The following is a 71930-nucleotide window of genomic DNA, read 5'->3' as shown; positions in this document are numbered from 1 at the left end:
ATCTTTATTCCTGTCCTGCCCCTAGGTTCTTCAGAACCCCTTTTTCTTTTTTTTAGATTCCATATATATGTGTTCGCATATGGTATTTGTTTTTCTCTTTCTGACTTACTTCACTCTGGATGACAGACTCTAGGTCCATCCACCTCACTACAAATAACTCAATTTTGTTTCCTTTTATGGCTGAGTAATATTCCATTGTACATATGTGCCACATCTTCTTTATTCATTCATTTGTCGATGGACACATAGGTTGCTTCCATGTCCTGGCTATTGTAAATGGAGCTGCAATGAACATTGTGGTACATGACTCTTTTTGAATTATGGTTTTCTCAGGGTATATGCCCAGTAGTGGGATTGCTGGGTCGTATGGTAGTTCTATTTTTAGTTTTTTTGAGGAACCTCCATACTGTTCTCCATAGTGGCTGTTATCAATTTACATTCCCATCAACAGTGCAAAGGGTTCCCTTTTCTCCACACCCTCTCCAGCACTTATTCTTTGTAGATTTTTTGATGATGGCCATTCTGACTGGTGTGAGATGATATCTCATTGTAGTTTTGATTTGCATTTCTCTAATGATTACTGATGTTGAGCACCCTTTCATGTGTTTGTTGGCAGTCTGTATATTTTCTTTGGAGGAATGTCTATTTAGGTCTTCTGCCCATTTTTGGATTGGGTTTTTTGTTTTTTTGATATTGAGCTTCATGAGCTGCTTGTAAATTTTGGAGATTAATCCTTTGTCAGTTGCTTCATTTGCAAATATTTTCTCCCATTCTGAGGGTTCTTTATGGTTTCCTTTGCTGTGCAAAAGCTTTTGAATTTCATTAGGCCCCATTTGTTTATTTTTGGTTTTATTTCCACTTCTCTAGGAGGTGGGTCAGAAAGGACCTTGCTGTGATTTTGTCATAGAGTGTTCTGGTAGGCGGATTCTTAACCACTGCGCCACCAAGGAAGCCCCCATCACACTGTCTTAATCATTAAAGCCTCTCAATTTTGTTGTTCTTCAGGAAGGATTGTCTTTGACACTTTGCTCTTCTATAGAAATTTTAACATCCATGAGTCAAGTTCCATAGAAGAAAGTTCTTGAATTTTTCTTGGCATTGCACTGAAACTCTAGCACATAAAACAAGTTGGCAAAGCATGCTCCCATTTTTGTATTCTGGAATTAATCACGTAGAATGCAAAAAATTACAAAGGAGAGGTCACCGAGCAGCCAGTGACATTTGAGCTGACTTTTTTCTTGCTGTCTCCCTCACTTCCAATCCCTGGGGTAAAAGCCCACTTTCGAAACACAAGGAAACTTGGCCGCTTATCCCATGGCTTCTCCACCCTGCAGCCAGAGTTAGTGTCCTGTCATCCAAAGGGCATCCTGCACCCCTGCTGCCTGCATGTTTCAGGGACCTCCCAGCTCTCTTATGATAAACCCCAAACTCTTTTTGGCATACAGGTGGCTCTAATGCTCGTCAGGCCCTCGGTAAAGCTCACTTATGAGATTTTCCCGGGAAGGACCCCTTCAGGGCTCTGATACGGTGCCAAACTGCCATCTCGCCACACTGGCTCCCTTCACCCACAAGCACGGGCGAAGGACGAGCAGCAGAGGGAGGCGGCCCCGATGCAAACGGGGCTCCTGGAGGCTCGCGTCTCCCTGGAGCCTCCCGGCCACCTTCTGAAGGTGAAGCTGCAGTGAGTTTTGGAGGGAGTGCTTTCCAAGCCTGCGGACGTGTGGCTGTCCACTGAAACGGGACCGCGCTGAGCGACGGCCGTGACCGGCTGGACCCCTGCGCCAGGTCCTCTCGGCCGGGCTGCCCTGCATCCGGAGCAGCGCAGGTTTCCTGTTCAGCCCTCACTGGCCGCTGTTTCCTTCCAGCACCTGGTCGATCTTCTGCACCTTCTAACTGGGCTCCGTGACGCTCATGATCTTCAAGTGTAGTGAGTGCGGCCTGGTCTCCCCACGTGTTTTCTTTTTCCCTGCCCCTGTTCTCGCTCCACGAGGTGTGAGTGCCTGCCATCGGCCTCTGCTTCAGGTTCCTTCTGACAAACCTGAAACACGGCTGTTTCAGGATGAACTTGAACTTGAAGCTGGTGAAGAAGCCCCCTGCTGGTCCTTCGGAGGAAAGGCTGGGCTGGCTTATCCTTCGGAGGTTGCCCAGTGGATGGAGTTTCCTTTGGACACAGCCTGGGGCAAATTGGTTCTTTCTGTGGCTCTGCCACTACTTCTGATATGTGGGTGGAAGAAGTGGCCAAAGGGACGCACTTGGGAGTCTGTGCTGGGCTGGGGACACATCCCAGCTTCCCTCTGTGGGGCACAGCCCTGAGGCCTCTGTGAGCTGCCCTGCTTGGATCCCCATGCAGGCGTGGCTTTGTCAGGGAGACTGGGGTGTGGAGGGGTGCAGAGGCCGTGGAGCCCTTGACCTTGGCACAGTTAGGCCACCACTAAACCGTGAGCTTGAGAGGACAAGCTTGAGGGCCAGTGCCAGAATTCAGAGGATGGCAAAGGGCAAGTACAGAAAGCCCTTGGGATTTTGCTGAGATGCTGTATAGGCAAATGAGCCAATCATGGAAAAGATCCAGACTTTAACGACAGATAGTAACTATTGAATAACAACCTTCAGGAGGATGCTTTGTTACCTGCAGACTGAAAAGGTCATTGATTTTGCAGCTCATCACTAAAGGACTTCTAGTCACTGATTCTAAATTAACTGATTACTGTTTGTATAACAATTGTTATGTATGACAGAGTAACAATCACACTGTGATGGTTAATTTTATGTGTCAACTTGACTGGCCCGATTACACATTATTTCATTATTTCTTTGGGTGTCTCTGGGGGTGTTTCTGGATGAGATTAGCAGTTGAATCAGTGGACTCAGTAAAGTAGATCCCCCTCCCCAATGCAGGTGGGCATCATCTTATCCACTGAGGGCCTGAATAGAACAAAAGTCAGAGGAAGGAGGAATTTCCTTCCTTGTTTCTTGCTTCCCTGATTGAGCTGGGACATCCCATCTCACCTTCTCCTGCCCTTGGACTGGGATTCACACCATCAGTTCCCCTGATTGTCAGGCCATTGGGTTTAAGCTGGAACGACATCACCAGCTTTCCTGGGTTCCCAGCTGCCAGAGAGCAGATTGTGGCACATCTCAGGCTCCATAATTCACGTCTGTTATCTCCTACTGGTTCTACTTCTCTGGAGAACTCTAATACACACACACAGAGCAAAGATTAGGATGCCACAGAGGGAAAGAAGAATCTGGTGCTCAATTCTCTTATATTCTTCTATTGACAAACTTTCTTGTTGCTAACTTTCTTTCATCAAAACATTGTGGCTAATGACATAACTTATCACCAAGTCTCTTAAATCATTCTTACATCATGGCAAGCATATAAATCTAACCACAGTCCAATTCTAGAATGAATATAAAAATAACGTTTTATATTCAAAGATCAAGTTGAGGTTCTACACGGTAAAATAACGGTAACAGCTATTATTAAAAAGTAAACTGATTAGAATAGGATACAAAATATATGAGTTAAAGTGATAACTTGAAGACTATGCTTGGGAAATATGGGGAAAAAATGTTATATGGAAAGAAAATGAGAACACAAAATTTAATCTATATTATTTAACAATGTAAGTGCACACTTAAATGTGAAACAAATTATAAGGAAACACTGAAAGGAAATGTGTTTTGAAGTAACTGGGTCATGGGACAATTTTTTTTCTTTTTACTTTTTTGTTGCAATGTTTGTGTGATACAAATGGGAGAGAAATCACCTTTGAAATGTAGTCATTCATTTTAGCAACATTTTTGTGGAAATTATATTGATTAGTCTTAAAATAGAACAGAAGCACTAAAATCATAGAGGCTTAATTTTTTTTTTTTTTTTCGGTACGCGGCCCTCGCACTGTCGTGGCCTCTCCCGTTGCGGAGCACAGGCTCCGGACGCGCAGGCTCAGCGGCCATGGCTCACGGGCCCAGCTGCTCCGCGGCACGTGGGATCCTCCCGGACCGGGGCACGAACCCGCGTCCCCTGCATCGACAGGCGGACGCTCAACCACTGCGCCACCAGGGAAGCCCGAGGCTTAATTTTTATGAACCTAATTCCTAATTCAGATTGTCACTAATCAATTCCATTTAATAAGCAGTTTGTATGTGCCAGGCATTGTACTAAGCATTTTGAGTAGATTATTTCTTCTAATCCTCACAACAGGTACTATTTTTATCACTTCATAGACAGGGTTAATTAGTTTGCTTTAGGGTCATGTGACTAGTTAGTGATGAACTTAAGATCTCGACCTTAGCTGGTCTTGGTCCAGAGCCATGGATGTAGTGGCTGCGAATTTTCATAGAGCAAAATATAAGCAGAGAAGATGCTCAGGCTACAAGTCTGAAACCTTAGGGGTACAAAAACTTAGACATATTTTTTTCCCATTACTCTAGCATTTCAATCAGACACGTGTTTCTATTTGTCTTATAGCTTAAAAGCCAGATCTGAGAAGACTTTATTTTTATTTTATTTTTTTTTAGATTTAAAAATATTTATCAGATTACTTTTAAAACATAAGATTCACAAATATTTCATTATTCTAAAATTATAATTACCTTCCACTTTGGATAATTTCTCATCTTTTTACACAAAAATTTCTACTGAGAGCTTTAAAACCTTATAATTGGTGGCATTACTTAAAATGTGATTTACATTCATTATTTATCTTTGAAATGATACTTTATCATTTCTTAAATCAGCGTGGGTTCATTGAATGTTTGAGAGGCACTCTGTAGGACTAAGTCATTAGCCTATAATTTTACAGTAGATGAAGTACTATGTTTTCATTACTTTGAAAAAAAATAATGACTTTGCAGTTGACTCTTACATTTAACATTTTAATCTCAGCTTTGCCACCATTAAGTATAACTGTTTGCACTGACCACATAAGAAGCCAAAAAATTACTGGGTCCAAGGTTAATCTAATTCAATTTAAATCTAACAAAGATAACCATAATTAGCAATTTACCACAACAAAAGCCAGAGTTATTACTTTCAAAACTGTATCGATTTGGGAGTAATTAGCCTTAAAATTTAAAACATTATTCTGGGGGTGCTGAAGCTCTTTCAAGAGTTTAATAGTTTCAAGAGTTGAGTGATTTATGAAGTCTAAGCTATTACCTAACACAGGTAACACTGTGGTTGGACCTACTGTCTGAATCTTTATAAATAGACCTTTTTTTCACTTGATCTGCCTTAGGATCTAGGGTCACAGCCTTTATCAGTGGTAGTATAAAGGCTAGTCCCCACCAAAAATTTTAAGTATTTTAAAAAATAAATTTATTTTATTTATTTTTATTTTTTGGCTGTGTTGGGTCTTCGTTGCTGCACATGGGCTTTCTCTAATTGCAGTGAGTGGGGACTACTCTTTGTTGCGGTGTGCGGGCTTCTCATTGCGGTAGCTTCTCTTGTTGCAGACTACGGGCCCTAGGCATGCAAGCTTCAGTAGTTGCAGCATGCGGGCTCAGTAGTTGTGGCTCGCGGGCTCTAGAGTGCAGGCTCAGTAGTTGTGGCACACGGGCTTAGTTGCTCCACGGCACGTGGGATATTCCCAGACCAGGGCTCGAACCCATGTCCCCTGCATTGGCAGGCAGATTCTTAACCACTGTGCCACAAAGGAAGCCCCAAAATTTTAAGTATTTATTAAAAAATCACAAGACACGAGTTTCTTGCCTTCCAATGCCCAAAACGCCCATCTTGTTTCTAATGAATAAGGCGACAGACATGATAGAAACAGGGCAGAGATGAATCAGGACAGTCAGTGACATTTCAAGAACAGAGGAATTCTGTTGGGCAACGAGGTCGGGCTGCCCAAAACTGTTTGTGATCTGAGACTAGTTTAGAACTGCATGTTTGCAACTCATCATGACGATTTCTTACTATTCATTCTATGAAACAAAAGCCTGTTGTTACACTCAAACTCGTAAATTCATTCTTTTTAATTTTTCTAATGGTGTTTTAAAAAAAAAAATTGCACTTGACCCCGTCTAACCTGTAATACTCTGACCACACGTATAGCTTTCCGTTTTGTTTACGGCCAGTCGGGTACTACGTCGCTGATGAAAACTGAAAACACAGAAACTAGACCAAAGAATGGGAAACAAAACGAGCAGTGAAGAAGAGATTGAGAAAAGGAGGAAGATATTTAGAAGAGGAATAAAAGTGCTAAGTTAGACTGGAAAGGGAAAAGAAAGGGGGTAGGGAGGGAGGAAGCTCACTGGGTCAGAAGCAACCTAAAGTTTCGGTCTTGGTTCTCGACAAGGGTAAATCAACAGATTCAGACCCCTGACCTTGAAAGTGTTCTTCAGCGGACTTACAATTGCCCATGACTTCCCAGCGACTCCATTCGTAACCATTAAAGTCTCCATTGGCTGGAGTAGCCACAGCAGACATCTGGTGGAGTTTTCTGAACCGCTGTCGCAACTCAAGATAGCCTTTATTCTCCTCTTTCCGGGGCTCAAGATCTCCTACATTGGTGCCTGTAAACACGTGGTTTCCTCAATCCACCTCCCCATCCCCCATTTATCTTGATTTCCACGGTGCCGGGGATTCGGCAGAGGCTCGGTGATGGGGGAACTGGGTCAGAATTTTGCGTCCCTTAGGCAAGACAAAAACAGAAAAGTGAGGGGCTCAGACTAACAGGCACTGAAAGGTAGAAATTGGGTTAGAAAAGAGCGGCGTCAGGTGGCACCGCCAGGCTCCGGAGTCTAACCGCGGTACAATGCTCCCCAGACACGGCAACCGGGAGAGCAGGTGGCCGGTTACCAGGCAACCTGAAGTCTCGCGAGACACACAATGCGCCTGCGCACTGCCGCTGGAGGGCCTTATTCAGAGCCTCCGACCCGCTCCTAAACTCAGGGTTTTTAGAGAAACCTTCCGTCGCTCTGTCGCGACGCGCTGGGCCGACTTTCCCGTTTGGAAATGGCCCGATGCAGAAGAATGAAACGTGTTCTCTGAGCCGTTCCTCCTCCCCTTCCCCCGCCCCACCGCGTCGGAAGGCGGGGCCCGGGAGGGCGTGGGCTCTGCGTACGCGCAGCGCGGCCCACGTGGAACCGGCGCAGGGACGACCGTGAGTGGGGGTCTGCGCTGGGGTCTGAGATCCGGAGGGGCCGCTGGTGGGGATCGAGCCTGGGACTGGGCCGGGTGCGCGCAAGGTCTCCCAGGCTCCCCGTCCCTGGGGCCGCCCCCGCCCGTACCGGCGTGTTTTCCTGCGTCCCGGCCTTGGCTCACGCTCCGCTCTCTGCCTGGAGTTGAGCGTCTGTCGGGTACGAGAAATAGGTAAAGCCCCACCCTGGCCCTTCTGTACTCCGCGGTCTAGAAGTGGAGGCGGACCAGAAAATGACTCCAGTCGCGTGTGTTAAGTAGTGAAGTAAGTAGGCACTCGATAGAGAGGCGGCAGACCATAGGAAGAGAGTAACTCGGGGGTCGGCTACCAGATCCAGAAACTCGGAGTCCTCCCTGAGTCCTTCTTCTGCTTTACCCCGAGTTCATCACTGAGTCGGGCGGATTGCACCTCTTAAATGTTTCAAGTAGCATGCATTTCTGTCCATCCCCTCTGCGGCGACTCTAGCCAAGGCCACCGTCATTTACCAGGACTACTCTGGAGCCTCTTTGCTGCTTTCGGTCGTGGCAAAGGACTCCTCCTGGCCCGAATCGCCAAAGATCTTTCTGTGACGCCTTTCCAGCCACGCCACTCCTCTGCTTTGAACGTTACAACCGCTTCCCACTGTAGGGTTTGCAAGTGTATTCACCATCTGGTCCTTCCTCGCCTTTCCCGCTCTCTCCGCTCTCTCTAGCATCTCTGCCCCAGTGACACTGACATCATTTCCTTTAATGCAGTTCCCTGGGATGCTCTTCCGAATAGGTACTCCCTTTGGTGTCACGTGTGGGTTAAAAGGTCACTTCCTCCGGGAGGCCCTTCCTGACCCCCTCAACTGATCAGGATCCTGTAGGTCCCTGACCTTAATGTGCATCACATCTTATATTTTACTTGTGGGTAAGTCTCCCACATAGATTCTAAGCCCAATGAGTTCAGTGGCTGTTTTTGCTTTAATTCATCATCTTTCTGGCTTGGTGCATTGTGGATAATCCACAAATACTTGTTCAAGTAAGAAAGGTGGTGGTAGGGCTGAGGGTGGGAATAGTTCCCCAGGCAGAGGGAATGTGCGTAAAGCCATGGAGGGGAAGAACTGGTGACCTCATTAAACAGTGTGTGGTTCCATGGTGGGGTGTAAGGAGGTAGGCTGGTGGTGACATGGGGGCCCTTGGATGTCACTCCAGTGAGTGTGCACTTGATCTCACGGGCAGCAGAGGCCTCCAAAGGCACCCCAGCAAGGCCTTCCCGATTTTCTCCTCCAAAGCTGTTACTTGTTCCACTTTGGTTTTGGATTCTATCCCGTGAGACTCTACTTATCTGAACCACTTGGCTCTTGTCTCCCTCGCCTAGATTCTGAAGACAGGAGGAGCTAATGCCCAGAGCAGCACGTAACTGTAAGTACTTACTCCCTGTTTGAACGCTGAGGCACATGAACTGCAGTTTGTGGTCTGGCAGAGCTCCGATAGATCCTCATATTTGCTCCTTGGTCGTTTATTTCCCTTTTCCTGACCATCTTCAACCTGGTGCCAGCCTCTGCCAGTCACTTCCTTGGATTTGGATGAGCTGCCTCCTGCTTCGCACGGGGATGATGGGGATGGCGGGGGGGGGGGTCTGCACCGGAAGGAAGCAGCTTAGGGGGCAGACGCCGAGTCTCTAGCAGTGGGCAACGCTGACACGAACGAGGTCTGAGCTCACACCCCAGAGAGCTGAGTTTTGGTTTTCCGTGAGAAGGTGATGTAGGAGGAACGTCTGAGGCCGGTGGAGGTCAGGAGACCGTCTCAGGCCTTTCCACTGTGGAAAGGCCCCCTGTCCTACACCAGTGGTGCCCAATTCCGGTTCTGTATCACATTAAGCTGGGCAGCCTTTTGCCAAGTACAGGTACCCTGCTGTATTCCGCAGGATTCCGATTCAGCAGACCTGGGGAACGGACCAACCATCTCTGTCTTTTGTAAAGTCACAGATTATTTTTTAGGTGCAGCCAGGATTGAAAGAGCATAAAATTTGGATTTGGGAAACCAGCTGTGACTCTGGCATGGTACTTAACCTGAGTCTGTTTCCTCCTCCACACACAGGGCCATCACGCAGGAATCGGGTGAGAACCAATTAATTCTTGGAGAACGTGCCTTATGACACACTCCACGGGACACCCGCTCCTCAGCAGCAGCAGCAGCCGGGCTCTTAGGGGGGTGTTTGATTGGAGATTTCATTTATTTTCATCCTGCCAGGGGCGCTTAGGGGAGCGGGGAGCAGGTGTGCATGGGATGAATGACCTGGAATGAGAAAATCTGGTTACCTGAAAACAGGAACAGTTCCAAAACCAGACTTCTCCAGAGCTGGCTTGTTTAACTTCCTTCAATTCTGCAACTTGGGTCCCTGTGGTTCCCGGCTGAGCCCAGGAAGAAAACTGAGGGAAGAGAGAGGAATATGCAGTTGCCTCTGGGCAGGACAAACAGGACATGCTCCTCTGAACGGTGGTTTATAACATTTCCCCAGCAAGAATCCCTGTTACTATTTTGCCTTAATGAATTAATATCTTTAAATTTCATTACGATATTTCCCTAGATTTCATCACATTGTCAGCCAGAGGAACGGCCAGCTTGGACTTATCAGGGGAAGGGGGAATCTGTGTATCGTGTTTTAGGACAGACAGACAAGAAACTTAGGGTCCAGGGAGGGAAGGAGACTTACAAAAGGGCACAGAATGAAAGTATCATTTGGGTTTTTAGTCATGTGCATACATTATGGTCCCAGTTCTTAAAAAAAAACACAGCTGGTTAATTATGAATGGCAGAGGCTTCCAGGGCCCTTAGAGACTGTGTGCTGAGGCAGGCGGACTCGGGGACTCACAGAGGTGGTGGTGGGAATTTGTTCAAGGCTGAAACCCGGTACCCGTGACTCAAGAGTTGGAGGTGCTCAGTGAATATTTGCTGAATGGATGGACGGAAGCCTAAGTAGAGGGCAATACAGAAAATGGTAACAAATCTATCAGACTAATACCAGAGGTCCTGAAGAGGATAAACAATTATGAACAAGTAGCAACATGGAACATTTTAAAGGAAATAAATACATTTCAGTATGATCACAGTAACGCAAAACATTCATAAATTGCATGTATATGAATGAAGACCGAATCACAGGAAAAAATGGGGAAAACTTAAGAGAAGTTAGATGTATGGTCGCACATATATATGTACATGTATATATGTCCTAATAAGTAGGCTTGCTTTAGCCTTTCCAAAATCAGAAAGGGCACAGCCAAGATATCCTTAAGGTGTGCATGTCTAGTTAACACGTGTTTTCCTTTGTCGTTTTGCTCCGTGAAGGGTCTTCAGAATGGCCGCAGCCCCCCAGGCACCAGGGAGGGGCTCTGTGCGGAAGACCAGACCTTTACCTGTGAAGACATCATTGAACAACCCGTATACCATCCGCTGGGGTGCCCTGGACAGGGAGGATATGCACTTCATACTACAGACCCTGGAGGACAGGATTAAATCTCTCGGGCTTCAGAAGACTGAGGACAGGAAGAGAAAGAGAAAGCAGCCCGCTTTGAAAACACAAAGCGGAGACACGTGCAGCATGGATGTGGACACTGGTGAGGGTCTGAAGGAGGAAAAGCCAGAAGGTGAGCCCCAGGCATCAGGGTGGACCCCTGCCGACGTCAGAAAGCAGCTTGCCATCGGCATCAACGAGGTCACCAGAGCCTTGGAGAGGAACGAGCTGCTCTTGGTCTTGGCGTGCAAGTCGGCCAAGCCGGCCATCGTCACCGCGCACCTGGTGCCGCTGAGCGCCAGCAGAGGTGTCCCTGCCTGCCAGGTGCCCCGGCTCAGCGAGAGGCTCGCACCCGCCATGGGCTTGACGTGCATCCTGGCCTTGGGGTTCAAAAGAAACACCGCTGCGTTTGCAGAGGAAGTGAAGGCCATCATCCCCAGAGTCCCCCGTCTGGACGTGCCGTGGCTCCGAGACACACTTGAAGACCCCGGGGAGAACCCGGAGATGGAGTCTTTGGAAAGCCAAGACAAAGAGATTTTGGACACTTCCTTCGAAGACCTCCCTAAATCCAAGAGAAAGCTTGCTGAGGGTCAGCAGGCTGCAGTGTTACAACCCCTGAAAATAAAGAAACTGATTCCAAACCCCAATAAGATAAGGAAGCCACCCAAATGTAAAAAAACGGCTTCAAAGTAACCTTGTATAAACCTGTCACTTCATACAGTTGTAAAACGCCACCTCGTAGAGAAGCCGCGAATAAAATGACTTCTACATATATTCTTGGGACACTGTTTAGTATCATTCCTTCCAAATGTGTAAGATTCTCTGACAGTAGAATACAGATAGGCTGAAGTTTAGGGACACTAAGTGCAGAGAATGTTCAGCAGTATGAGTATCAAAACAAAAGTTTATTGAAACTAATGTCCATGCTTGTATAATTTCCCTTTTTAAATGGCTGGCACAATGCTTGAGAGCAAGGACATCTGTATCCTGCAACACTGGACATCTTTCTGTCCAAACTTGGCAAATAGGCCACACAGACACGGTTCTAGTTGGCGGGGGAGATGAAACTGGATGGCAGGTGCACCATCAGTTGTAAAGGAAAGATGGTAAATGCCAAGCAATACACTGTCCTCAGAAACAATACATTATTATTTCTTACTGTCAGTTTGCCTTTCTTTGTAGGCAGGCCTAAGCGTGGGCTTGGGAGAAAGGCTAAACATTTATCAAAATTGCCAGATAAGGTATTCTGACTAGGTAAGAATTCACTCCTTTACACGGTTAACTTACCTCCTTGGGACTTTAGCATGTATCCAAAGTACGATGGTAATTAGGTGAAATAAAGCAGGAAGAGAATAAAAAAATAACCGGAGGAGCTTGGATGCTCAGAGGTGGGTCTGCCATGACAGGGGTCACTCGTGTTAGTATATGGAACAGGATCGGTGCTCTATGTTAAAGCATCCGCTGTTAACAGCATGTTTGGAAAAGGTGCTTTCTGTAATTTACGGGGAAGGTACTGGCTTGCCAAAGTTTATTTTCAGCCTAAATTCTGGTTGATCTGTGGATTACGCCCCCTCCGTTTAAATTTACTGAATGCCATCTTGACCAAAAAATGGTGGGGTGTGTGGGCAAGGGTACGTCATGGACCAGAGCATTTCCATTACTGACAAAGGACATGGGGTGGTGTGGGTGTTTTGAATCTGTAAGACACTGTGTATTGCACTGAAATTTAGTTCTAACGGCTACTTTATAAACACAAGCAGCTGTACTGATTTTCTACTTTAAAATGCTCATTGGTAACATGCATAAATTATAAAGAGGCATTATAAAGTGGCAAATGTGCTAATAATTTATAAATTACTGTATTTAAAAATTACTGAGTAAAAGAACATGAACTCTATTAACTGCAATTATGTAAGTGAATAGAGGAACAATGCCACAGTTTTGTCATGGGGTGAGCCCGTGACACAATTTCTGAGGGACAATCCTGCAATTATTCGAAAACCTACTTCATGTTAAGACTGCCATAAAAATGAGCGGAACGTAATTCCCAACTGGACCCTCGACTCTGGGTTATGTTAAAAATCTTGTTTACTTAATTCTGGTGTTTCAGTGAATTGGTTCACTTTTGCTTCTGCAGGCATCCTCCTCACGTTAGGAAAAAAAAGGTAACGCAATTGGGTTTGAATCATCCTATAGGAGAAGTCTTCCCTTGCGTCTTCGAAGACAAGGAAAACTGTGGTGTCCTAAATTAAGGACGACTTCGGAGCCCACGCATGCCCCCTAGTGGAGGTCCCAGGGTGCCACAGCTGTGGGGTGGCCTTCAGGATGACGGGAAGCTGCAGAAAGAGGCTTTCTGATTTTTAGAGGAAATCAGAGGCAATAGAACTTTTTCCCTAAAGGGCCAGGTTTAGGCCTTTGGGTCCACAGTCTCTGTCGGAACAACTCAACCCTGCCTGCCACGTACAGGCAACACATGAATGAATGAGGACTTGTTCCCATAAACTTTATTTATGGATGCTGAAATCTGAATTTCCTGTAATTTTTATGTGTCACAAAACTTTTTTTTTTTCCTCCTCAACCATTCAAAAATGTAAACACCATTCTTAGCTCGTGGGCTGTACAAAAACAGGCGATGTGCTGAGTTTAGCTCATGGGCCACAGTGTGCTAGCTCCTGCCTGGTTTTTATAAGGTATGATTGTGTCCTTTGACTACTTATAACATGAAGGAAGGGCATCCTGTTGTCGAAGGTAATTAGATTTTTCTGGACTGAACGGCCTAGGCACTGGTACATAAAGGCAGGAAGAAGTATCTACTTTGTGGTATTTGAGTCGAGGCCATTTTAGGTGGCCTTGTCCAGCATCTTTTTCCCCTTGGGCTATTGGTGATATATACATTATCTATGTACACCGAGAAACTTGGATTTTCAAATCCTAGATAAAAACACCATCAGTAACAAAACCACAAGACTTATTTACAAATAAGACATCTTCCTAGAGCACGACAGCTTTCATGATAAATTAGAGTCAGGATAAAGAAATATGTGCAATTCTGCATAAGTAATAAAAAACATTCAAATTATCAGTGTCCTGATGGCACTCATAAACTCCACTGGGCATGTCTTCTGACTTGAGGGCTTTGATTTTTCTTTTCCTCACGTGTCCTGGCTGTTGCTGAGAAGAAGAGTCTCTGCAGGAGCAGAACAGTCTAGTTTGTCAGGGTTGTGTGCTCTTCAGAGAACACAATGTTTGCCCCAAACCTTGCTTTGGAACCAATCCACGAACCTGCTGAAGATCAAAGCACCCATTTGTGTGTTTATTGATTTGGCAACTTTGCTTCTAGAGAAATAGTCAACCAGTATATTTTTATCTCACTCTTCACTTTAACACCTACCGCTCATCACTGCGTTACAGAAATGCTGGCTCCATAGGTGTTCCCGATGAGATCATGTGCAGTGACATAAGTAAACCCTTTCCAAGTGGCTCCCTCATTCTGCTACATGGACCCACAGACCCTCACTTAACAAACAGAAAGGCAGCAGTTCATCTCCACACAACGGCAAAGATTTTCCTACACGATTCTGTGATTTCTGTTCAATCCATAGAAAAGCGGTCCATTTTTCTAGAGAGGGACAAATACCTTCTCTTCATTGAGAGACAGTCAGAAGGTTGAAAATGAGAGGAATGTGCTCTTTGTATCCTCCTTCCATCCCTCCTAAAAATGGGTCAACAGCGAAAAAAAGGATGAATGTTAACATTCTAGCTAGAAATGTGTTCTATTGGTCACCAATCGATGTTTTTCCATCTTTTCTGCTACTGACACTTCGATGTCACTTAGGTTGTGCTTTTATTCTTTGGACTGGCAGTTCCAGGAATCATTAACTAGGATATTAACAAATGATGACATCAGAGTTCTAGAAATAGAAATATCCATCTACTGTAATACGAGTCCAACCTAAAGGGAGGGAAGAAATGGAATAGCAAAAACAAGTGAGCAAGAAAAATTATAATGTAGTACAATAGATCTATATTTTTAAAAAGCTACTAAAGAAAAAAAACTCTCAACAATCCGAAGAGAAGCAAATATGGGATTTTCTAGGTAAATTTATCAAGTTTACAAAGGTTTATCAACTTCACTTACCTTTTCGGACTCTGTCCCTGGACACCTCCAGTTGTACAAGTAATACTGTAAATTGCCATCGCCTATGCCAAACTTGAGTTTTTCCAGGAATGTCTTATTTTCCATCAAATCTAGCGCATTGAATACATCAAATCCTTTCTGTCAATGTAAAAAAAAATTTTTAATTTTAAAGTTTCAAAGGATTAGAGTGTTTTGTATATTATGTATTTCAGTATAACATTTCATTCCCCTACTAATAGCTTGAATTGATAATGCATTTATAATAAGGTTTAATGTCTGCAATATATAGTATGGGTTAGGAATTCAGTTCAAAACTGTCTTATTAAACTAGCAAGCAGTGAATCTGATGGAGTCAGCAAGATTATCCAGAAATGCTGAATTGAGAAGTGCAGTCTGATGGCTGACAAAAAAGAATCTATTAAAATTTCAGGAAATATTTTGTCCCTGTTTTTTTTTTTTAATTTATTTTATTTATTTATTTAATTTTTGGCTGCGTTGGGTCTTCATTGCTGTGTGCAGGCTTTACTCTAGTTGGGTCAAGTGGGGGCTACTCTTTTTTTTTTTTTTTGTGGTATGCGGGCCTCTCACTGTTGTGGCCTCTCCCATTGCGGAGCACAGGCTCCGGACGCGCAGGCTCAGCGGCCATGGTTCACGGGCACAGCTACTCCATGGCATGTGGGATCTTCCCGGACCCGGGCACGAACCTGTGTCCCCCGCATCGGCAGGCGGACTCTCAACCACTGCGCCACCAGGGAAGCCCTTGTCCCTGTTTTTGAAGCAAACAGCTGCCTAGATGGCTCTATCACCAGAACTGTTAGTTACTGGCCTTTCTACGTTCTGACTTACCTGAACCTACGCCAAGAAATCAAAGCTGTAAAGACTTTAAATCGTGTATCTGTCTTGGGCTGATAATGGGAAATAAAATTTAGTAACATTTCAATAGTAAAAACAGAATTAAAAAAAAAAGCTTAGATAATACTATGCAAAATGTGATATAGATGGAGCACCTACATTTCTATTTCTCAGGGGTTTTACCTTAAATAACTTATTACTGGCCTTTTTGGGGAGGTAGTTGAAAATGAGCTACAAGATCAAAGAAGCAAACGAGAATGCTGATTTGGGGATCCACTTATAATAGATTAAAAGAAATGTTTCCAATGATCAAATACAAGAAGACTACAAGGAAGACACTTTTGAAGGGTTGCTCCCAATTTCTCGTGAACAATATTTATCTTCTCACTCAGCAATTACATCAAAATGTCCCCGTCAGCTGATTTCAATTTCTTTTTAAAGAAAAATGTTTATTTATAGCAAGAATTTAACAATTATCCTTACTACCACACTGAGGAAATAGAAAAATAATGCAAATATAGTAAGGAACATTTTGAATTTAATTCTTTTCATTTTAAATCCTTTTAATAATAATAATTCCAATAGTTAAAATTAAATTTCTTTAATTTTAAAATTCAGAGACTATTTATTTGAATCAAAAAACCTACTGTTGCCAATTATTCACTGCAACACACTCATATTTTCCCCATACAGACAGACCTTGTTTTATTGAGTTTCACAGATTCTGGGTTTTTTACAGATTGAAGGTCTATGGCAACCCTGCATCAAGCAAGTCTATCAGAGTCATTTTTCCAATAGCATTTGCTCACTTTGTGTCTCTGTGTTCCATTTTGGTAATTCTTGTAATATTTCAAACTTTTTCATTATTGTATTTGTTATGGTGATCTGTGATCTCTGATATGACTACAACTCACTGAAGGCTCAGATGATGGTTAGCATTTTTTTTAGCAATAAAGTATTTTAAATTAAGGTCTGTATATTGTTTAAATACGCTAGTGCACACTTAACAGACTACACTATAGTGTAAAGATAACTTTTATATGCACTGGGAACCAAAACACTCGTGTGGCTCTCGCTTTATTGCAACGCTTTCTTTACTGCAGTGATCTGGAAGCATCTGGAACCAAACCCACAATATCTCCAAGGTATGCCTGTATCATGGGATCACATTAGTTTTCTTATATTCCTTATATTATGAATTTCGTGTATCTTTATATAAGGTTTACAAGTTTCTAATTTGTACAAAATGTCTTTTTGGTTAAGTTACAACAGAATTAATGATGAAAATAGCCATTAAATTAAAAAAAAAAACCTCTTATCAAAATTCTTCCTTTGACTGTCAACAGTAAGAAGTATCTCAAACAAATCCCCCCACCATGTGGAAGAAAATACAAGATGTTTTATATACTCCAATATACATATTTGAGACACACACGGGATGACAAGGAGTGAGTTGCGTACCAGCTTGGCAATGATGAGCGCGTCGTTCATGAGGTCCAGCAGCGGCGTCTCTGTGTGGATATTGTAGAAGGAGTAGGCGGCTTTGAGGCTCTTGTGGGCGGGGTGATGCATGACTGTGGAGGGGAGCGTGTAGAAGCTCAGGAAGTCAGTTAGTTTACCACTGGAGTTCTAAAGAACAAAGGCAATGTCAGGTAAACATCTCCTTGAACAAGTTTCATCCAGGCATCTCAGCTCACATCTTGATCTCTGACTTGCACCACAGCTTTCCGTTAGAATGAAAAGCAACAGCTCATGCTCCGCTCTCCAAGTCTGATGTGCAGCCCCTTACCATATGCTGGGCAGAGGCCAAGGAAGAGCGTGGAGCTGTGCCTCAGCCTAAGTGCTCGTCAGCAACTGGCATCAAGTTCTTAAGAAGTAGAATGTTCTAAAAGGAACGCTCTCTGGTTGACTAATGAGTCTCTCTAGACTTATGGGACAGTGATAAAAGTAAATTCATTGTTTTTGCAGGAATAAGAGCACCAAGGATTAGAAGGCTACCTTTTCCAACTAAAGGATACTGTATAATAATCTTCTTGGCACAAGGCAGGAATTGTATCAGCTTAAAGTGAAGTTGGATAGGATTTGGAAGCTGTTTTTTTAGAAGCTTGTAAAAAGGCACTGGTACTGCACCAAAATATATGTGTGTGAATAACTGAGAAAATCTGAAGCTATCAAAAATAAAAAGTGATGTGAAAGATGGTGTTTGTTTTGTCATCACAGGTACACTTTCAATACAAGAAATTAGTCAATACTGTCTGCATTGTTTCTATTACCTGCAGTGACCTATGCAAGTCTGCATATAATTCAAACCATGATGTATTTGAAGTATACAGCTGTGGAGGCTAGACCACATATGCCATTGCTAATATTTGTTTTAGCAGAAAATTCCAGAGGATGTATTATCTGGTTTTTGAGTGCTTCTGATTCATTAAACCTTTTTTTCAGACATTATGAAATTAAAGATGTTAAGCAAAAGTGAGAGATGACTTAAAGACCTAAGTTTTCAGCTTTATTAAGGATTTTCAACTTGAAAAACACCATAGCAGAAATTAGAGGAAAAAAAAAATCACTGGATGGGCTCAATAGCAGAGTGGGGATGACAGAGGATAGAATCACTGAACTTGAATTTACCCAATCTGAAACAACAGAGAGAAAACAGAGTGAAAAAAAAAAAAAAAAAGAATTAAGCCTCAGGGATCTGTGGGGCAGTAACAAGATTCACCATTCATATCATTGGAGTCCCAGAGGGAAAGAAGAAAATGTGGGGCTGAAAGAGACAATGGCTGAAAACTTCCCAAATTTGGCAAAACGGACATAGTAGATTCAAGAAGCCATGTGAACTCTAACATGATAAACCCAAAGAAGTCCACACCAAGACACAGCATAATGAAATTTCCAAAAACTAAAGACAGAGAGAGATCTTGAAAGTAGCCACAGAGAAACAACACATTACCTATGGGTAAATACTAATTCAAATGACAGCAGACTGCTCACCTGAAACCAGAGAGGCCAGAAGCAAGTGGCACAAGAGCTGAAAGAAAAGAACCATCCACCATGAATTCTGTATCTGGCGAAACTTTCTTCGGGAAAGAAGGGGAAATAAGCACATTCTCAGACAAATGAAAACTAAAAGAATTTGTTGCTAGCAGACATACCTTTAAGACTGGACGAAGTACATTCTTCAAATAGAAAGGAAATCATAAAAGAAAGCATCATGGAGCATCAGAAAGGAAGGAAGGAAGAAGGAAGAGAAATCTGGGTACATACTTTGAGCTATGCTTCTTCTCATGAGTTTTATAAATGACTCGATGATTGAAACAAAAATTATGACACCATCTGATACTCAAGACAGTGATATTTAAACAATGAGACTGTACAGCAGAAACTAACACAACATGGTAAAGCAATTTTACTCTAATAAAGATGTGAAAAAAAATGATGAAAAAGTAAAGAGAAGTAAAGTCACTTGAAGTGGTACAACATGGATACCAGAAGACTGTGATAAGTCACATCTGTATATTGTAATACCCAGAGCAACCATCATGAGACCTACACAGATATACTCAAATGCACTATAAATAAATCAAGACATCCAAAAATGTTCAAGGAACAGGAAGGCAAGGAAACAGAAACAGAGGGACGGAAACCAGAAGTAACAAACAGAAAACATGTATTATAATATAGAAGACTTAAGCTCTAACATATCAATAATCATCAAATGTAAATGGCCAGAAAACACCAATCAAAAGATTCTGGCAGAGTGGATAAGGAAACATGGCCCAAATATATACTGTTTACAAGAAATTCACTTCAAATTCAATGACATAGATGGGTTGAAAGTAAAAGGACTGAAACAGATATACCATGCAAACATGAATTTTAAAAAAGGAGTGGCTATATACATACACCTCAGAGATACTGTGGGTTTGGTTCCAGACCCCTCAATAAAGCAAATATTGCAATAAAGCGAGTCACATGAATTTTTTTGTTTTCCCAGTTTATATGAAACTTTTGTTCACACTATACTGTAGTCTGTTAAGTATGCAATAGCATTATGCCTAGAAAACAATGTACATACCTTAATTTAAAAACCCTTTATTGCTAAAAAATGCTAACCGTCATTTGAACTTTCAGCGAGTAGAAGTAGTAACATCAAAGATCACCATAACAAATCTAACCATAATGAAAAAGTTTGAAATATTGCAAGAATTACCAAAATGTGATACAGAGAAACAAAGTGAGAAAACGCTGTTGGAAAAAATGGCACCAACAGACTTGCTGGACACAGGGTTACCACAAACTTTCGATTTGTAAAAAATGCAGTATCTGCTTAGTACAATAAAGCGACGTGCAATACAACGAGGTCTGCCTGTATTAATATACAAGGAAGTAGACTTCAGAGCAAAGAGAACTACTGAAGACAAAGAGGGGTATTACATGATGATAAAATGATCAATCCACTAGAAACTCATGCAGGTCCAATATGTATAAGTACCAAACAAGACCCTCCAGAGACATCAAGAAAAACTGACAGAACTGAAGGGGAAAAAGACAAATCCACAGTTATAGTTGGGGACTTCCATACCCCTCTCATTAACTGACAGAACTACCAGAATTAAATAAGGGCTATGACTACAGGTTTTGTAGCCATTAAAAGGGAATACTATGAACAACTTTATTCTTACAAATTTGACAATTTAGAAGAAGCAGACCAATTCTTCTAAACTGTATTAAAACTCAAACAAGATGAACAGTCCTATAATCATAAAAGAAAGTGAATTCATTATTTCAACACAAAAGAATTCTCTAAGGTCAGATGGTTTCAACTGGAGAATTCTAGCAAACATTTAAGGAATTAACACCAATTCTATATAATTTCTTCTAGAAAACAGAAGAGGAGGTCATACTTCCCAACTCATCTTATGAGGCCAGTAGTATCTTGATACCAAAACCAAACAAAGACAGTACAAAAAGAGAAACTGCAGACCAATATCTCTCATGAACTCAGCAAATACTCAACAAAATATCAGCACTCCAAATCCAATAATGTATAAAAATTATATACCATAACCAAGTGGATAATTTTTCTAGGTATGCAAGGGTGGTCAAACATTTGAAAATCAATAAATGAACAGACTGAAGAAGAAAAATCATGATTGTATGAATTGAAGCAGAAAAAGCACTGGACAAAATCCAACACCCATTTATAATAAGAACTCTCAACAAGTTGGGAATTTTCTCAAATCAGTAAGGAGCTTCCATGAAAAACCTACAGCTAACATCACGGAATAAGATTCATGGGGTAAGACTGAATGCTTTTCCCCTAATAACAGGAACAAGGCAAGGATGTTGATGTTTACCACTCTTATTCAATAAAGTACTAGAATATCTAGCCCCTGCAATAAGGCAAGATAAAGGAAGAAAAGGCATACACATGGGAAGGGAAGAAATAAAACTGACCCTATTTGTAGATGACACAATTGTCTATGTGGAAATCCCAAGAAATCTCCAAGTAAATTCCTGGAACTAATAAGTGATTTCAGCAAGCCTGCAGGATATAAGAGCAACAAAGAAAAACCAATTACATTTCTACATACTAAAAATGAACATGTGGAAACCAAAATTAAAAACACAATACCATTTATAATCACTCCAAGGAAATGAAGTATTTAGGTAAACACTTTAAAAAATATATACAGGATCTGGATGCTGAAAATTACAGAATGGTGACAAAATAAATTTTAGAAGACCTAAATAAATGGAGACATACCATGTTCATGGATTGGAAAACTTGTTAATTCTCCCTAAATTAATCTACAGAGTTAATGTAATTCTTATCAAAATCCCAGCAAGGTCTTTTGTAGATAACGACAAGCTTATTCTAAAATTTACATGCAAAGGCAACGGAACTAGATTAGCTAAAATAATCTTGACAAAGAAGAATAAAGTGGGAGGAATCACTCTACCTGGTATCAAGGCTTACTATACAATTACAGTAATTAAGACAATGTGGTATTGGTGAGGAAATAGACACAGAGATCAATGGAACAGAATAGAGAACCCAGAAATGGACCACAATACAAAGTATCAGTATTCAGGCTATAGAAAACTTTGACAGGGAATTCCCTGGTGGTCCAGTGTTTAAGACCTGGTGCTCTCACTTCCAGGGGCCCAGGTTCTATCCCTGGTTGGGGAACTAAGATCCTGCAAGCTGCACCGCATGGCCAACAAACAAACAAACCCCCCAAAAAAACCTTTTACAAATCAAGAAGACAAGGGTTGAGTGAAGTGGTTGAATTATGCCATCTTGAACAAAGGCAGTTCAGTTCCAACCAGTTTTGCAAAAGCAAAACAATATTAAACTTTGGGACACATCCCTCTCAGATGAGATCATCCAAACTGGCCTTTTCAAAGAAAAGCAATTAGTCACACAGACAACAATAGAGCAGATCAGAACCCTGATTCCCCATGATTAAGTAGTAAAAGTGTGCTCTTCTGCCAGGAATGGAAGCTGTAAGAACAGCTGGTTCTGAAAGGGTGAGCAGGAAGCTGGTTCAGAAGCACTGAGTCAGGCGGGCAGGAAGGGAATGGACACTCTATGATCCTTCTGGAAAATGGACTCAGTTGCACAGTGTTCTCATACTTCTCTGTACTATCTTATCACCTTCTCTTTACCTCCACTACAAAAGTGTCAATGATGTGCTCCTGGGGGAGGAACCAGTGGGCTACTTCCTCTTCATCCATCACCGGGGCTAGATGAAACTGCTTCAGGTAACTGTTGGTTAGTTCTTGAACAGCTTTGATATCTCTTGGTTCCATTGGCCTCAAGCCCGAAGTTTTTGTAACCTGTTGGAGTGAAAACAAAACCAGTTGGGACAGGCTTCCCTGGTGGCACAGTGGTTAAGAATCCGCCTGCCAATGCAGGGGACACGGGTTCGAGCCCTGGTCCAGGAATATCCCACATGCTGCAGAGCAACTAAGCCCGTACGCCACAACTACTGAGCCTGTGCTCTAGAGCCCGTGAGACACAACTACTGAGCCTGTGCGCCACAACTACTGAAGTCCACGTGCCTACAGCCTGTGCTCCGCAACAAGAGAAGCCACCGCAATGAGAAGCCCGCGCACAGCAACGAAGAGTAGCCCTTGCTCGCCGCCACTAGAGAAAGCCTACTTGCAGCAATGAAGACCCAACACAGCCAAAGAAATAAAATAAAATAAAATAAATTTATTAAAAGAAAAAAAGTTGGGAGGTTTAAATAAGAGGAGTAAACAAACTTGGCACCAAAGCATGATCCCCAGACCAGCAATATTAGCATCCCATGGGAGCTTGTCAGAACTGCAGAATCTTGGGCCCACCACAGACCTACCAAGTCAGGATGTGCAGTTTCACAAGATCCCCTGGTGATTCGTACACACATAAAGCTTGAGAACCACTAGTTTAGAACATAAGCTACACGACATGTTCTATCCTATCTTTGTGTACCAGGTCTTTGGTCAGTGTTGCCCATGACCCAGACAAAACCAACGGGAACACTCCAAGTTCATGTATATCCCCATGCCAAGAACTTTAACAGCCTACATGATAGGGCAGAACAATCTCAGCATGTGTTCTGGAGGATCACGCTTTTAAGACTGCCACGTCTGACATTTTGAAAACACAGTTGAAAATGGCTGAGAAACTTTTTGTCCAATAGCCTGTGGAAAAAATGTAGCTCTTCTGTTCTCGTGAGCAATAAAAATGAAAGAAAAGTAAAAATCATATCGGTCAGTATGGGAAGGGAAGCATTTTAATTGCCAAGAATGAATGGCTGGTTGCCAAGTAGTGGCCCTGGTCTCTCATGCCATCTTTTGATTAAAAGGTGATCAGAATAGGCATCTGAATCCATCATTCCAGAACATCAAAATTTTTACATTAGGCCATGGGAATAACAAACCCTCAAGGTCAGGACAAGTCCCCATTTGGATTTGTTCAAGTCTTATCCTTAAAAGAGCTCCAGACAGCAACTATAGGAAGTGTACAGACACCAGGATACTTGACAACAGAAGTGAGAAAGGTCACTACATTTGCTTGTTTGTACAAAGAAAAAACTTAATACAAATACAACTGCATTTTTCCAGTTAACTCGATATTTTTTTTCTTGAAGAAATATTGGATAAATTTTAAGTGACAAATAACTTGTATATAAATAGTGCTATTCCATCTTTTCTGTCCTAAATTACCACTAAGTACTTTTAGAATTCTTTTTTAATTGAAGTATAGTTGATTTATAATGTGCCAATCTCTGTTGTACAGCAAAGTGACTCAGTTATACATACATATACATTCTTTTTTTATATTCTTTTCCATTATGATTTATCACAGGATATTGAATATAGTTCCCTGTGCTGTACATTAGGACCTTGTTGTTTATCTAAGTACTTTAAAATTAAAAACTGCCTTTAAAATTACATCATCACAATTCCTGCATGCCCCCAGACTAGTGGTAGGGGAGAAGAGCAAGGTGGAAAATGGGTTTTCATCTTGAGTGTCGGCTCTGATGGATGTTAGTAGTTGTGCTGAGGTTTCTAACGTTCTGTGACAAGAGCTGCTGATTGATTACTGATTCCCTTTGGGAGGAGATGGGCTTTGTGTTTTCAGACTCAGCAGTCCTTAGCTGAGTATTTACTATGTGCCACTCAGTTATGATTTATGGAATCTACAAAGATGCAGTAATGCAGCTAAAATAGTTTAATATTCTAAACTGAGGGAATTTAAGTCCTTGACATTTAATAGAGAACTCATACTTTTAGTATTTCTGTGGATCTCAAAGCCAAAGGACCCGAAATCTCCAGGTCCCAGGTTCCACCCAAGGCTTAACCCTTGGTTAATAATGGCCTGAATAGGTGTTGAATGAATGAATGAATTCCTAGGTTTTTAGCACAATCATTTACCCAATAAGGTGAGGTGAAGGCTGCAGACACGGAAAACAGTCACTGTCAGCTCTGAAGAGATGATATTTCTAAAGCCTGGCATTTAAGTACAAGCCAGGAGTGAAACTGTATTTTTCTTTTGTTTCCCTAAGCCAATTTTAGTTATTCGGAGCATTTCTACACTGCAATTCATGGGAAGAGGAAACCTATGTGATTGCTAAATGGTGTTACATGAAATAAATATACATTTCTAAATGCTGGTAGGAAGGCCAAAGCCATACCAAATGTATACTGCAGTCATTTGAAAAGATTATTTTTTACTATGAGGATGCCCTTGATACATTTAAAACAGCCTTTCTCAACATCAGATTCTTTCTTTTGTTACTGGTTCAGTAAGAATCAATAATATCAAGCAATGAGATTAACTAATGAAAGCAACAGGATACATCTTCTCTGTTCATAGAGAACATTCAGAAATGAAGACTGAAGCTGGCCAACTCCTTTTTGGAGCAAAATATGCTTCTGCAGCACAGTTCTTATTCACTGAATTTTCATACTGTGTAATCACTAAAATCAACATCCTTTTTGCCCAGAAGACACCCTTAAAGCAGCAGTTCTCAAATATTTTGTTCTGGGACTTTGTTATGCTCTTAAAAATTATTCAGTACTCCCAAAGAGCTTTGCCTATGTGGGTTATATTTATCCGTATTTATCATATTAGAAACTAAATTAGAAATTTAAAAAAAAAGAATATGTAAGCTCAATTCCATATAGCCTCTGGAAGACTGCACAGTGCACTTGTAAGACAATGAAATGAAAGATGCAAATTATACTTTTGTGTTTTATAAAAAACTGACCTCACAGGCCCCCCAAAGGTTTCTGGGAACCTCAAGGGATCCCTGGACCACACTTTGAGAACTGCTACCTCAGGTCTCTGAAGGTCAGAAAAATGGGTAATAGAATTTAGATAAGGAAGACTCAGTGAAAACAGTATTGTTTGGCAAACCGGCAGGGAGAAAACACATAAACTTGGTAATTTCCAAGCATTTCAAACAAGTTTTTACAGGAGCATTAAAGCAGGAGAGAACATCAGACTATATCCAGCTATAAAAACATATAAGGTCCTAGAAACAGGGGAAGAATATTTACTTTTGCTGATTAACAGTGGCTTATGTGTCTCAGAGCCTAAACTTGTTTCTTTCTAACATCAGAAAGTCACATCCTCTCCAAGAAATCTACAGAAGCACGAAATAAATTTTAAAATATAAAATTATATTTTAGGGAGTTCCCTGGTGGCCTAGTGGTTAGGATTCTGGGCTTTCACTACTGTGGCCCAGGTTCGATCCCTGGTCAGGGAACTGAGATCCTGCAAGCTGCGCAGCACGGCCAAAAAAAAAAAAGAATCATATTTTATATAATAGCTGTTGTCTTCAGGAAGAGGTGGGGGAAATGCTATACCTAGATAAAAATCTCAGCTTTGGCATAATCTGAAAGAATCAAGTGGCAATGTTTTCTGAGACTTCAATAAAAAGCAGAAAACCTTCCAGTAACTGAGAAAATCTTAACTTACATAAACAAACTCTATTTCTGAATCAGATACTTTCCCACCATCCAACTAATATGCATTACTTGTTGGACTCTATATGCACTGAAATCTGTGTAAAATCTGCTTGTAAGTACATAAGGAAACAAAGCTCAGAGCTCTATTAAAAAACAGAAGCAGTGCCGTTCTCTGTCAAACTATGTGGTGTGAACTGATTTGGAGCTAAGATTCCATAGTAGAGATGTCAGCAATGATTATGATTATTTATTTGATTTAAGAAGGAGCAGTAGGACATTAAACACTAAAAAAAACATCGACAGTTCCTAAATCGAGAACACCTGAGTCTTAGCATGTCTTCCCAGGCGTAAAGTTCTTGCAACACAATGTAAAGACACTGGGAGATTAACCTGATTCCCGCTTTTTATCTGCTTCAAATTCCTTCACCTTGAAGAGCACCGACCAAAAAAAAAAAAAAAAACCCAGCGTGGTTTGGAAATTCTCAACACCAAATTAAAAACAAACCAACACTGAAAGGGTAGGAAACTGTGTTCCTCTTGGGAAAACCATAGTCTCGCAGGTAACAGTAGCTAATGGCATGGGCCCTGGGGATGGTTCTGTCCTGATTGGAAGACTCTGGGCAAATCAATCTGGTGTCTCAATGTCCTCTTCTGTGATTGGGGACAGTGGCCCGCCCTCTCTGATCGGTGTAGATAATAAATGCGATAATGGATGTTAACTGTCTGGCATAATGCTGGCTGCAATCAATGTTGACTTTTATAGTCAGACGTCCACAGCAAAGATGTAAAGCCGGCATGGTAAGCAGAAACGGGCCTGGCAAATCAGAAAACGAGATAGAATCAAAGAGCAAAAGCTGTATTCAGTAAGGTTCTTGTCTTTACGCTTCAAGGTACAAAAATGTTCTTAAATGATGCAGTTGCCAGCAGGGGCATCGCCCACCTGGGCGCTCGGGAGAGAAGGAGGTGGTCTGGTGTATGCTGCCTCGTCCAGCTTCCAACTCAGGAGCTGACACCATGGTGGCTGCTGGAAGCACCTTCCAATTTTCCAGTGTCTCTACTTGCATCTCTTCTATCTTCTCTCTCTTTTTTTTTTTTAAATTAATTTACTCTTTAGTTTTCTTTCCTTCCCTATGACTTAAAAGGAGGAAGGGAGGCTGGAACACACCAATGAGAGGTGTTTGGACCTTGACACTCATCCCTTCCTGCCTCAACCTGGTCTCTAATGGCGGCACAGTGAGACGTCTGGTTGGACTGGGCCTTGGTGCCCCCAAGACAGTTGTGTTAGAGGTGAAGGTGGAGGCAAAGGGACCTCACAGGAGAAACACGGACGTCTAGGGCCTGCCTGCCAAGTCCTCCACTTATTAGTGACAGGCCCTGGTCTAAGCATCAACCTTCACAAGCCTCGGTCTTTGCATCTGTACGATGGGGATAAGAATACTGACTTCAAAAGGTGGTTGGAAGAATATACTGTACAATATACGTGACAGCACTTTATAAAATTCAACTTATTAGGGAAGAAAAAAGGCAATCACCATAGCAACATGGCCAGAAGAGGACTGCTCCACCAAGGAAACTAGGTTAACCACAACCAAGATGCCAAGGTCTGGTTTCACCACCAATGTCCGCCCGACCAGCAATTTATCACCAACTTGTCAAAACTTTGTTACCTATGAGTTGATGGATGCTTGTACAAAAATATGGAGGCTGATGGAAAAAGTCAAGTCAAAACTAACTTTCAGTACCTCTAATTCTAATCATCCTGAATAAACCAATGACAGCTACTAAAATTCCTTATTCTTCATTCTATGTTAGGCAACTATGTGTAAGGGGGCACTTTCCTTACCCACAAGCTAGACAGATTTAGGCTCAAGAAACTTAAATCTGGGGAGACCAAAGTAGAACAGCATTCGCCCCTAGTGAAAAAAGGAGGCACGCCTCCAGTTCTTATTTCAACTCGCATATGGCAAAGTATTTGACAATTTGCAAGGAGGATGCTGAGAATCAATGGTGTCCTGTCTTAGCTGTGCACTGTGCCTCTCTTGTGCCTCTTTATTTCTCATGGCCACTTGCGCCTCTACATGACTCTGTCCCGCCCAGTGGCTCTGGGTCTCGGCCACTAGCAGAAATTATTTCTAGCTGATCAGTAAATTACGATGGTCATGATCATGGTGTGACCCCTCAGAGCAGTTTCCTGCATCTCCATTTCAGTGCACATGTCTTCATAAACTTACCTTCAATTCTGTCACCCCAACTTGAGGGGGCCTGGTCCTTCTTCCCCAGGACACATGGACCCTCCTTCATTATGTCACCAGTGCTTTTCATTTATCTCTGTTCTGATCTACGTTCCCCCCTCTGTCCTTGACCTCACAGATAGGCAGTGAGTTCATTAGTTCAAGCCCCACTGTCTGCAACTACAGCTTAGGCAGAAGGGAGACAGTGCCTTCCAGGCCCTCTACCAGGTGATGAAGCCCCGGAATGACGACCCTGACATCTCCAACACCTGGTTTCCTTCACCTCCACTTTTCTCCTTATGAAATTCTGCCTGAGTCAGCAATTAGTTGATTCTGGTCTGTCATCAGAAAAAAGACATCAATTCCTGCAGCCACTGATCACATGCATTTGGTAAACACACAACCGGCCCAAGACAAAAGGCGCTAGAGTTGGCTGCACCTTCCACAGGTGAAGTCCTCTCCTTCTTTGGGAGGAACATGGCTATATTGCACAAGAATCCCTCAATCGAGTTAAAATGTCTACTACAACCCAAAAGAAAGAATAGCTCTGACGAAATCAAAACTTTACACAAAAGATCTCATCTTTGGACAGATTCCACGATGGCCCCAGTGCTGCCTGCCCTCCTGGAGTTCATGTCCCCGCCATCCACTTGTCTCGAGTGTGGGTGGGGGCCTGTGACTTGCTTATAACCAATGACATACAGCAACAGTGATTCCACTTTAATTGATTATGCAGGGTTCTAACTTCCATCTTGCTAGCAGATGCTCTCTGTAGGCTCTCCTTGCTGGGTTCGATGAAGCAAGCCGCTGTGCTGTAAGCTAAGCTATAGAGAACCCCAGCCGACCAGGAGCTGAGGCAGCCTCAGGCCGACGGCCAGCAAGGAACTGAGGACCCCAGGCCAACTGCCCACAGAGAACTCAAGGCTGCCAACAGCCATGTGAGCGTGGAAGTGGATCCATCCCCGGTCAAGTTTTCAGAGGAGGCCCCGACCCTGGCTGACACCTTGATGACAGCTTCATGAGAAACCCTGAAGCAAAGGCCTCAGCTAAGCAGTGCCTTGATTCCTGACCCACAGAACCCAAGAGATAGCACATGTGTTGGTCTGAACTTCTACATTTGTGGTAATTTGTTATGTAGCGATAGATAATTCATTCACCATCTGAGCCCTGAATAAAGCTAAGACTGATAAGCACGTTTAAATTTCCACTTACTAAGAGACAGCTTTTCACACTGGGAATTTACTAGTTTAAAAATATGCTAATTTAATGCGACATTATTTCCTCTCCCCGGGTTTCTTCTTTAAACCTTATTCCTTAGTTCCATGTGTTAAGATGTCATCAGAAGGCTGAACTTTTCTTTCCTCTTCCTAAATAGAATATAAAGCCTCAAAATTTCAAAACTTACATGTCTGGAATTCAAGCCCTTCCAACCCCAAGCTGAAGAACTTTTAAAAAGCCTTAAAAAAAAAAACCCACCTCCTTTTTTCTGGCCCCAGAGTTCTATGCAGTCTTTTTAGCTGCATATTCACATCCTCAGACCCATGAGCCAGTTTTTAGCTTCCTGCAAATAATTCTTTTCTACATTAAAAGTTTCAGTTATTAACAGCTTTGAAAAACTGCAAATCATTCTTACTTACATCTGGAAGTCTGTACAGCTTCATTGTTCTCTGCAAAGTCATATTTCTACTCAAGTGAGAAAATTTCACTTCTACCAATTTTCTGGGGTTTAGTGATCGATGCCAGTATCTGGAATACAATACAGATTTTAAGATCTAATCGATTTCTAACTCTCCAAGTTTTTAACCTTTGTCTAAGCTCAGCTGTTATAGAAGCAGTGAATGAACACTTATGTTGGGCCCAGTGCTGGCCCTCTTCCTATGCAATTATTTTATCTGTCATTTTTGACCTCTAAATGATGTCCCAGTTATGTTCCTTTGTTGTTTGTAACTGTCCATCTCTTTCAATAAAGAGAAATCTTAGAATTGCAGAAGGAATATTGATAATGCTCAGTCTATAAGTATTGAATGAGCATCACAGATTCTAAGATGGCAAACCAAAAAGTTTAAAAACACAAAAAAACTCTCCTTAAGTTTAGTAGCCTTCACATTTATATAATGCACACCAGACAACTTTTTGAAAAACAAGCTTGAATTTCTTAAGTGTTTCTAGTTTAGATACTCAGATGAATGATTATATTAAAATAACACCTGTGAAGTCTTATTTATTCTGTTTATTTATGAATAAGTTAATAGGAGAGAGTCATTTTACAGTTTTGTCTTTTATACTCTGTTTTCCTGAAGTTTCATCTTATTTGAGTCAATAAAAATAACAGAGGGAGATAAACTCTTTCTGATGCTCTAGGAACAGGTTATTCAAGTGACAATCTGATAAACAATTTTCTTACTAGATTAACCTTTGAAAGCTTGATAAGAGCAGATGAAGAAATAAAAACAGCTTTAGCGGGTTTTTCAGCTGATGTTTATCAAGCTTTCGGAGTAGCTCCTGATAGCACTGGTGTGACAGTGAGTGTTAGAGAAGGAAAGAAAATCGTACTACAGGGCATCTCGAGGTAACTGATGCCCTGGGTTTCCCAAGGCAGAGACTATTCTTTCAAATGGAAGAGACAAAGAAATGGAGATGTAGCACCATTAGTATACACGTGACTGTGGGGTTTACTGCGAGAATACTGGGCTAGTGGTTCTTGGTTCCATCTCCATCTCTGCTACCCACCAACCATATCATCACGGGTCAGCCAAAGTCCCTCTGGGTTACGCGGGTGGAGAATAATACTTGTTAGCAACATGGCAGGGAGGCTCAAAGCGTTAGGTACAGGTGACGTGCAAGATAAAGGTGGGACGCTATTACCTGCATGTGGCCACTGGCTTGGGAAGAACCACTCCAGCAGTATAAACGGCCTGGAAAATCCCTTCCAGGTTCACTCTTCTGGTTATTTCTCGAATCAACACTGGGGCTACCCGTTTGGATCTCAATTTCTTATGAACACAAAGGAAGTTGATTTCGACCATCTTCTTCACGCTAAGAAATAAAGGTGTTGAAAATTAGAGCCACCGTTAAGACGAAAACATTTTCAAAAAACAAGACAACACCTATAACATTTCAAAGAATGAGAAACTGAAAGCCCTCCTTTAACACAATATGTAAGAAAAATATTCTATCTTTTAGATATTTCACAGATTTAGCTATTTTCCATACTCCCCCACCAAAATGATCAAAACTCCAGGCTGTGGAGAAGCAAACCCTCTTGTTCCAAATAAATTTGAGAACTTTGGTCTCTTCTGAATTTTCAGTGTAGAAACTGGATCAGCTGTGCCTCAAAGTTTCTATATCTGTTTTTCCTGTAATGTATACAGTTACGACAAAAACTGGGTCACCCAGATGCAGAATCTAATAGGCCGTTGCTTTGGAGCATAATGCAATACCCAGGATCCCTGGGAAGTGCCTCGACCAGGCCAGAGCTGGTGCTTTTCTGAGCGACCATAAACCTTCTAGAGCTCCAAAGCCCATCCTCTGCTCTGGTTCCAGATACAGAGGCATTTCATTTGGCACAAAATATTCCTTGAGATCAAATGCTTTTTAGCAGTAAATAAGCTCACCCAGTACATTGAAAGGTGAAGAGGCCTATTACGCATTAGACCTTCGCGTTTCATAACTGTATCTTTGACTTTCTGGGCTGAAGACCCAGAGCAAAAATGGAACAGACATATCTGTGGATAGAAAGACTTAAAAAGAATCCCTTGAGTAACTTTTTTCCCCAGAAACAAATCTGAAATACCTATTTACAGTTTTGTTTTTTCTGCTACGGACATATATACATACCTGTGTGTGCATGTATGAGACTGAGAGGCAGAGACAGAAAAAGAGATAGAGAAAAATACAGCTCTTTTTTTTTTGGTCACTGTTCACAACCTGTATTTTATGAATTATTTTTAACTTTATTTTTTAGAGCACTTTTAGGTTCCCAGCAAAACAGAGCAGCAAGTACAGTTTCCATACACCTCTGCCCTCCCCACGCACACAACCTCCCTCAACATCAGCAGCCTGCATTCAGTCATTTCAAAAAACCTATTCTAGGGGATTCCCTGGCGGTCCAGTGGTTAGGACTCCGCGCTTCTACTGCAGGGGCCGCGGGTTCCATCCCTGGTTGGGGAGCTAAGATCCCACATGCTGCGCGGCACGGCCAAAACCAAAAAAAAGCCTATTCTAACCACAATTCTTGGAGAAGCAATGTATCAAAACCGACAAGCTTCACTATGTACCTGTCGTAGATCCGAATGTTCGCGGGAATGGCGCTGATGAACCCCACTAGCTTTTTGTTCGAAGATACCCTGACTCCACAGTGCCACTGGAGGAGCCAGCCTGGGGGACGCAGAGCCCTGAAGTCAGTGCAGGCAAGGAAAACAGATGCGGTGAGTGTCCAGGAACACAGGGACAGACAGAGACAGGCCGACCCCCCCTCGCCCTGTCCCCAACAAGCACACGTGACCGGCGAGACTCACCACAGCAGGAACTCGGGCGAGTAGTCAAAGCGGAACATGTTGTCGTCATCCTCCACGTAATTCTCATTCAGCAGCGTGTACAGCTCCCTGAGCTACGAGACCAAACAAGCGTCCTGCCTGTGATGCTTGGGACCAGCGCAGAAGCAACCCATGCCAAGTCGGGGACCGAGGTCGAAGGTTTTACTCACCACTTCGGCGTTACCCAAATCTAAAGTGTCCCACATAAAACCCTGCGGCAGGGAATACGGTTCTTGACGCACGTTTTCTTTATCAGCTTCAATTGCGCCATGAGATGTTATTACTTCATCTGGGACAGGGAGGAGGGGAAAAATAAAGACAAAAAGAGAGACGATTCAATTACAGAGTGTCCTGACGATCCAAAATGGTCAGTTACAGGAAACAAAGGCGTGCTTAGGGCTCTAGAGTTCCACATAATCCTTAAAAGTACTGTATCGTTTCAGCTGCTGCCAGCGCGAAGCAGGGTGGTTACACAAGGTGGAGGGTAACTGCTAGTGGACCAGTTACAGGAGAAATCCTCTGTCATCCACTGGCAAACTGGACATTACGAAACAATGGTGACTTCTCAGTCTGAACTCCTAGATTACAGATTAATCATTCAGCACAACTGCCGGCGACACAGGCTTGATGTGACCGCCTTAGAGATGTTTTCTGTTTAACTGCTTTTTCAACCAACGGGGGGCAAGGGCTGCAGTGACCTGACCCTTCCCAGCAAAGTTCAAAATTAATTTCAGGACTGTTTACTTCTGTCTAGGTTGCTGGCAGCACAGTTCAAGCCATCAGTGTCTCCAGCGATTTCCACAAAGGCGCCCTTTCCCACTTCTTCCTCCGGAGCTTCCCAGTGAGGTTGGGATAAAATCCAGGCCCTTGACCGGGGCCACTGCTTGCCTGGCCACCGTCGACACATCTACCGAGCCCTGCCCTCAGGGCTTCGGGCCCACTGCCTTCCCTTGGACTGGGCCTCTGCCCAGAAGGCCTGTCCCCGGTCTTTCACACGGCTGGCTGCTGGCATTTTTTCAGCTATAGCCTTACACATAATGTCTTCACAGCATCCTCCCCGACTAAAGCTTCTTCCTACGTGGAGTATGTCCTCACCGCCCGCCCACCGTTTATCGTACTTTCCTACCACTGTTTCCCGGGTCTGCGCCCCAGTGCCTGGCATTTAGTGGGAGACACTCAATGAATATCTGAATAAATGAGCTTCAGGTACAGTTATTACCATCACAGACCTTTCACAGGGGGCAAGTCACAGGGTTTGTACCAGCCCCAAGGGGTTTCTTCTTCTCTATTTCCTAATCCCTAACTCTGCACGTTCATCTTATCTCCACTCCACCGGCTCATCCCCAAGTGAATACCTCAGGCTCCAGGGTCAGCCCTAGAAGCCAGATTCCCAGCTGTTCCCCTGGGGTTCCTTGAGAGTTGCTCAGGGCTTGTCTGATCCACATAACAACACCAGGGGCCCACCCCACGCAAGCAGCTCCAAGCAGCTGGGTGTGTTTGACTGAACTGGGACATGGCTCTGGAGAGAAACGAAGAGGCAGAGTCTCCCTGACTTTCAAACATTCTCCCCGACCTCAGGCTCCCTCTTCCACCATTAACCTGGTGTTGCCTTAATTGAGGTATGTAAAGAACATTCTAGGAACCCGAGAACACTGCAGGGATTTAGGGGAGGGGCCAAAACGAGGTGAGCAGCGGGGAAGTCTTCCCAAAGAGGTGCGCTGGGGTGAGGTGCCAGCTGGAAGAGAATTTTCTCCCCTGGGCACTGACCCAAAAGCCCCCAGCAGAATTTAGCCAAACCCAATACATTCAGATCAATAAATCTACACCCCTGTAGCTAATGGTCACTCAACTCAATGTCATTTAAAATCCAGCAAATTCATTCTAGAAGGTCTTCCTCCACTACCAAATAATTTCTAGAGCCTGAAAGGAAAAAAATCAAGCAAAGATAATTTCTTTCTTCTTTCTTTCATGCTCTGAAGCTCACGATTTTGAAGCTGCTTGGCGTGGGCATGGGTGGAAAACGAAAGGTCACTTTTAAAAAGTTTGAAACCCATTATTTGAAGGCACAGAGAAGGACTGTTCCTTGCTTTATATTTGTTAAAACTGATTATGTGTACATAACTGGGCTAATAAGAGTTTGGGATGGCAATGAATACCTTCTATTATACAGATTTTGAACTGGAACTATCAAGGAAGAAAAGTATGGAAATAATATATGGAAATATGTATCTTCATATAAACGTACGACAAAGCAGCAGGTTTAGCTTGTAATACATTGAAAAACATTTTTATACATTTATATCATTTTTTTCTGGCATAATGTGCAAGAGTAACAATGAAATTATTAAGTTTCTTTATTATTAATTTAATAATTATTAAATTATTAAGTTTACAGAACCTTAAGTGGTAAAAGTTTAAGTGAAATGTGATGGAGCAAGCCGGGCACTGAGGGAAAGAGGCCTATTACAGATTTCTACACGACCCAGAGCACTTATGAAGGCCTTCACGGGGTGTCCCAATTCGCTTATTATACTGGAATGTTATCACATTGGTAATAATTAACAACATGGGTGAGTGTTCAGAATCCTATTGTTAAACAGAGCAAAATTTTCCATTTCAGTAAGATTTAATAGGGCAAATTTTCTATGTTTTTTGGGATAACTGAGGTGTGAGATTGCTAAAAATTTATGCAGAAGAAAAACCACTCCATGAAGATCAGAACCAAAAAACTGGGGGTGGGTGAGACCCCTCTTATATACATATATTTAATACACTAATGTTTGAAGTGTGGGGAAATTAGATTTCTTTATAGGGACAGGAGTTAGATTAAAATTGTTGTTACTGAAAGCCAATGTCGCCACCCAACACTTATTTTAAGAAGAAAAATATGACTTTTGTATAAATTTCGAATCTGTGGTCTAAAACAAATCATATAAGTGAAGTCAAGTCTCTTTTGTGTTTTTTTGTTTGTTGTTAACCCAGCTTTGTTTTTGGGGGGAAAAGGCAGAAAAGCTTACTTAGTTTGGGTACCGGCTGTGTGTCCCAAAACTGGTATCTGTGTTTGGCAGCCTCATCAATGTTCCTGGCGGGGCCCTGGCATGCGGATAACAGCTCCATTGCCCTCTGGATATCCTGCAACTTCTGCATTGGAATGGTGGGATTCTACAACAGCAAAGACACACAGACACAAAATATGAGGAAGCTGCCGCTGCTCCCAAACCTGGGGCAGGTCCACGTGCACCTGCACTGGAGACTACACGGCGTTCACTGGAGAAACGCACAATCCTCCTCTAAGTCTGGCCCTTGGGCTCAAGTATGCTAACGTATTAAAATATAAGCAAACGTATTAGGTTGAAGGCAACAACAGTCCTATAGCTTCAATGGGGCTCTGACAGTCTGGGACCTCTCAAGTAAACCGAACCACTCTGCTTCAGTTTCCCACCCATCTGCAAATGGTCCTCGGTCCTCACCACTAATTACTCGTGTGGGCGGAGCAGCAGAGAGGAGTGCCCTGCAATGCAAATGCTACTATCATACAGCAGCCAGCCAGACTCCAGCCTCGGCTTCACTGTTGGGGTTAATGCTCGGGAGGAGCAACGTGGGGACAAAGGAAATAACTTCTAGAACGGAAACCAGGCAGACGAGGGAAATTTTAGTTCATAAAAAGAAAGAAAGAGGGGGCTTCCCTGGTGGCGCAGTGGTTGAGAGTCTGCCTGCCGATGCAGGGGACGCGGGTTCGTGCCCCGGTCCGGGAAGATCCCACATGCTGTGGAGCAGCTGGGCCCGTGAGCCATGGCCGCTGAGCCTGCGCATCTGGAGCCTGTGCTCCGCAACAGGAGAGGCCGCAACAGTAAGAGGCCCGCGTACCGCAAAAAAAAAAAAAAAAGGAAAGAAAGAAATCTGAACTTAGTGCCGGGCTGGGAAGGAAGTGCATCAAAAAAGGACTCTCTAAGGATGCCTCCTCCTGGACCACACCCCGCCCTCTGCCAATCCTGACACCCCCTCCAGAGGCCACGAGGATTGAGTAGTTTCCTCTATGGATTCAGATCTTCTGCAACCATAAAAGCCTTTTCTCCCCAACCCAAGTGGTGGAAACAACCTCCCTTTTAAGTAATACGTATCCTCCGTCTATAAAATTGACAATGCCTTTAAATACTAAAGTTCCTTCCTCAAAGCCAATATTCCTGTCATCTCTGAAGATCCCGCAGCTCTTTTTTTTTGGCGGGGGGGGAATCCCTCATGGAAAATGAGAGACTATAACTGAAATGGGCAAGTGGCATGTAGGACTGAATATGGAAATCAGTGAGGTTTTTTCAACGTGTGAAATTATTGATTTGTTTTAGAATTTTGATGCCATACAACGAATGCTCTTCACCGTGGGTTCAGAATTGGTTAGAAGGAGTCTCAGAGTCTTCGGTTTCCCTGTATGTCAACACCATGGGCACCAAGGAAAGGTACCATCAACCCTCAATGGTTTATTAACAGCAGCTTTGGACTTCTGTTCCGTTTTGACTCTGAAGTCTGTGGTCTGGAGCAAATCTTTGAACCTGGGAAGTTTGCTTGTTTGACCCAGTACAAAACAGGGTTTATTTAATACAGACCATCCTGTGGTGGCTTTACTCACTGGGTTCCCTTAAGATTCTTGCCCCTAAAATGATTCCAAGAAACAAAGTGCTGGAGTCTAACCAGAGGTAGGTTAAAGTCTTAATGTCTCCTCTTGGAAGTCTAACAGCCTCACCTAGGACTGCCACAAATTCTGTAAGCCGTTCATCTTATATTTTGATTGAGGTCTGAATCATCAGGTTCATATATATCAATTACACATACTAATTTAACAAAATAATTTTGTTGTTCTAATTTACTCTATTTTTATATTTCTCTTGTTTGGGCCTCTTTTGAACCTCCCACACAAAAGTAACTGATTTCTAGCAAAATGAAATTTACATTCACTTGAACTCCCAACAGTGCAATCAACTAGGAGATCTGCAACTTACATAGGGTGAGAGCACAGCTTATTTCAGCTAGTAATGCTTGAACATGCACCCCTTTAACTTAAAATAGGCCAAGTAGAACCCAGTCTCACAAAAATATACCTACAGTATCTGCACCGAATTTGCCATGGTAACCCTTCTTTCCTGCTATTTGAGTTAAATCCTCTAACAGGGCTATATCAAACTCCAACCCTTTGGTAACAAACATGCATCAGCATCTTTGTTCCAAAGGAGCCAATGATGGTACCCCGTCTGCATGAAGAAGCCTTCAGAGTGGTTTCTGCCTTGGCAGGTTGACCAGCAGTCCTTACATGAAATCACCATTCATGAAATAGTCATATTTAAATGCTCGCTATTAAATGCTTTCATTTTTTATTGAAGTTAGGTTGATTCACAATATTATATTAGCTTCAGGCGTACAATATAGTGAGTCAATATTTTTTTTTTTTTTTTTTTTGCGGTACGCGGGCCTCTCACTGCTGTGGCCTCTCCCGTTGCGGAGCACAGGCTCTGGACGCACAGGCTCAGCGGCCATGGCTCACGGGCCCAGCCGCTCCGCGGCATGTGGGATCTTCCCGGACCGGGGCACGAACCCGCGTCTCCTGCACTGGCAGGCGGGCTCTCAACCACTGCGCCACCAGGGAAGCCCCGTGAGTCAATATTTTTATAGATGATACTCAAAGTAGATTCAAGTAAGTACAACTTTCAAATCCATAGCAACAGAGCAGTAAGGAAAACTCAGCTATGATAAATTCTTAAACCTATCTAATCACCTACCAGAGCAGCACCACACGGGGTGTTTGGAAAGGCGAGAATGTGTACTGACCCCGCATTAGCCTCCCACTATCATATTCTGGTGTAAGAGTCGGACACGCCTCTTTTCCTCCATATCTGCTCCTTGGGAAATACTAAACACCAACTGTACTCTTTGCCCACTATTTTCCAATTTAATACCTTGGAAAAAATGTTCAAGTCCTTCATCACTAAGAACCCAAATATTTTATTTTGGTTCTTGAGCATAGACCGCAATATTCTCTAAACTGAAGAATCTCTAAAGGTCACTGTAAATGACGGTGTTATGTAGAGCTGACATCAGTTTCAGGGAAAGGAGCCGCAGTTTTTAAAATGCAGTGAAAAGCCAACATTAAAACAATTTTGACTTAGTCTTCATGAAAAAAGAAAAGAATTTCTCTGCCATATCATGGTAGCAGTTCCTCCTGCCTTGCTTGGCTGTAGTTTCTTTTTCTTCTTTTTTTTTTTTAAATTCCAACCACCCACTCATTTTATTTTTTAATTTTTAAAAATTTATTGAAGTATAGTTGATTTACAATGCTGTGTTAATTCCTGCTGTACAGCAACGTGACTCAGTTATACATATATGTATTTTTTTTCGTATTCTTTTCCATCGTGGTTTATCACAGGATATTGAATATAGTTTCCTGCGCTATACAGTAGGACTTTGTTGTTTATCCATCCTACACATACTAGTTTGCCTCTGCTAATCCCCAATTCCCACTCTGTAGTTTCTTGTAAGTGACCAGAGGCGGGGGAAGGGCCTAAATCACCAAGGGTACAGGGCTGGGCAGCAGCTGATGGTGACGACAGAAAGAACAAGGAGACGGTCACAACTGCATGTAAATGACACCACATTTGTCTGATGAAGCAACGGTGAGAAATGGACAAGATATCTTGCCAGCTTACGGTGCACCTTATATGAGTTACCTTGGAACTTATGTCTGTGGATAGACTATTTATTACCAGAGAAGCAAGTTGAAAAGCTAGTGAGGGAAACTGCACTTTATTCTCACCCCACAAAGGCAATCAGGGAAAAATTGGGGCAAGGAATTTTCCTTCCCAGTGATTCCTGGTCCTTATGTGTAAAACAGGCAACAACGACAACAAAACTACCTGCAAGACTCACTCAATGTCATAAGATGTAAAGTTTGTGCAAGAAAAAAACCTGAGACCCCACAAAACTGGCGTAACGGTAACAACTGCCATGTATACACAGTGCTCCGCAGCAGAGGTCCCATCCCCCAGGGCCACGGACTGGTAGCGGCCCGTGGCCTGTTAGGAATCGGGCTGCACAGCAGGAGGCGAGTGGCGGGCGAGTGAGCGAAGCTTCATCTGTATTTACAGCCGCTCCCCATCACTCGTGTTACCGCCTGAGCTCCGCCTCCCGTCAGCATTATGGTGAGTTGTATAATTATTTTATTGTATATTACAATGTAATAATAATAGAAATCAAGTGCACAATAAATGTAATGCGCTTGAATCATCCCAAAACCATCCCCCCGGCCCTGGTCCGTGGAAAAACTGTCTTCCACGAAACCGGTCCCTGGTGCCGAAAAGGTTGGGGACCGCTGCTTTACATGGTATAAAAACCACGTTATAAAGATGGTCTGATTGTGACCTCATTAACAGCCTATGAGCTGGGAAGGAGGCATGTCCCCAAGCTGCAGATAAAATGAGCTTAAGGAGGGGCAGAGCCTGGCAAAGGCTCACAGCTTGAGAGCTTTGGGGCAGGACCGAGCTCCTGCCATGACACCACGCACTGCCCAACTTACTTGGAGCTACAACAATCAGATGACCTCTGCTTTGTTATGCTTCTAACTCTACCCCTTTTCGCTGTGAGTTTCTGGCATCGAGGGCTCTGTTTCCTTGGGCCCAGCACACGAGGTCTCTGTTCACAGCCAGGATGATGGGTGGCCCCAGGGAAGTGGCGCCTGGCACTGGCATCTCCAGAAGCATACAGAGATGCAGGGCCCAGCAGGACCACTTCTGGTTTGGTCCAAAATGGGTTACTTCCTACCCTTGGCAATAGAATTAAGAATGGCCACTGCAGACTGGTCCAAGGCAAAGTCAACGTGAGACTTACCCATGGTTGCTCCTGCTGAAACCTGCTGCCAGATGGTGCTGTGCTATTCAGGTAATTAGACACCCAGAAAAATGAAAATGTGAATATCTTCTGAACAAAAGGGAATCAAATATTAAGTGTAACTACAAAAAAACCCCCCAAAAAACCAGAAACAAAAATCTAACAAGGTCACCGTGAGACTTTCTTCTATGACTACAACCTATGTACTAATTCACTGAGAAAGGGGGGATGTGGGCAGAATACACACACACATAGAAGCCCAGCACGGACCTCTTAGTTTTCTGGGTGCCAACGTCAGTCCTGGGAAGGCTGTAAATACTCTGCTGTGACCACACAGTACACAGTCACGGCAACATCCTAACTACACCTCTGAGCCAACAGGGCACTCGCCTAAGCTGCCCAGACCCGCTTTCACACACATGGGACACCACGGAGGTTAAAAGAAAACATGGTTCTCACTTTTGAAGGCGGCTGAATTTTAATCTCCTGGGAATCAGATGCCGAGTCTGACTTGGTGCCTCCGGAATTCGGTTTCTCCTTTTTTCTCTTCTGTTTCTTCTTTTTCTTTTTGGCACCCAAATCACCTCCGGGACTCCTGTTAGGAAATTCACAGGGTTTGTAAAAACAACAACAGGTCATTATGTAAAATCTGAATTGCATGAAATTAATCATTTAGGAAAAACACATGTTATACACAGGAGGGAAAAACTACGTTAGGATGTGCAATATTCTGATTGATAAAAATATATATATATTTGCAGATGACCAAAATATATATTTTTCATCTATATTTGGTCTTGATCCATGGTTCCTGGGTCACAGCTTCCAAACCCCTTGGAGTTTCCTAAAAGATTAGAACTTTAAGGTATGTGTCCCTTATGTCATGTTAAGAAGGTCACTTCTCGAAGCACCTAAGGATGGGGGCAGGTCGCCAGGGGAGCCAACCCTGTGATTAGAGGGCTGGAATTTTCAATCCCACCTCCCTGACCTCCGGGAGGGGAGAGGGGCTGGAGGTTGAATCAAACACCAATGGCCAATGATGTAACCAATCATGCCTATGTAAGGAAGCCTCCATAAAAACCTAAAAGGATGGGGGTTCAGAGAGCTTCCAGGTTGGTGATTTCTCTCCACGTGGAGGTTTGGGGACAGTGGCGCCTGGAGAGGACACGGAAGCTCTGCGCCCCTTCCCCACACCTTGCCCTGGGCACCTCTTCCATCTGACTGTTTCTGAGTTACATCCTTTTATAATAAACAGGTGATCTAGAAAGTAAATGTTTCTCTGAGTTCTGTGAGCTGCTCTAACAAATTGACCGAATCTAAGGAGGGGGGTCTTAAATCTGTATCCTGGTCAGAAGCACATGTGACAACCTGGGTTTACACCTTGCAGGGGTCGGGGGGGGATAGTCTTGTGGGACTGAGCCCCTAACTTGTGGGATCTGATGATGCCTCTGCATAGACGGTGTCAGAACTGAGATGAATTTCAGGACACCCAGCTTGCATCTGAGAATTGCTTGGTGCTATGTGGGAACCCTCCACCCCTACCTCCCCACTGGAACAGGGTCCAGGAACCCAGAAGAATATTAGTCTACGCTCAGTCATCCTGCAGGGTGCTTAGATGTCATTTAAGCAGGAAAACTGTAGCAATAAACTCTATTTTATCACCAAAGTCAAATAGCTTTCACAGGTATCACAGCTCCACTAACTTACTTTTAAATCAGCCTTTTCAGGGAGAGATACATGTCATAAAATATTCCATTATAAACATCTCTTGGGCACAACAAACCACTAATCTTGACACAAGAGAACCAAAGAAAGGGCATCTCTGCAGGGGGTGGCATTTTTCCTGATAAAGATTTTTATTAGAAGGATTAACAATAAAAAGAACTCTACAGGAAAAAAAAAAGTTCACTGGCAAAACATTTCTGTTTGGAACCCTTGTCATATTAGAGCTGTAATCTTCTGAAAGAGAAAAAGAGACACAAGGAGATTTAAAATTTCCTTTTCTTTGGGCCTACTCTCCCACAGTATTCCCAGAAGGTAAATTCAAATTTTGAGTCAGAGATTATTATTGCATTATCCCCTGATGCAGGGAAAAGTGATGGAAATAAGCAATTCTGTTCTATTGTTCTTAATTAGCTCTATCTGTTCCTATTTTCTTTCTTGAATTTTTGCCTAATTATCAAATACATATTCATTATATAAGACACAAAGGTCATTAATTAACAGCCTTATAACAGTGTCCCTCAAAGGCAGCCAACAGTTCTTCTGGTATAAATTCTTCTAAAATAGCCTTTCTTCTCTAAGCATGCCTTCATTTTTACTACGAGTAAGTTTTCAACAAAAATTGAATCTTAAACACACTATTTTGAAACTTGGCTCCTTTTCTCCTTCCACTTAACAAATGTGTCTTGGATTTCTTTCTTTCCATGTCAGGATATATTGAGCTACCTCATTTCTTTTTAGCAACTGGGTAGCATTCCATTGTGTCAGTATATCATATTTTATGTAACCATTCCTATATAAAATATGCTGCTGCAAAAAAATATTCTGGTACTTACATCTTTGTGCATTCATGCTAGTTTGTCCAAAGGTGGAAATGTGAGGTCAAAGGGCATGCACATTTTTAGTTTTAGTGGATAGTTAAGCCTGCTTTACTAAATACTATTCCAGTTTCCACTATACCAACAGTAAATCAGTTTCTGGTTCTGAATACAAGGAGCTTGGAAGTCACCACTCCATCCCAGCAGACTGAAAAGTCAACAGTTCTTCTGAGATCCCTAAGGGTGGGAGGCAGGGACACAGGAAAAACTGCTGCCCCCAAGATTGGAGAGACAGCTTCTGGGAGCAGAGACTCACGTGTGGAAACCTCCATGGGAGCCAGCGCTCAGGCAGGAACCCCTGGACCGCAATTCACAGAGCCCTGGAGGCTACATGTGAACAAGACCCAGAGCTAGGAGCCCAGTCACAGGGGTCTCCCACGCTTTAGTGAGTTTTACCCTCAGGAGCGCAGTCAGGTTCCCACAGTAGAGAGCAGAGAAAAATCCCCTCATGCTTCTGGTAGAGGGAGGGGAAGAGGAATCATTTCTGAAAAATGCCAGACGTTCTGTGCTTCTTAACAAGGTCTGTCCTCAGCAGAAACTAGTCAACCAGAGCCTAAGCAGCTGGGCTACGGTCAGAGTTTAACTAATCTGGGGAAACGAAATACCTGGCTCCAGCCCCCGTTAACCATCCTGTTCACATTTGTGAGCTCACAGTCCAGAGGCGCAGGCTCACTAAAAGACTGAGGCCGGATCACAGGACCCCTCAATGCCTCCCGCCCCACACGCCTCACCACCGCATGACCAAAGGCCTACTTACAGCAGTTCCTTTCACCCAGGACATCATGTCTGGCTATCAAGAAAAACTACAAGGCATTCCAAAAGGCCAAAAACGCACTTGGAAAAGATACAGCAAGCATCAGAGCCAGACGTGGCAGGGATGGTGGAAGGATCAGGCCTGGGATTCGAAACAACTCTGATTAATATGCTAAGGGCTCAAATGGACAAAGTAGACAGCACGTGAGAACAGACAGGCGATGTAAGCAGAGATGGAAATCCTAAGAAAGAACCGAGAAGAATCAAAAACGCTGCGACAGAAATGAAGAATGTCTTTGATGGGCTTATTGGTAGACTGGACGTGGCTGAGGAAAGAATCTCTGAGCTTGAGGATATAGCAGTGGAAACCTCAGAGACCCCCCTAAACCTGAAAAGCAATGAGAACAAAGATGGAAGAAAACAGACGGAACATCCGAAGACTGTGGGAAAACTACAGAGAGTATAACATATGTGTAATGGGAGAACCAGAAGGAGAAGAGAGGAAGAAATGGAAGAAATACTTGACACAATAATGACTGGGGATTTCCCCAAGTCAAAAGCAGGTGCTAACCCACAGGTCCAAGAAGCTCAGAGAACACCAAACAGGATAAATGCCCCTAAAATGGCATCTTGGCAAATCATTCTCAAGCTACAGAAAATCAAAGATGAAAAGAGCCAGAGAGGAAAAATTACCTTACCTGTAGAAGAACAAAGGACCAAACAGTAAATGAGAACAGCAATTTCCCTATGTCTTTGCCAGCACTGAAATATAACCATTCTTTTTCATACCTGACAATCTGATAGGTAGAAAAAAATTTCACTGTAGATTTAATGTTCCTTTAGTTAACCAGGGGTGAGGCTACATATCTTTTTTTAAAAATAAATTTATTTTATTTATTTATTTTTGGCTGCGTTGGGTCTTTGTTGCTATGCGTGGGCCTTCTCTAGTTGCATGAGCCAGGGCTACTCTTCACTGCGGTGCGAGGGCTTCTCATTGCAGTGGCTTCTCTTGTTGCGGAGCACAGGCTGTAGGCACGCGGGCTTCAGGAGTTGTGGCACGTGGGCTCAGTAGTCGTGGCTTGCGGGCTCTAGAGCGCAGGCTCAGCAGTTGCGGTGCACGGGCTTAGTTGCTCCGCGGCATGTGGGATCTTTCTGGACCAGGGATTGAACCCGTGTCCCCTGCATTGGCAGGCGGATTCTCAACCACCGTGCCACCAGGGAAGCCCTACATATCTTTTTATATGTTTACAGAGCATTTATATTTTTCCACGAATAGCACATTCATATTCTTTTTCCATTAGCCATCTTAAAAAACAATGATTTGTAGGTGCCCTTTATAAAAGCATGGATAGAACTTGTCATTTATTAAGAATTTTTACTTTGGGCACTTTAATCTCATTTAATCCTCACAACAGGCCTATGAGAGATACTACCCTCTGCTTATATTCCATTGCCTAGTTTGTTGTCTATTGTTTAGACTGTAAATACACAGTTTAGTTTTTAGCATTCCACTTAATTTATGGTATTTTTTCCTGTACAGACAATTAAAAATTTTATGGGGTCTAATACTTAAAATTTTTCCCTGTGGTTTTTTGGCTTTCAAATCTTGCTTAGAAAGTCTTCCCAATTCCAAAATTACGTAAGTATCCTTCTGTAACTTTTTCTCTTTTAGCTTTATGACTTTTGGGGAAAAATATTTAGCTTTCTAATTCATTTGCAATAAAGTGCGTAGAATGTGAAGTCCTGTATTCCTACTTTCCAAAAATACGTTTCAAATACAAGAAAGCCCCATTATAACATAGCTTGTTATTACAGGGGTCACACTGTAGCGCCCAAAGACTAACAAGCAGATATAATAAGAGAGGCGGAAGTGCCTACTCGTTGGATACGATTGCATGGCAAGGCCTTGTTGCCAGACACTGCTCCGGGTGCAAGCGGTTTCGAAATATGTCTGCCAATTCTTTGATGCTTCTCCCATCGAGAGGTGGGGGTCTCTTTCCCTCCTCTTGAGTCTGGGCAGGCTCGTCACTTGCTCGTAACGCAGTGTAAGTGACACTACATGACTTCTGAGACTAGGTCACAAAAGACCACGCACTTTCCACATGGCTCCCTTGGGATGCTCAAGTCTGGGGGCAGCCAGGAGCCTCGTAAGAGGTCTGACTGCCCTGAGACCACCCGCTGAAGCCACGGGAGGGAACCCTCATGAATGCCCAGCGTGGTCAGGTCTGCAGAAGACTCCAGCCCAAGGCAACATCCGTCTGTAAGCGCACAAGAGACCCTGGATGAGGAACTGCCTTTCCCAGCCTCCTCACCCACCGGATCTGCAAGCCTGATAAAGCAACGTTGTTTTGTGTCACCAGGCCTGTAACGGTGTTGCATGCAGCAATAAAAACTCAGCCAGATACGTGGGGTGTGAAAGTGGAGGGCTGCTGTAACTAAAACCCAAAACACGCGGCCCTGGCTTTCAGGCCAGATGGAAAGAGCCTGCGGCGACTGTAAGCAGAAGCCTGACGGTCTCAAGGAGGCTGGTGGTGAGGGCCTGGGAAAGTAAAGGAAGTGATATGGGAAGATCGACGGAAGGGGACCCCCGTTATGTAGTAGAGGAATGTTTATAAAACTGCCGCCAGAGATAACGTGGGAAATAGAGAATGGACGTAATGAGCATGAAAATCTAAAACGATTTCTGGGCAGAAGGCTGAAATCGTGCTGGCTTCTCCCAGCTGTGTATAAGAAAATGAGAGCAGAGAGACATTAACTCAAGAATGAGCTTCTCGGCAGTTGAGAGGAAGTTAGAGAATACACGAGCCCAGGCAGGGCTTGCTAGACTCAAAATTAAACTGTCCCTCATCCCCAGCATCCCCAGAAGGCAAAGGCTGTACATATAAAGAAATGGTCTCAGGACAGAAAGTCAAACCTGGAATGCAGCTGTGGTTAGGACCTCAGAAAATCTTCAAGGTGGTGTTCCATAGACCATTTCAAACAGACAAAACACCCTCTCGGTTTCTGAAGGATGTGCCTCTTCTATTCTGTCTCTAAACAGTACAGCTTCTAAATCTTCTGGACATTCAGCCTCACATAAAGACCAAGGTAGAGAAAAGCATATCTTGAAGAAGAGGTTGGTGGGTGTGGCTTTTGTGCAGTACAGTGGTCCCCAACCCCCGGGCTGCAGACTGGTACCCGTCTGCAGCCTGTTGGGAACTGGGCCACACTATTAGAGGTGAACAGCGGGTGAGAGAGCGAAGCTTCATCTGCCACTCCCCATTGCTTGCATTACCGCCTGACGCATCCCCCCACCCCTCCCCGTCCGTGGAAAAACTGTCTTCCATGAAACTGGTCCATGGTGCCAAAAAGGTTGGGGACAGCTGGATTATACATTGAAACAGGAAGTCCAGTACATTTTTTAAAGAATTACACCAGCTTGAAAGAGACAGAACAGGACAAAATGCAAAGAGGCCTTTGGACCCTCAGCCTTTTACAGGCAGGAAGCAGACAGAGAAGGTCACTCACTCAGATGCAAAGTCATCTTTTCTTTTGGAAGGAGGATTTAAAGGGCAGAACCCACAGCCCAAGGGACAGAGGCCAGAGCCATGGAGAGCAGCTCCTGAAGATTAGGACTGAACTCAAACCAAGGGACTGGTGACAGGTTCCTGGCTGGATTTCAGAACTGCTATGGACCACTGGCTGTGCTGTGCTACTTCCCCCTTTTTGAATGGAACCACCACCGTGGCTCCCCTATACCTGTCCACCCTTCCACAATGGGCATGTGGGGAGCAGACAACATACCTGCTCATTTTACAGGTATTGAGATGGACTCTGAGGGCCCTCATCCACCTAGACTTGGTTTAGATGATGAGATCCTGCACTTCAAGCCTGAGCCTCATATATAAGCCAAAACGCGATATGATTTGTGGGAGAGCCTCAGGGAGGGTAAATGTATTCTACTTGGGGGAGAATGTGCATACTTTTAATGGCCAGAAGATGGACTGTGGTAGTTTTCAATACATCCTCAAATTTTTTAGAGACTCCTCCCAATGGACGATGGAATCTAGCTCCCCTCCCCTTGAATGTGGATGGGCTTGTGACTCACAACCAATCATTCACAACAAATGTGTCAATATACGACTTCCCAGTCTAGGTGAGAAGCTCCCACCCACTTCTAGAGATGTGCATGCTGGTGAGGCCACGTGGGTGGGCTCTAGCCAACAGCCAGCATGGACGGACAGTCATGTGAGTGAGCCCCCCCTGGGCGTCCACCGCAGGGGAGCCTTCAGCTGACTGAAGCCTCAGCTGAAATCTGACTGTGACCCCATGAGATCCCCAGCCAGAACTCCCTCCAGCCATGCCTTTTCCAAATTCCTAACCCACAGAATCTGTGAGCCTAATAAAATGGTTGCTGGCTTATTAAACAGCAAGCTACTGGAACATCAAGATACAGCAATGAACAAAGCAACGTCCTGCCCTATGGAGCATATATTCTTAAGGCAACAGACAACACACAGATGGGAGGCTTATGGGAAATTAAACGAGGCGGAGCCTGCACAGTGTGTAGCTTAGCGTCTGGCATGGAGTAAGTCATTCAATAACTGATAGGTACTGTTCTTATTACACATTTAGGCATGTTGTTTCCTCTGCCAGGACACCCTTCTCTCCTTCATTTCCTGGCAGATTGCTTTTCGTTCAAGATTTAGGCCAAGACAATAGACACATCAAAGGATGCTCCACATTGCTAATTATTAGAGAAATGCAAATCAAAACGACAATGAGGTATCACCTCACACCGGTCAGAATAGCCATCATCACAAAATCTACAAACAATAAATGCTGGAGAGGGTGTGGAGAAAAGGGAACCCTCTTGCACTGTTGGTGGGAATGTAAATTGATACAGCCACTGTGGAGAACAGTATGGAGGTTCCTTAAAAAACTACAAATAGAACTACCATATGACCCAGCAATCCCACTCCTGGGCATATATCCAGACAAAACTATAATTCAAAAAAGATACACGCACCCCTACGTTCATAGCAGCACTATTCACAATAGCCAATATGTGGAAACAACCTAAATGTCCATTGACAGATGAATAAAGAAGATGTGGTATTCCATATATACAATGGAGTACTACTCAGCCATAAAAAGAATTAAATAAAGCCATTGGCAGCAACATGAATGGGCCTAGAGATTATCATACTAAGTGCAGTAAGTCAGAAAGAGAAAGACAAATACCATATGACATCACTTATATGTGTAATCTCAAATATGACACAAATGAACCTACCTATGAAACAGAAACAGAATCATGGACATAGAGAACAGACACGTGGTTGCCAAGCGGGAGGGGGTTGGGGGAGGGCTGGGGTGGGAGGTTAGGGTCAGCAGATGTAAACTGTTATATATAGAATGGATAAACAACAAGGTCCTACTGTACAGCACAGAGAACTGTATTCAATATCCTGTGATAAACTATAATGGAAAAGAAAAAAAAGAATGTATATGTATATATGTATAACTGAATCACTTTGTTGTACAGCAGAAATTCACACAACATTGTAAATCAACTACACTTCAAAAAAAAAAGATTTAGGCACGCTCAAAACCCAGTGCTCTTACCTCTTTCCCCACTAGAGTGTAAGCTGCCTAAGAACAGAAGGTCTCCCATTTCTTTAAAAAATGTGTGAAATAATAGAGAAAATATATATTCGTCTTTGACCCCAGTCCCTGGCACAGAGCTCCTAAAACCCTGGGAATTTCCTGGGAGCGAGCAGTGTCTTTGGTTCCAGTGCGGTGCCTCTGCGTGGGCTCCTGGATGGTCACCACAAAGACCAAGCCATGATCAGAAGCCTGACATTTTCAGCTCCGTCCCCAGTTCTCCAGAGAGGGGAGAGGGGCTGGAAATGGAGTTAATGATCGATCATAAGCCTTCACAGAAGCCCCCAGAAGTGCAGGGTTCAGAGAGCTTCCAGGTTGGTGATCACGTGGAGGTGTCGGGAGGGTGGTGCCCGGACAGGGCATGGACACCCGTCCCCCGCACACCTCGCCCATCTGGGTGTTCATCTCCATCCTTTACCACGTTCTTTCACAATCAACTGGTGAACAGTAGAAAGTGTTTTCCTGAGTTCTGTGGATTCAAATTAATCGAATCCGAGGAGGGGATCTTAGGAAACTCCAATTTGTAGCTGATCGGTCAGAAGCACAGGTGACAACCTGGACTTAGCATTGGCATCTGAAGTGGGGAGAGGGCAGTCTGGCAGGAGCTGTGGGATCTGACGCCGCCTCCAGGCAGAAAGTGTCAGAATCGAGTTATATGGTAGGACCCCAGCCCGTGCTAGCGCTGCAGGAATGCTCGGTGTGGGGAGGCCCCGACGCCTGGTGTCCGAAGCGCTGAGGGTGACAGCAGTGAGAGTCAGGAGAACACAGAAGGAGAACTGGGGTTTTCCTACTCAGGTGAACACTATCTGTGCTCACCGATATTTCTGAATTCCCCTCCTGTGGACGTTCCAGAGGATGACGCATACACTCCACATCCCACCCCACCCCCCAAGTGAGAAAAGTAGGCCCAAGCAGGCTGAGCCAATGGAAGTTGAGGATGGAACAGGTGCTGCTGCCAGGTGAGAGCATGTGAGGGCCGCCACACCTTCTTCTTTGCTGACTTCCCCTCCCAGCGAGCCCCAGAGCCTTGTCAAGATGACGCATCGGGAGGGGATGGGCCTCCTTCAGCTGAGGCCCGAGAGGCCTCTGAGGAGTAGAGGTCCCCACGTGCTGCGTGTAGTGCCGGGGGAGACCACGTTTTGCTGACTTAACGTGACAGACTTGTGGGCTTGGTCTTTACCACTTAGAGGATCCCAAGGGCCAGCCTCATCACCCACAATCTACGTCACAGACAGACAGGCAGTTATTCACGTGTTAAAATCAGAAAACTTTCTGAGTTAAAGTAATTCATTCCTCTGCAGAGTCAAAGCATGAAAGCCATGTTCAATAGTGAGAAAAAGTGTTTAAAAGACAAGCGCATGAGCTATAGATTCGTGTTTCCCTCTTCTCCCTAATCCTGGAATAGAAACTAGTGTTCATTTTTGGAGATACGAGAAGACCCCGCCAAGTGGCACCCTCGTGGTCTAAAAACAGTAATGCGTTCCCACCCCCAAATGAGCAGTTTGTTTCCATCAGTAGAATCAAATCTGTACTATGTATTGTGATGTTTATGTTTAAAATCATCTAGTAGTTAAGGACTTCCATAAATATCTGACTAGCAATTGGGCTTAAACAAACATATCACAGCCAGATAGCAGAGCTAGAAATATGCCATGGATAGTATGGTTTTGTACATTCTCTGATTTGGGAGTCTGACTATTTTGGGTTTTCCTCCCTCAGTGTTCCCAGGGTTGGCACCTCATAAAGTGGTGAACTTGCTGTGCTGCGCTTATGATTTATGTGCGCATTCGTGTCAGTGTGTGCAGGGCACAGAAGAAAACTATTCCTATGTGTATCCCTAAGGTCGCTAATGATTTAATGCCTGACACTAGTCGATTTTTATAACAAATGTTTGTTGAACGAATGAATAATCCTTGGGGTAGCTCAATCACACACTGCCAGGAAGTAGAATATCTCTGAAAGCTACAATTCTCCCTACCTGCATGGTAAAGTTGATTGCAGCCTATTATCATGTATTTACTGAGCCATGTAGTATGTGCTCAGCACTGTGTTGGGTGCAGGGGAAGGGTGGAAGGGTTCTAGCCTCAAAGAGACTAGAATTTGGGAATCAGAGCTGACAGGCATACCACTAGTCCCTCACTACGACAACTGCAACCAAAAAAGATAATAACAAGTGTTGGCGAGGATGTGGAGAAACTGGAACCCTCACACACTGCTGGTGGGAATGGAAAATGGTGCAGGCGCTTTGGAAACAGCCTGGCAGTTCCTCAAAACGCTAAACAAAGATTTACCACATGACTTAGCAGTTCCACTCCTAGGTCTACGACTAAGAGAAATGAAAATATCTGTGCACACAGTCACTTGTATACAGATGTTCATAGCAACATTCTTCATAACTGCCCAAAAGTATAAACCATCCAAATACCCATCAACTATAAATGAATAAAGAAAATGTGGTATATCCATATAATAAATATTAATTCAGCAATAAAAAATTGTAAATAAAAAAAAGTACTGATACATGCAACAACATGGATGAGCTGTGAAAACATTACACCAAATGAAAGAAGCCAGTCACAAAGGAGGGATGCGGGGTTTCAGTCTGGGGTGACGAAAATGTTCTAAAACTGATTGCGGTGATAGTTGTACAACTCTGTGAATATACTGACAGCCGCTGGATTGTACACTTTAAATGGGTGAATCACAGGGTATGTGGACTATATCTCATCAAAGCTGTTGAAAAAGTGGCAGGTGAAATTCCTGTCCCCGGGGGGTGATAAGATGCTGCAAAGGGCTCAGGATAATAGAGGAAAATCCCAGCTCAAGAGGATCCTTCTTAGAAATCTGATGAAGAAAAAGATTCAGACTCTAAGTGCCTGAGGCTGATTACTGAGTCCCAGACGTTTAACCATGGAAATCATGCAGCCCTTTTACAAAGATCTCTTGCCTCTTTAAGAACAGAAGTTCCATTTCCCACCTCCCCAAGAATTCGTACAAAAAATCCATAAGGAAAAGCCTCTCCATTTTGGTACCCCAGGAAGGAAAGATACTTCCGTCTGTGCCTAAAGAGAATCTTTGGCACATTCAAACCCCAAGTGCAAACCAACAAACTCCTTGTCAGCCACGGAAATGTCAAACTAAATTTAATAAGCACATCCAGGAAATCTCTTCAAAGATATATTCAGGGATTCTGCAGACAGGACTTAATGGAATGAGCAAAGTAACACATTTTACAGGAAACTGTAAACGTTTTACAGTTGCCCCAGGAGAAACGAGTGAGAGAGAGACCGCCAGCTGCCCACAAAGATCCATTCCCCCTTCGTCCGGGAGCTCACAGCGTGTCAGCGAGACCACACTTCCCCACCGCTGGCAGTCATGTGCGGCCATGTGGCTGAGTCCCAGCCAGCGGGATGGGAGTGGACGCGAGCCTGCCGCTTCCTGCTGGCCCAGACAGGCTCCGGGTCTGCTCCTCCAGGCTCCCCCTCCCCTGGGCCGACTGAAGGCAGGCGTAGGATGAGACAGTAGAGGACGGCAGAGCCACGTGACAGGAGGAGGCAGCCTCTGATGGACAGGATAAAGGGAAGTTCCCTCGCCATCCACTTGAACACCTGTCTGGGACTGTCCCATCAATACGGAAAAAAACTGGGACTTCCCTGGTGGTCCAGTGGTTAAGACTCTGCGCTTCCACTGCAGCTGGTGTGGGTTCCATCCCTGGTCGGGGAACTAAGATCCCATGTGCCGCATGCCGTGGCCAAAAAAAAAAAAAAAGGAGAGAACTTCCATCATGTTGAGCAGTGACACCATAGGGTCACCATAGGGTCCACCATAGGGTTACAGCAGCTTAGCCTGTCGTAACTAATACATTAATTTTAAGAGCTCGATTCACAGTATGCAAACCTCAAAGATAAGAAAAAATTTAGATTTCACAGGATTCCACCAGAGAGATCACTTAGCTCCTCCCCACAAGGACCATTAGTAGTTTGATATTATAATCATTTTACAAAATTTTCCCCCTTGATTTCCAACTTGCTGCATAGAAAATGGTGGGATTATAGGCGATTTTAATCGCTGCTGTATTTTCATGCATTTTCTAAGTTGTCTATAAAAACCACAATGCCTCTGCAACTAAAACATTATCAAGATACACCAGAGCTCAAGAACAGATAAATAGATCAAAGAAATGGAGTAGACAGACCAGTTACAACTCATGGCATACAAGAACTTGATATATGACAATGATTACATCATGAATCAGTAGTGAAAACATAAAGTTTTAAATAAATAGTATCAGAAAAACTGACTTTCTATACAGAAAAAATTAAATTAGTTTGCTACTACCCAAGAATCACAAAAACAAATTCCAAATAAGTTAAATACCCAAACGCGGAAAACAAAACCAAAGGCGGTGATTAAGGCAATGATTAAGACCGAAGGCAGTTATTTTTGTTGGTTTTGCTAACATCTATCCATGCCTAGTACAGCGTCTGGCATATATGGTCAAATAAATATCTGTTGAATGAATAAGCAGAAAAATGACAATAACTTCATAATATCAGTGAAGAAAAGAATTCCTTAAATAAGGACCCAAAAGTACAAACCGTAAGATAAAAAGGGGTAACTTGACTACATCAAAGTTAAATATTTTGTGGCAAAGTGATTATAGACAAAATTTTAAAACTACAGAAGTAGGGGAGGTATTTATAAAGCACATGATAAAATATTAAGTCAGAACATATAAAAAGCTCTTTTCCCATTCACATTTTATCTCCAGCATAGTACAGACCGGCAACATAATATCCTGGTCAGGACTGCAGGCATTAGCTAGATTCAGACCACCTGGTTTTGAATCCTGGCTCCACTACTTCCTAGCTGTGTGACTTGGAATATTTTACTTAACCTCTCTGTGCTTCAGTTTCCATACCTGCAAAAGGATGAAGCTTTCAATGAATGGTGTTACAAAAATTGTCAGGATAAAATGAGCTAATACATTAGTTTCAATAGCTGTCAAAGAGAAATCACTCAGTCAATGCTAGCTATTATTATGATTATCCTGCTTTACTTTTCTTCATATAACTTATCACTAGCTAAAAACGTATTATTTATTTATTTGTCTTCCTCTGACTAGAATATAAGATCCATAAGACAGCCTCTTCCATTGTATTCTTAGCACCTAAAACAGTGTCTGAGGTATAAAATAAATATTTGCTGGGTGAATGAGAAATCAATGTAAAAATCAATAGGAAGACAAAACACTGAGAGAAGAATGGGCTGAGGATACGAATAAATGATTCACAGAAGAGGAAACCCTAACAGCCAATAAACTTATGAAAGGGTGCTCAACCTCACCAGCAGCAAGGAAACTGAAAATGAAACCCACTTCAGATTCTACTTTTTATCCACTGACTCGCCAAACGTTTTCAAGTCTAATAATATCAGAAGAATGTGAGGAAAGGTAATATTTATATAATGCTGGTACAAGCAATCTGGAAGCAATCTGGCATCCCCACCATAACTAGCATCCACATCATCGCCATCACCACCACCATCACCACCACCATCACCATCACCACCATCATCACTCCCACCATCATTACCACCATCATCACCACCATCATCACCATCATCACTGTCATTGTCATCATCGCCACGGTCGCTGTCAGAGCAGCTAACACTTTAGTGCACTCACCGTGTAAGCACCTTATATATATCAACCTTGTAAATTGTCACAACAACCTTGTGAGGTTAAGTCCTACAATTATAGCTAATCCCATTTCATAGAAGAGGAAACTGCAAGACATAGAGGTTAAGTAACTTGCTGAAAATCACAGCTAAATAATGGCAGAGCCAAGGACTCAAATCAGCCAATCAGGCTCCAGGATTCAGGTAATTACTTCAATATATCGTCTCTTGTTTATGCGTTTCCACTGGATGAATATCTATTTAGATATTTATTGGCAATCTTGAGGTCTTCTTTGGGGAATGACCTCTTCTTTTGTGAACACTTTTTTTTTTTTTTTGCGATACGCGGGTCTCTCACTGTTGTGGCCTCTCCCGTTGCGGAGCACAGGCTCCGGACGCGCAGGCTCAGCGGCCATGGCTCACGGGCCCAGCCGCTCCGCGGCATGTGGCATCCTCCCGGACCGGGGCACAAACCCGCGTCCCCTGCATCGGCAGGCGGACTCTCAACCACTGAGCCACCAGGGAAGCCCCTGTGAACACTTTTTATTAGCCTAGTTGTCTTTTTTTGAATGGTAACAGATCTTTAGTGTGTGTGTGTGTGTGTGTGTGTTTAGCTGTAGGTGTGTGTGTGTGTTCTGTTTGGGATACCAAATCACTTTATTTAGAGGGAAATGCACTACCCAGGAGAGAAAATACATGAGGCAGTTTCGGCACAGTTTATGAAAAAGGTAACCCAAAGCAGCATCACAGTGCCCAGGTGATGGAAAAGAACTCACAGCCACAGCTGCGGGGCAGGTGGCTGCGGCAGACTCAAACTCTCCTGGGTACTGGCCACAGGCTGTTCTCATGCTGGACTGGGGCACCCATCTGATACAAGCTGATCACCCGGCCGCCCAACTCAAGAACAGATTTTATCTATAGTTCAGGTTCTTGAAGGCCCACGAGTGAGTCTGTTTTGTCAGTGGCTCATGTGTGCGACTCCAGTCACGACTTCTTTACCCGCTTCCTGCACAAGCGTGATGCACAGTCCAGAGCAAGAAGCTAACCTTGCCGCTGTCATCACCTGGCTTTGTCACAGTCTGACCTCCAGCAGGATTTCAGCCACCTCTTCAACGCGGGAGCTTCATCCCTTGCTCTGTACCTTCCTTCCCCTCCTGGGGCTGATGGAGGAAACACCTGTCAGAAGTTCTTTAAAGCCACATCATCTCTGGTCAAAGCAGTACGTCACGGAGAAGCCCTTGGAGGGTTCCGAGCTCAAAGCTGCCCTAGAAGTTTATGATCAGTGAGGGGCAGAAACCTGACAATGATCCTTATCATTATAAAGGTCAGCCAAGGAGGCAGGCAGCAGTAGCTACTGAGGCTGGAGCATTGGGTAGAGGTCACGGTAGGACCAGCCAACAATTCCAATATTTCCATGGGTGTCAGCAGCAGAGGGTGGCTGGCTCCCGGCAGTGGCTGACCAATAAGCCCTGAGCAATCCGGGCCCAGCCAGAGTAGGACCTAGATGATTCCCTTTGCTAGCTTCTGGTCTAGAGTTTGCTAACCAATTCCCCTTTATTAGATATTGGGCTGTTTCCAAGGTTTTAGTTCTTTTCCCTCTTACTATAATCTAAATGTGGGAAAATACGTTCTCTCTCATTAGCCTTCTCTCTCCACAAGTATTTCATTATTATTCAACACATTTGGGGCCTACTTCCCATAAAAACCCAATTCTAATAAGAGTTAATGTTAACTCATCATAAAATTTTATCAATACTCATTGGCCAGAAACCAGTCTAGCGTGAAATTTAGTTTGTGAAGTAAGACCTGTCTTTGCAGATTATCCAATATCAGAATAAAGGAAGAAATATGTAAACTGCTCCTAAAAGTTGTTTGGATATCTTTAAGATCACTACATGTAACTGAAAAACTACATTCAAATTGCCCAGCTATTCCACAAGCAAATTTCTTAAAGGCTTACTTCCTTGCATCTTAGGTAAAACTGTTCCAAAAGATAAAATGTTGAACAAAACAAGCAGAAAAATCAAGTTTTCTAAAAAGGTTGAGCTTGTTGGCAGAGTATAACCTTCAAAACAGTCTAGATTAGTGAAAAACTACCCTATTTCCTACAGCCTTTTCTTACTCACGCTCACAAATGTTTTTCTGATAGAAGAATAGCCCATTCACACTAGCTCCTACTTCTATGACTTTTCTCATTTCTGGGCCTTTCAGAGTTTACTGAAGGAAGACGATTAACAAGTTAAAAAAAATGTTTTTTTCTGGCTGAGATTCATTTCAATATTGTATTAGCGCTGTTATAGATAATAAGATTAATGTGTCAGCAAAGTTCACAATTCAGTGTGCTTTTCAAATGATATTCCTATTTGTGAATTCCCTTGCTAAATCCAATACTCATTTTTTACTCTCTCTTTTGTATATTCCGATGCTGCCCATGGACCTACTCAATTCTTTCATTAAATGAACGTTCCAAATGAACGTGGCAAAATATTAGGCTTCTCCTCTCCCCTAGAAAAATCTGGTGAAGAAGTAAGGGGCAAGACATGCCCGGCGGGGAAGGCAAATCACTGTCTCAGGCGGTTAAATCTGCGAGGAGGGGCCAGGAGGCGCCAACAGCAAGAAGGTGATGGTCAAATCCCATGTAGACTGGAGGGATTCCAGGGACCGATGGCTCCGAAGGGGTAGAAACACCAGAACAGAGAAAACACCAGCTCGACCTCGAGTGGAAGGGCTGAGCGATGGGTCTGGGATATGAGACCAAGTATAAAGGCCAGAAACGGGATGCAGAGAAAACATGATTTCAGTGGACAGTCAAGGGTCAGAGGCCAAGCAGAGGTCACACAGGTGTCTCTCTTCTCCAGGAATCACAAAGGTGGACTTGGAGTTCTCAAATACAAAGGACAGGACCTCCCAGATCCAGAAGGGAGCCAGAGGTCACGGTCCACTTGGCGGTGGCAGAGGAAAGAGACAAGGACATTTTTTAAAAGCACAAGCATATGCAAACTATTATATACAGAATGGATAAAAAACAACGTCCTACTGTAGAGCACAGGGAACTATATTCAATATCCTGTGACAAACCACAATGGAAAAGAATACGAAAAAGAATATGTATATGTATAACTTTGCCATACAGCAGAAATTAAAACAACGTTGCAAATCAACTATACTTCATTAAGATAAATTAAGAAAATAAAATAAATGTAAAAGGCACAGAAACACCCCAGGGCTCAGAGAAAGTGTCTAATAGAGAAAGAACAGCCGGCAGTGCCTAGAAGTACAGCTTAAAAGTGGGACAAGCCAGGAGGTGGGCAGGACAGGGATCTCTCTTCTGCCTACATTTATCTTGCCCCCTGACCTTTGGGCTATGGAAGCAGAAAGTCAATCCAAGGAGCTCTGGGGGCTTGACAGCACCCGTGGCACAAGGTCTGTGGTCCTTATCCCTGAGGGTAGGGACCATGCCCAGGACCACGTGTGTACTTGTTAAATCCCTGTTAGATTTGAGAGCCAAATGCTTCAATTTCCCGACAAGACACTCCTACCCAGAGAGATGCACTGACCAGTATTCCAACATCCAACTGAGGGTGAGTGACAGGACTTTCTTGATTCCTGGTTTAATACTCATTTCCACACACCACACCACCTCCTTAAAACTTGTTATCTGGAAAGCTTTTAAAGATATTTATGAAGAAATATTCTGGAGAAGTGCTATACACATCCTAGGATACTCATTTCAGCGCTGTCTGTTAGCACAAAAGATTGGAAACAATCTCATGATCTATGAACAGGGGACAGATTAAATGAGAAATGGGACATCCATTCAACAATGGCATGCAGCCTTTTAAAAAATGAGGTTGGGGGAATTCCCGGTGGTCCAGTGGTTAGGACTCCACACCTTCACTGCCGAGGGCCTGGGTTCAATCCCTGGTCAGGGAACTAAGATCCCACAAGCTGTGCAGAACGGCCCAAAAAATAAATAAAAAATGAGGGTGGTCTATGGGTTTTGATATATAATATATATGCAAGGATTTCCAAGATACACTGTTAGGTGAAAAATCAAGGTGCAGCAACGGAACGACACATTCCCACTGCTGGTGAATGTCCGTGCACACGTAAGCACGCCCATGCACGCATGCACCTGCCCCGCATCCTTGTACGTGTACAGAATGCCACCAGGAGGACGTGCCAAGAACTGGCATCAGGAGCTGCTCTTAGGGAGGGAAGCTCAGGGCTGGCAGAATGAGACTTCCTTTTCACTGGATACCCTTTTTGTGCCTTTTGAAGTTTGTACCATAGGCTCATACTACCTATTCGAAAAATAATAATTAAAAAAAGGTGTCTACAAAATCAAAGGTAATATACAGATGTTCTATTAGTTAGTGTACAGGTCGAGCTGTGCGGGTCGAGTCCCAAAATAACAGCAGCTTGGGACACAGAAGCCCACGTCGCGCTCACAGGAAAGTCTCGCTTCCCTCAGTGGGGAAGTTCTGCCGGAAGAAGATCCTTCACCTGCTCTCGGCCATCCCCAGGATCCCTGGGATGTGTGCCGGGCTCACCTGGTCCACGGAGACTTACCATCTCAAACAAGCACACCCTGGCCCTGCTCCTTTGGAAGAAGGGGCCACTAACGGCCTCGGCCACTGGGACCCAACAACAGGAGACTGAACAGACGAGGATATTCTATTATCTCCACAGAGTCATATGATGGACTAGCCAGCCAGTTCCCGTGACTCCGGAGAAGGCTCTGTAACACCCTGGAAAGATGGTCCTGGCACATCAAGTGACAAACAGGAATTTCCAGTACCAGAGGAGCAGTATATTTGCATTTTTGTAAATATATATGAATTGGAAAATGTGTAAATGAATATGCCAAGTCATTGTCTTTTTGCTTGGTGATACATTCTAATGTTCCATTTTAGAAATGATGCATTTTTGCAAAAAGGTTTTTTTTAAAAACTTCAACTGGAAAAATAAAAAAGGAACTCTGCTTTCAGGGGCTCTTTCTTCGGTTTCTTTAAAATGTTAATAAATACCCACGGGCAGTAAAGAGCAAGTATCTACCCCACCGCCAAATACTAAATGAAGAAATCGTGGGAAAGTATCATAGTAACTGAGTTGCCATCTTTCTCTGGGAAAGCAGTACATGAACTTGACCATGGAGTGAACGCAGAATAGAGGAGCCCATATTCCCCTGGTGTGTGTGTTCAAGCCAGCAATAGAAGTGCAATGTGCTTACAAAACAGAATTTGCAAAGGTAAATCCCAGCTCAGCTTGGGGCCCGCACCGGGTGACCGTGTGCTGGGTTCTCTCCCGTGACGGGCCACCAACTGAGAGGAACTTAAAGCGTTGCCCAGAAGCGCTACCCGTGGCGGGCGCTCCACAGGCCGGGCCGTGGAGCTGGGGTACCGGGTACTGAGGGGCTGACGCGGCTTCCTCCGGCAGTGCTACCACCCAGAGATGTTCAGTAACCGGATTTCTAAGCCCACGTTGCTTCTTACAAAAATCTGACTTGGTGGAGGCGTGAACGACAGCAGTGCGGGAGGGAAAGGATGCTGGCGTGTGACAGGCTACTGTGGGCTACATGGAACTCGAACCAGAAAGGAGAAGAGACAGCCAGAAAAGAAGCACAGAAGAAAAAGGATCTTATTGCAACTACTGATGCTATCATTAAACGCAGTCCTTTGACGAGACCAAAAGACAAACTCCGAAAGGGTCTTCTATAATCGAGGTGCAATGTCTTTTAAAACAAAGAAATGTATGCATTTATTTCCTTTTAAATTCACTGACATTTATTAGGTTGGCCCAAAAGTTCATGTGGGTTTTTCCATCACATCTACGGAAAACCCAAACGAACTTTCTGGCCAACCCAATAGTATGCCCGTTACGCTGGTGAATCTTGGCTCCAGAGGCACTGAAGTTGGTGATCTACAACATATGGGGAGATGAACTTGAAACATTATCAAACAAACTGCTCTGTATTGAGAGTCCACTAGACCATGCAGTTTGTGAACAGGCAGGGGTCGGACAGTCAGACAGCAAGAGGCCCCAAGACCTAAATCTGAATCCAAGATGTGGCCTGGGCAAGTTATTTAAACCTGGAGAGGCCTTAGTCTCCTCACCTGTTATTATAATGATTCAGTGAGAAAAAAAAAAATGTATATACAAGGAAAGAAGCCCATAGCAGGAGGAGTTCAAAAGATGAGCTATCATTTTCCCATGCTGGGTCCTATACAGCAAAGAGCACAACTAAGAATGCCACAGTCCACATCCTTCAAAAGCAGAATTAGGAAAAGGAAATCCTTCACGTCTTCATAATGCACACAGGGGAACATCTTTTAAGTTAGAAGTTAGCCTGTCAGTGAAGATGGGGAACCACTGGAATCCACTCAAGTGACCTTTATGAAGCTACCTGTGTGTGCAATTCCCAGATATTACAATGATTGGGGTCTGTGTGAGCAGACAGGTAGACACGTCTCGTGTTCTGTAGGCACGTTTTGAGGTGCCAGCCTTGTTTATTATCTCCTTCTCTGAAAACTACTTTGATTCCAGACCTCCCTGAAGACCTTGCCCTAAATGGTCATGTTGTACCACGTGACAACCCCCTCCGGCTGCCGGCTCACCCTCTGCCACCCCTGCCTGTACCCAGCCTGCTGGTAGCGGACTGATGGAGGGAAGGCTACACAGACAGACAGACCCACCTTCCTGACCTGCTGGTCCTCAATTCTAATAAATTTCAGCCATGCTTTATTTCAAGACAACCTACTGTATGTGTAAAATAAAATCTTTTATGTGAGCCAGTGTGTAGATGTTACACATACATGTTAAACAAGAGACACCAGGAGTTCCTTGGAGGTCCAGTGGTTAGGACTCAGCGCTTTCACTGCTGAGGGCGTGGGCTCAATCCCTGGTTGGGGAACTAAGATTCCACAAGCTGCGTGGTAAGGCCAAAGGAAAAAAAAAAAAAAAGAAGAGAGAGACACCAAAAACTCTGTTCCCACCTACAACGCACCATGTGACCCTGGAGAAGTCACTTACCTAGGAGCCAGAGCTTCCTTCCTGTAAAACAAGGGTTTGCCTGAGAAGATGGCTGGGAGACAGAGCAACTGGTGGAAAGGCACCTGTGAAGGATACACTCAGTAAGGGTCCCAGGGCCTTCGCCAGGGGTTGTCACCCTCAGTGCTAAAGACCAGAGAAGGTGTCATGAAAGAAAGCACACCGGAGCTGGACCTTGAACTTGGAGAAGAGGAAGAGGTCAGAGGATTAAGAGACCACTCTCAGAGGGACACTGAGGGAGGCCGTGGCCTATGGGGGGAGCGGAGGATGGACGCCAGTAAATCCCTTTGGTGAACAATGATGTCTGACATTGAGTTGCAAGTTGTTTTCTGCCCTAGGCTATAATCAAATCCCTGCACTCTTGATTCACTAAAGCTTCAGCAAATGCTGTGCAGGACAGCCCTGTATTAGTGGTTCCTGCCGGGGGAGGGGGATGAAAGAGAGCTGACTGGATTCCACCAGGGTCAAAGGTCTGGGGAGAAATGCTACAGGACCCAAAGCATTAGGAGCTAGTGATGGGGCAGCTGGGGCCACATGGACGTGCTGGAGGACCACGAAAACCTCGGTCCCCACGAGACCGCCACAAATACGTATGAGCTTGAGCCATTTTGTTAGATATTAAAGAAAAAAGTGATCCTGGAAGGTTAAAGGATGTGGAAACACTTGAGTTTTAGGAAAATTGGAAGAAAAATCCTACCAGCTTCTAGACTAAAAACAAGTCAAAACAAAGAAAAAGAATACGGCTACCTATAAAAGAAAGAGAAGAAGACTGGCAGAGAAACATCTGTTCCACTAAATGCTAGAAGATAATAAAACAATGTTTCTGGAGTTTGAAGGAAAACGATTATCACAGAATTACACTTACACCCAGACTCTGGTTCATGCGTGAGAGCAAAAAGAGGCATCTTCAGACATATAAGAAGTTAGAAAATATATCATCCACCTACTCTAATAAAAAAATTAAGGGAGAAAATAATCAAAGAAGAAAAGGAGGGGGTGTAGTTTATAAGAAATACTGGTAAGCAATGAAAACAGTAATGGAGTCAGGAAGGTTTAAGAAGTTTTTGATACTATGGATGTGACTGTAATGTTAATAGTTAAGAAAAAAGCTTTAATATGACATAAGGGCAAAAATAAAAGAAGGCACAAGGAATTGAAATTTCAGATTATTTCAACAAAATCTAGGACATGTAAAGGAAGGAGAAATCCAAACATCCTACATGGTTCGTCTTGTTTGGTAGTACACAGAATATTTTGGACATTGGTTAATTTTTGACATTGATAGAGAAATACAGAAAAAAAGCAAGCTTGCTTGAACTTTAATGATAATTCCTAGAAGAAGAAAAATAGGATATAGAGCTCCTAAACCACTAGAAGGAGAAAAAAAAAAAAAAGGAAGAATGGAAACTTGACATATTCTGCAAAACACAAGAATAAGGAAATATTTTGAGTACCGAGAAGGCTTAAAAAATTCAAAGGCAGGATATGATCTGAGCTGTCCAACACAATGGCCATGACCCTCATGGGGCTATTACATTTAAATGAATTAAAAATGAATAAAATTTAAAAGTCGTCTCCTAAGTCACACTGGTCACAAGTGGCAAGTGACCTCTGTATTGGACATTTCCATCACCGCAGAAAGGTCTAGCAGACAACACTCACAGTGCAAAATACAACGTAATATGAGTCTATGTAAAGTATGATCCTATTTATGCTAAATATACATTTATATATACCTATAAACAGATAAATATAAATGCAAATTGTTAGTGGAAAGTAATAGATAACAAAAGCGTCTGTGTATAAAGTGCGACCTTATTTATGTAAATATGTGTGTAGGTGTATATATATGTATATAAATATAAATAAGTCTGACTTGATTACACTGTCAATAGTGGTAGCTCTTAGAAATGAGATGATGGGGGCTTTTACTCTCCATATACTTTACTGTTTGCATTTTTTATTATTTTTTTTTTTTCTTCAGTATGTGGGCCTCTCACTGTTGTGGCCTCTCCCGTTGCGGAGCACAGGCTCCAGACACGCAGGCTCAGCGGCCATGTGGGATCTTCCCGGACCGGGGCACGAACCCGCGTCCCCTGCATCTGCAGGCGGACTCTCAACCCCTGCGCCACCAGGGAAGCCCTGTTTGCATTTTTAATAAGCATATTTTACAGGACAATGAGTAAAAGTCATTTACATATTTTCAATGGGAGTAACCGCAAACCAACCAACCAACCTCTTTCTTGAACTTGGTACAGAACCAGGTTCCAACCCCAGGGTTAACCCAGTAACTAACTCGAACTCGTAAATATCTACTGTGTACACTCAGGTTAATAAACAATTTCAAGACGGCATAGTAGGTGGCCTATACTTGGAGACTTTCTAGAGTTTAGCCAAGCTCTGCAAGAAGTTTGTTCTGGGCCTCAGGGTGATGTCACCCTTTCAGATGTTAAGCCTGAACCGACATTTGATACTTTTAAATGTCATTCCCTAAACTGGGAGGTTGCTTGAGCAAAGGCTGTTAGCTCACCTTTCCATTTAGATTTTTATACTATTGATAACAGATCACGTTTCAGAGGAACAGCTCTGAATTAGCCCTTAAGTTTTCCAGGACAAGAAAAATCTCTGGAGAGTTACAGTAATTTTTTGCATCTTCCCACCGACTCTACAGTTGACTAAGGAGAAGTTCCCACTGCCCATCTCAACAACAGATAAAATCAGAACTAACAACACAGTGCACACAGAATAACTTCCATTTTTCCTCTTTAAATTGGGGGTAAGAAAAGAGAGGTTAGGGTCTCTGTGCAAAGAATTCTAAAGTTTTAATTTTAATCTTTCCCAAATACCGATCTTTAATTTTTCTAAGAAAAATAACTTATTTAAAATGTCTGGGAATACCCCTCAAATACCAAAACTACTTCAGATCTACCCCAGGGAATAATTTGGTCATTTTTCTGCCAACATAGGCACCTTCATATATGCTTATTTTATTCCCTATGTAAATATTCTTGGTAGCTGTCTCTATTCACCTCAGTGAATAATGAGGGCAAGGCTCCCTGCGTGAAAAGGAGATGAAACACATCAGTTCATCCAGGAACTATGCATTCTGCAAGCCAGTGTTGGTAAAGCAAGGAGAGAGATTTGCCAACTTGAATGCTAATTTCATGTAGGGCCAACTGTGTGCTCCCGTTTCCAGCATGGGGCAGTAACTATGCTTAATGCGGGGTAAGCAGGCTAAGAGATAAAGACCAGGACCCACTCTATTTTACAAACTGGAGAAGACGCAGATCAACGGAGCAAGGAGAAGAAGACAGGTGAAGGTAATTCTTACCTATGTAGACAGATTACCTTAGAACATTTTTTTGGGGGGGAGGGGAGGCCCACGCTGCGCGGCAGGCAGGACCTTAGCTCCCTGACTAGGGATCGAACCCATGTCCCCTGCAGTAGAAGTGCAGAATTCTAACCACTGGCCCGTCAGTCCTATCTTAGAACTTTTAATATGCTTTAAAGTTTTCAAGTTCCCTCAAACGCTTTACAAAGACACACTTCCCCTAACTGTAAATCATGTGCTCAAGCAATATTTAAAGCATGTTTCTCGGTAATCCTCTGTCGGTCTACTTCTAATTGCTGCATATCGTTTGAAGATAATAAAGCTACACTTTTTTGAATTTAGTCTTGCTAATTAAAATGGACAATCCCTGCCCTCCCCCATGATTTTTAGAATTCATGAAATCTGAGTAGTGGTGTGCCACTTTCATACTTGGGCGGACCAAAAAGTTAAACGAAGAGCACATTTTCCACAAAAAATAAGATACAGAGATAGTGAGATGCAAGTATTTTATAATATGTCAGCCATTGCTTTTAACTGAACAAAAGTCATATTTCATTTATGGACTTCTGGCATTATCCACAAAATGAAATACCTATTTTAACTCATAAAATAAAATTCTACAAAAATGGAAGAAAAGCATACACAGTAGTATTTACATTGTGCGGACAAAAGAGTCTAATTTGGTAATTTCCTTTTCCCTGAGGCTCCAGTTTTAATATGTCTAAGACAGCCAGTAAATACATTATACTCAATAGTGTGGGTGAATTAATTCTTATAGGCCACAAGGGTACTATTTAGTAAATGACTGCTTTGTGTACTGACCCATACCTAGTGGCCTCAAAGTGGTAACTCACCTTTAAAAGGTAAAGTGTGTACATACCCATTCCTCCAAAGCCTCATTATTTGTCACCTGATTAAACTGGTGGAATGAAGAGGCCAGGTGTCAAAAAGAGGAGTCCTTCAAATTTTAACAGTTACAAACTTGAGCTACTTAAGAAAAAAATCTAGGTTTCCACTGAGCCATATCATCAGTACCCGAGCCAAATAAAACACAATTACTCCCCCAAATTTGGCACACAGCATCTGAATTCAAATCCAGAAAAGAAGTCCAACTAGCACAGCAACTTGGATTTTCACTAATCTCCTTACATTTTAATAGACTACAATAAACCCATTACAACCATTTCTTCCTTCTAGAAGCTGAAATCATGTTATCTGTTCTTGGTGAAAACCTTTCAGTCCACTGAGCAGCTCTAATTTTGAGTAACTGTGCTAACATATAATTAATGTGCCCATGTACAAAACTGAAAATGTCTGAAGAAGGCATGGAGATGCTTCTGGGTGCTAATCTGGGAACTTCACACAGCCTCCTGCAAGCTTCCCGGGGGGCAGGTCCTGATCAATGGGTACACAGATGACTAATTCTCTGTACCATGGACATTCTTGACTGTATAAGCAAAGAAGTACATAATCGAACCTTCCAAAGGATGAAGAACAACAAACAGACATTACAGTGGAGAAGGCAGACGTCCAGGGCCTTTGCCAGAAAGACAGGAGCTAAAGTTTTTTGGGTAATGCAACATATTTGCATCTGGGCCCATTGCTGGCACCAGGGCCACTGTTTCAATAACATATCTATATTTAGCTATCTATCACAGACAAATTTCTATCACTGCACAAACAGAAGTCGAGCTCAGATGTCTGCAGAGTTTCCTTTCCTCTCTTAAAAAAAAAACATTCTAGACCAGACTGATAACATTCTGTACTTGCAGCTGCCACTGAAAAATATTCATGCCAATGAAAGATACATTTAGTCAGCTTTTCTTTTTCTTGATCTTTTAATATTTTATAACACATTAAAGCTCAAAGTTCCTTTCTTAAACAAATCTTCAAGCAGACGTTAAACAGAATGCAAATACTTTACACTTTAAATCATCAATCATTTAAAGAATCCTCTCCATGAACTGAATAAATAAGCCATCTGTGACTACGGCCTCCCTATCATGTTTTTAAGCTGACCCACTTCTTCCCCGGTCACCATGGTTTGTAAAATCTCACTTCTAAGGGGATGAGTGCTCGGTGCCAGCTCATAGTTCGCATTCAACTCGGTAAAAGGGTAACGTAAACCCCAGGCAGCATTTAAAATGACCTCCTCTACCTACAAAAACAGAACTTCAATACCCCCCCCCCCACCGGAAGCAATCTTTTCTCCAACCGGAGAGCAAATCAAGTCTGCGAGGGAGAAAATGAGCCAGTTAAAGGAGGAAGAAACCTGATCAGGTGTTAAAACGCATGGCTCTGGACATCAACCAGCAAGCAGGATCGGGTCCGGTCGGCGGGAGCTGCTCCCCAAGACTGAGCTGAAATCAAGGTCGGACCCGCTTCTAGAGATTCTGACCCACTTCTAGAGATGGGACCCGCTCGGCGGCGGTGAACCTGCGCGTCCCCAGGAGCCTGGCCGGGACCCCCGGCGCCCCCGGCCCGGCCCGGCGCGGGGCGGGGCGGCCGGGGCGGCACAACTTTCCGCAGCTCCCCGCCAGCGGCGCCGAAACGGGCAGGCGCGAATCTCAAGCCGCTCCCCGCCATCAGCGGCTCTTTTCTCCCGGTGGTGGTGGCGGCTGGGGGAGGGGTGGGAGGACTTCAGGAGAGGATAACAAGGAGCGGAGAGAGGAGGACCACTTCCCACCGGCCAGGCCGCCACAAAGGGAAGGGCGCCGCGCCCCCCTCGGTGTCACCGAGTCTCACGCCTGAAGGGATGGGAACGCGCGAGGGCCGGCGGGCCGCGCGGCAGGTGACAGCGGCGTGGCGGTCCCCGCGCCTCCCCGCCCACCCGGGGCCTCGCCTCCGCCGCGCGGCTCCGCGAGCGAGACGCGCCCCCCGGACCTCCCGCCGCCCGTGAGCCCCGCGAAAGCCACGCGGGGGGCCGCCCGCCGCTCAGCGGTGCGGCCGCCGCGCCCCGGAGCCGGCGCCCGCGAGGAGCCCCGGGCGCGCCTACCCCTTGGCGTGCTCCGTCTCCTCCTCATTGTCCCCGTCGATCCCGCACGTGTCCTGGTCGTCCAGCTCCAGGCTCTGCTGGCTTGCCGCGGACTCGCTGTCCTCCGCCATCGCGGCGGCGCGGGCTGGGGCGGCGCTCCGGGAAGCTGGCGCTGAGGGCCGGCGCAGCGGAGGCGGCGCAGCGAGCAGCTCCCTCTAGCGCCGCCCGCCGTCTCCTCAGAGCCCGAGCCGCAGGCGTGCCCGCCCCTCCTCGCCCCGCCCCTCCTCGCATGGCTCCGCCCCGCCCCCCGAGCCCGCCCCCTGCGGCCCGGTTGGGTGGCGGGCGGTCCGCGCGCCCCCGCGGCCCGGGGTAGGGAGCGGGCGGGGCGGAGGGTAGTAAGGGTGGTCGCGACCCGCTGCGCGCAGGAGCGTGGTCCTGGATCCCGGCCGGTGCCTGAACCCTGCTCTCGCCTCTGAATGGCGCAACCTGAAGACCCCGAATCCTGAGTCTTCGTTTTGGGAGCACAGGCAACGCGATTTTACATCTCTTCGTATTAGGAAGACTTTTAACTCTTTGCAGGAAATTCTTACTCAGGGGTAGGCGTGCCAAGACCACTGGTTTCCAGAACCCTAACCCCCGCCCTTCACCCCATCCCCAACCACGTACGCTTTGTAAAAGTTCCATTTCATATGTCGCTGTCTTTCCAGTATACTATAAAGTCAAAGCCAGAGTCAAAACAGAGTGCTTCCAGCCTTCCCGCCTCTCCGTTCCAACGAGACTCGCAGCCCTAAAACTCTTGACAGAGAAAAATGTGGAACTGCCCCTGTTTTTGCTGGACGGCTTAGACCACAACCATCTTTGGGGAAATGGGACTTGTCCGTGATGCTGGGGTCTTGGACAGTGTCAGTGAGCGAGGCCACTCTGGCGTCCTCAAGTGAAGGTTATGACCTAGACCTCCGAGCAAAAGTGGGTGGCCTTCTAGGCTCAGATGGTCCCGTTTCTCCCCCCGTGAACGCAGGAGGGGAAGGAGGCACCCCGAGGATTGCCAAATAAAACGCGGGTGAAGTCCAAACTCTTATTTGCTGTTGCAGTCTGTACACCCCGGTCCCTTCCTTTGTTCTCCTTTCATGAGCAGAGTTCAAGGTCCCACTGGGTCATGGGAAGCCTACATGGCTTTACAAAGGCAGTGGAAAGATAGTTATCAGAAATGCTCAGAGAGGAAAAAAGAGGCTTTTAAAAGCCACCCGAAATTTTTGGTGCGGGTCCTTTTTTTTGCAAAAGGCATTGGGAGCATTTTGGGGCTCCTTTTTTTCCCCACAAGCCAGACCGTGCCCTTAAAATACGGTAAGATAGGAGTATCTAGAGACAAAAATTGCAGAGCTATTTCAAAGTTCACCAGACTTTTATGACTGACTGAGGTTGAGCCAGCAAAGGTTCTGTAAGAAGTGCAAAATGGGGCGAAACCACGAAGGAAATACAATGCTTTCTTTCACAATTGCAATGATTTCTGAGGCAGAAAGTCACATGTGGCCTCTAGCTTCAAACTTTAGGCAAATATAGATCAGTGAATTTCCCGCTGCTCGTCCCTGTGAACGGGAAGAGTTGGCTAACGGTAACCTGGTTGGGTAGTCAGCAGGACGCTGCAAATCTATCCCATCAGTTGCTATAGCCTATTGGAAGGGTTCTCTAAAATGTTTTAAAAATACAAAGCCGCGTCAGCAGACACGTATTATTTATATGAATTCTCAAGAAATTTTGACTGAGAACCTCTCAAAAAGAATAAGAAAACAAATAATCCTGGAGAAATATTAAAATGAGGGTATCAAAAACCAGTTAAGGGCTTCCCTGGTGGCGCAGTGGTTGAGAGTCCACCTGCCGATGCAGGGGACACGGGTTCATGCCCCGGTCCGGGAGGATCCCACATGCCACGGAGCGGCTGGGCCCGTGAGCCATGGCCGCTGAGCCTGCGCGTCCGGAGCCTGTGCTCCGCAGCGGGAGAGGCCACAACAGTGAGAGGCCCGCGTACCGCAAAAAAAAAAAACAAAAAAACAGTTAAACACTGGAAAGCAATGATAAATAGGGAACATCTGTTCCCCAGAATGCAAAGAAGTTGGCCCAGATGACTGGTACTGGATAGAGGTATTACATAATACAAACGTGTGTCATCATTAATCATTTGAAGGAGGATAGAGTTTGCCGACAACCCTGGAAAATTCTTAAATCCTATTGTTATGCATAGAAACTCACTATGTTTCTAAAAATTTTTGCTTCTTCCTCTGGTTTAATCCCAGAGTTTGGGGGACTGGAAGCAGGTGGTATCTTCTAGAATCTCAGATCCAACATTTATTTGGGGGAAGAGAGTACTGTACAGTGATTACTAGTGTGTTAAAAGAAGCTCTTGGAAATTTCCTATCCTACTTGACTCATCTCTTATTATAGATGTAAGATCATAGTTGTATAATTAGTCTTGTTTTATTTAAACTATGGTAACTTTTTGCTTTTAAAAAAATTGTGCTAAATTACACATACCATAAAATTTACCATCTTAACCATTTCTAAGTGTACAGTTCAGTAGTGTTAAGTACATTCACATTGTTGTGCAAGCCCACCTCCAGAGCTTTTCCATCTTGCAAAAATGCAACTATAACCGTTAAACAACCCCCCATTTACCCCTCTCTCCAGCCCCTGGCAACCACCTATGGATCTGACTACTTTCTATCCCTCTGAATTTGTCTACTCTAGGTACCTTGTATAAGTGGAATCATACAGTCTTTTTGTGACTAGCTTATTTCCCTTAGCAAAATGTCCTCAAGGTTCATCTGTGTTGTACCATGTATCAGAATTTTCTTCCTTTCTAAGACTGAATAATATTCTGTTGTATGAATAACATTCTGTTGTATGAATAACATTGTATTATTGTAAATCATAAGATCCTATACTTTGAGGCTGATGCTGTGATTTGGGTGAGATGTTGGGGAGTCTTGTGGGCGAGAGGAAAATGTGAACATAAGATGGATGTGATGTAAGAAGGATGTGAGTAACTGTCCAGAAGGTAGATTGATAGATTCATTGCAAAACTATGGCCTCAAATCTCTACTCCTGTCGTTGGCAGCTCCTCCCATCAAGAGATGGAACCAACGTCCCCACCACTTGATTCTGGGGTGACCAACAACA

General features: G+C 43.8%; 2 protein-coding genes across 6 annotated transcripts; one reads left to right on the top strand and one right to left on the bottom strand.

Moving 5' to 3' along the window:
• Positions 1 to 6879: 6879 nt before the first annotated feature.
• RPP38 (ribonuclease P/MRP subunit p38) lies at positions 6880 to 11402 on the top strand. 3 transcript variants are annotated; one of them, XM_022580573.3, is made up of 3 exons: positions 6880 to 7112; positions 8490 to 8533; positions 10463 to 11402. In XM_022580573.3, exon 3 carries the CDS (start codon positions 10473 to 10475, stop codon positions 11319 to 11321), a length of 849 nt encoding a protein of 282 aa, XP_022436281.1. In that variant the 5' UTR covers positions 6880 to 7112; positions 8490 to 8533; positions 10463 to 10472; the 3' UTR covers positions 11322 to 11402. The 3 variants fall into 3 exon arrangements, with proteins under 3 accessions (XP_022436281.1, XP_022436279.1, XP_022436278.1); XM_022580571.3 differs by having other exon boundaries at positions 6880 to 7321; XM_022580570.3 differs by having other exon boundaries at positions 6880 to 7412.
• Positions 11403 to 13114: 1712 nt separating this feature from the next.
• NMT2 (N-myristoyltransferase 2) lies at positions 13115 to 68958 on the bottom strand. Of its 3 annotated transcripts, XM_022580568.3 has the most exons (12): positions 68778 to 68954; positions 41183 to 41318; positions 35872 to 36016; positions 33025 to 33143; positions 32837 to 32928; positions 32597 to 32713; positions 31185 to 31355; positions 29957 to 30065; positions 22294 to 22464; positions 17080 to 17247; positions 14767 to 14904; positions 13115 to 14580 (listed from the first exon to the last, which is right to left on the bottom strand). In XM_022580568.3, exons 1-12 carry the CDS (start codon positions 68885 to 68887, stop codon positions 14560 to 14562), a joined length of 1497 nt encoding a protein of 498 aa, XP_022436276.1. In that variant the 5' UTR covers positions 68888 to 68954; the 3' UTR covers positions 13115 to 14559. The 3 variants fall into 3 exon arrangements, 2 of the variants coding, with proteins under 2 accessions (XP_022436276.1, XP_089762504.1); XM_089906378.1 differs by lacking the exon at positions 13115 to 14580 and having other exon boundaries at positions 14590 to 14904; positions 68778 to 68956; XR_016391868.1 differs by lacking the exon at positions 13115 to 14580 and having other exon boundaries at positions 14823 to 14904; positions 15613 to 17247; positions 68778 to 68958.
• Between the last annotated feature and the right edge of the window lie 2972 nt (positions 68959 to 71930).

This window comes from Delphinapterus leucas, chromosome 2, assembly GCF_059928025.1.
Source record: "Delphinapterus leucas isolate spDelLeu-1000000601 "Yukka" chromosome 2, BTC_Dleu_Yukka2, whole genome shotgun sequence".
NCBI classification, from domain to species: domain Eukaryota; kingdom Metazoa; phylum Chordata; class Mammalia; order Artiodactyla; family Monodontidae; genus Delphinapterus; species Delphinapterus leucas.
This window is presented reverse-complemented; position numbering and strand designations above follow the sequence as displayed.

Bases quoted from the DNA above. Each gene is read 5' to 3' on its own strand.
- RPP38 (XM_022580573.3), top strand. From the start codon at position 10,473: ATGGCCGCAGCCCCCCAGGCACCAGGGAGGGGCTCTGTGCGGAAGACC.
- NMT2 (XM_089906378.1), bottom strand. From the start codon at position 68,887: ATGGCGGAGGACAGCGAGTCCGCGGCAAGCCAGCAGAGCCTGGAGCTG. The intron at 41,319-68,777 runs GTAGGCGCGCCC...ATTTCCTAACAG, and splicing joins GAGACGGAGCACGCCAAGGG to GAGTCCCGGAGGTGATTTGG. The intron at 17,248-22,293 runs GTAAAGAGAAGG...TTTGTTCTTTAG, and splicing joins TTGACACTTTTGTAGTGGAG to AACTCCAGTGGTAAACTAAC.